General features: G+C 46.1%; 1 protein-coding gene and 1 long non-coding RNA gene across 4 annotated transcripts; both read left to right on the top strand.

Moving 5' to 3' along the window:
• Window positions 1-3296: 3296 nt before the first annotated feature.
• On the top strand, window positions 3297-7395 carry LOC137167531 (uncharacterized). Its single transcript, XR_010924132.1, has 3 exons — window positions 3297-4077; window positions 4181-4207; window positions 6843-7395. It is a non-coding gene; the product is annotated as an uncharacterized lncRNA (long non-coding RNA).
• Window positions 7396-27023: 19628 nt separating this feature from the next.
• On the top strand, window positions 27024-52230 carry LOC137167530 (butyrophilin subfamily 1 member A1-like). Of its 3 annotated transcripts, none has more exons than XM_067569747.1 (8): window positions 27024-27398; window positions 34647-34891; window positions 37056-37403; window positions 38903-39184; window positions 45126-45230; window positions 46412-46432; window positions 47933-47959; window positions 50474-52230. In XM_067569747.1, the coding sequence occupies exons 2-8, from the start codon at window positions 34783-34785 to the stop codon at window positions 50992-50994; spliced, it is 1413 nt and encodes a 470-aa protein (XP_067425848.1). In that variant the 5' UTR covers window positions 27024-27398; window positions 34647-34782; the 3' UTR covers window positions 50995-52230. The 3 variants fall into 3 exon arrangements, with proteins under 3 accessions (XP_067425848.1, XP_067425849.1, XP_067425850.1); XM_067569748.1 differs by having other exon boundaries at window positions 27218-27235; XM_067569749.1 differs by lacking the exon at window positions 27024-27398 and adding an exon at window positions 27671-27689.
• The last annotated feature ends 6152 nt before the right edge of the window (window positions 52231-58382 follow it).

Genomic DNA, 58382 nt, shown 5'->3' with positions numbered 1-58382 from the left:
TCAGAGCAATTTAATACATTAGTGGGACACAGGTTTCCTTTCCAGCTCTGCTACTCAGACATTATCCTATCATTGTCATGGAGCTGTTTTAGATTTCTATTGTAGTTGTTGTTTCAGCCAGTTCAGCACGTACTGACATAAGGCTCACTGGGCTGTAATTCTCAGGATCACTCCTACCAAACTGTAAAGCTGGCTGCAACATTCCCAAACCTCCGAGTCTCCAGAACAGCAGCTGATTTTAATGAGAGGCATATTATTGTTAGCAGCTCTGTCATATCGCTCTGACCTCATTTGACAGCTCCTGAGCTTTGTAATCTGGCAGGGATCTCATAGAATCATAGAAGCTGAGCGTTGGAAGGAACCTCAGGAGGTATCTACTCCAAACCCCTGCTCAAAGCAGGACTAACCCCGACTAAATCATCCCAGCCAGGGCTTTGTAAAGCTTGGCCTTAAATACCTCAAAGGTTGGAGATTCCACCACCTCCCTAGGTAACCCATTCCAGTGCTTCACCACCCTCCTAGTGAAAAACTTTTTCCTAATATCCAACCTAGACCTCCCACACTGCAACTTGAGACCATTGTTCCTAGTTCTGTCATCTACCACCACTGAGAACAGACTAGTTCCATCCTCGCTGGAACCCACCCTTCAGGTAGTTAAAGGCTGCTAACAAATCCCCCCCATTCTTCTCTTCTGAAGACTAAACAAGCCTAGTTTCCTCAGCCTCTCCTCATAAGTCATATGCTCTAGCTCCCTAATCAGTTTTCTTGCCCTCCGCTGGACTTTTTCCAATTTGTCCAGATCCTTTTTGTGGTGGGGGCCCAAAACTGGACACAGTACTCCAAATGAGGCCTCACCAGTGCTGAATAGAGGGGAATAATCACTTCCCGCGATCTGCTGGCAATGCTCCTACTAATGCAGCCCAATAGGCCACTAGCCTTCCTGGCAATAAGGACACACTGTTGACTCTGTTCCAGCTTCTTGTCCATTGTAACCCCCAGGTCCTTTTCTGCAGAATTGCTGCCCAGCCAGTCGGTCCCCCGTCTGTAGCAGTGCATGGGATTCTTCCTTCCTAAGTGGAGGACTCTGCACTTCTCTTTGCTGAACTGCATCAGATTTCTTTTGGCCCAGTGCTCCAATTTGTCTAGGTCACTCTGTATCCTATCCTCGTCCTCCAGCGTATCTATCACTTCCCCCAGCGTAGTGTCATCTGCAAACTTGCTCAGGGTGCAATCCACCCCATCCTCTAGCTCATCAATGAAGATTTTGAACAAAACCAGCCCCAGCACTGACCTGTGGGGTACTCCACTTGATACCGGCTGCCAACTAGACATTGAGCCATTGATCACTACCGGTTGAGTCCAATGATCTAGCCAGCTCTCTATACATCTTATTGTCCATTTATCCAACCCATACTTTTTTAACTTGCCAATAAGAATATAGTGGGAGATTGTATCAAAACTTTGCTAAAGTCAAGGAATATGACATCCACTGCTTTCCCCACATCACAGAGCCAGTCATCTCATCATAGAAGGCAATCAGGTTGGTCAGGCATGACTTGCCCATGGTGAATCCATGTTGACTGTTCCTGATCACCTTCCTGTCTTCCAAGTGCCTCAAAATGGATTCCTTGATGACCTGCTTGTCGAGGAAAAATAAAGTCACACAGCTACATTTTAGAGTTGGATCGGGTGCAGCTTTAATTGTGATACACACACAATCACATAACCATAGCTATGGGGAATACTATAGCCACAGGAAAAACCCAGGTGGCTATAGGGAAGTCAAGCAGCATATCTGGATGCTAGGCAAATGTATTTCACCTGGCTACCAGATACAAAAGACTTATATAGTGGTTGCTTAGGTTCATTTACATGTTGATCGTATAGTGGAATTTGATTAACAGTTCAGGAAAGACAATTATATGTACAATGGGATACACCAGTTATTTTCACAGGAAAGACAAAAGAGCCATTTGATTATACAATGTGTTTCAGGTACCCTGGCTATCACCCGAAGATGGGTGGCTACACAATACATGTTAAAATGCTAATCTGTATCAAGTAAATTCCTATGGGGCCAGGAAGACAGGGGGGCATGTACCCCTGATACTTATCAGAACAGGAGATGTCTGTTCACAGACTTCAAAAGGGCTAGAGTTCACAAAAGGAGTTTGCATTTAAATTGTAGTCCTGAGATGTCCTGTGGGATTTTAGCATCTTTATCTCAGTCTCAGTTTGGGGCATCCTCTCAATGATTTAACTTGAGGGCTTCCATCACAGTTCAGGCTACCCAGTTTCAGGCCAGGCCTTCTATAATCAATTTCAGGCCAGGCATTCTATAATCAGTTCTATGATTAATTCTTTGATTCCACATACTCCATGATTTTTCCAGGGATTGAGGTGAGGGTGACCGGTCTGTAGTTCCCTGAATCCTCTTTCTTCCCTTTCTTGAAGATGATAGCCAATGGCTCTACAATCACATCAGCCAACTCCCTCAGCACCCTCGAATGCATTGCATTTGGCCCCATGGACGTGTGTATGTCCAATCTTTCTAAATAGTCCTAAACCTGTTCCTTCAGCACAGCGGGATGTTCACCTCCTCCCCGTTCTGTGCTGCCCAGTGCAGTAGTCTGGGAGCTGACCTTGTCTGTGAAGGCAGAGGCAAAAAAAGCATTGACTACTTCAACTTTTTCCACATGATCTGTCACTAAGTTGCCTCCCCCATTCTGTAAGGGGCCGCACTTTCCCTGACTTTCTTCTTGTTATTAACATACCTGTAGAAACCCTTCTTGTTACCCTTCATGTCCCTTTCTACCTGCAACTCCTATTATGCTTTGGCCTTCTTGATTTCACTCCTGCATGTTCAAGCAGTATTTTTATACTGCTCCCTAGTCATCTGACCAAGCTTCCACTTCTTGGAAGCTTCTTTTTTGTGTTTAAGTTCACCAAAGACTTCTTTGTTAAGCCAAGCTGGACGCCTACCATATTTGCTATTCTTTCTGCACATCGGGATGGTTTATTCCTGCACCCTCAATAAGGTTTCTTTAAAATACAGCCAACTCTCCTGGACTCCTTTCCCCTTCATATTAGCCTCCCCGGGGATCCTGCCTATCGTAGGGAGTCAAAGTCTGCTTTTCTGAGGTCCAGGGTCTGTATTCTGCTGTTCTTCTTTCTTCCTTTTGTCAGGATCCTGAACTCGACCATCTCATGGTCACTGCTGCCCAGGTTACCACCCACTTCTGCTTCCCTTGCCAATTCTTCCCTGATTCTGAGCAGCAGGTCAAGAGGAGCACGGCCCCTAGTAGGTTCCTCCAGCACTTGCACCTGGGAGTTGTCCGCAACACGCTGCAAAACCTCCCTGGATTGTCTGTGCTCTGCTGCGTTGCTCTCCCAGCAGATGTTAGAGAGAGATCTCCTCTGCTCTTGGTGGCTGCTGGCTTTTTCATTGATCAGTTTGTTCCAATATCTCCTCTTCACATCTCAACCTCTGATCTTTATTTCCTGAAAAGAGCCGCTCCAGGGCTGGTCTTTCCCCTACACCCTCTGTGGTAAAAACTGATGTAATGAAAATCAGTTAGTCTTTCAGCACTGTCTTTATCCTCCCCAATTGCTCACTTTATCCCCTGCTGAACCAGGGACCCATCGATTGTCTACAGATAGATTTTGATGGACTGAAATGATTCCCTGGTATTTGGTTTATATTTCAGGCTGTTCACTCTGCTAATTCCATTCTAACCTCCTAATTCCCATCACACACGTTGCCTGCTGCATTGTACACTCCTTTCTCCTGGCTCACAGGGTTAATATTTGCCATGTGCTGAGGGATCCCTGTTTGGCTCTAACACTCTCTTGCACCTGGCCAGGTGGCCGGACGGGGTTACTGTATTTGTCCCCTCGCTGATGCCTTTGTTACCCAGGGGGTGCCAGGCTCTGGTTGCTGACGTAGCCTCCAGGCCGAGTCTAAGGATTTTAACTTCCCTGCTTTAAGGCCTTTTTGACTGGCTTCCCCTGGTGAGATAATGTGATATTGACGCGTTTCTCTTTGTTTTCTTTTAGAGAAACTCCAGGCTGAGCTCAGTAAGTTCCATTCCCCCCAGTATCACCCTTGTCTGACATTGTCTCCTGCTCAGCCTGTCTGTGTTCGGGGCGTTCTCACCCCTCTGTCTGTGCTTGGTTGCAGGGTGGAGAATCGCCCAAACCTACGCAGGTACTGTACATCCCGCTGATATTTTATCCAGGGTGAGACCCCTCCTCCCCCTGGAGGCTCTCTGCTCCTTTCCCTGCACAAAGCATTTTCCTATGACATTCAATGGGCTAGAAGCAGCAATGTCACTGGGGCAGATGGAAAGGGGCAGACAACACCTGGGTTTATTGCAGGGCAGGGACATGCCCCCTGTGGGAAAGGGCTGATTGGTGAGGAAATACTGACCCCGTTGTCAGCTGTCCAGGGCGGTAGCTGGCCTGTGCAGGATGGACATTCTCACCTGGCCATAACTGGCACTGAACTGCCCAGCTCTCTCTTCCCAGCCACTGGATTTACATGCTCAGAGCGGGCTTTAGTAATTTGCTGTTTAGTAATTTAGTAATTTAGTAATTTTCTGCCTCACAGCTGTGGCTGAGCTGTGTGTTTGTGTCTGTGTGTCTGCTCCCAGCAAGCTGCCTGGCTGTGTGTGCATTAGTGCATGCTGGGAGAGTCCAGGGCAGCTCCAGGAGGAGTCAGAGAGCCCAAGGCCCATGCACACACATTGCAGCACCACAGGCCCAGGGCTCCCTGCACTCCGGGGTATCTTACTGCACAGAGCTGGGGCGGGAGGGGGCAGGCAGGAGAGTCACACAAACACCGCTGGGGGGCCTGTTAGGGTCGCCTCCTCTGAGGTCCAAAAAACCAGGACATCTGTCTGCTCTACATACCCCGCCTGTCCCCTCACCCCAGCACAGTCTGCCCAGCCCACCCCAGGAGAGCACCCAGCCCCCGCAGGCTCCTGCCCTGGGGCTGCCCCAGGTACCAATCATGCCAAGCAGGACACGGCACCAGATCTACCCTCCCCCCTCCGGCAGTGACCCCCACAGCCAGTGCCTAAAGGGTGGTGAATGGGCCCTGCTAGCCCGGAGCTCCCCATCTCACTCCCATGCTCTCTCTGTGCCGGCACCGCCACCCCGCAGCTCTCACGTCCCACAGCCCTTGATCACTCAATGGCACAAGACCCTCCCCTTGTCCCCTGGTGCCTGCCCCTTCCCTTGCACCACCTTCCACATCCCCCACCAGCCCCTGACCCTTCACTCCCCACCCCCGTCCCCTGGTGCCAGCCTCTCCCTTCACTCCTCTGAGCCCCTGGGGCCCCTCTCTTTCCTCACCCTATCTGCCCCCTGGTGCCCGCCCCTTCTCTTGCCCCACATTGGGCCCCCTGCTGTCTGTGCCTCCCCTCACCCCCTTTACCCTCTGGGTCCTACCCCTCCCCTCATCCACCCTCTTCCTCCCTGGTGCCCCCCCCCATTACCCTCTGCCCCCATAAGGCTGCCCTTTGCCACACCACTCTCTGCCCCCCTTGTGCTCCCTTGCCCATCATCCCCCCCATTCTACCCCCAGTACCCGACCCTTCCCCCTCTGCCCTCCTTGTACCCACCCCACCATTCACCCCCCTCAGCCCTCCTGGTGCCAGCCCCTCCACTCACCCCACCCCCGTACCCTTGGCACCCACCCCTACTATCCTCACCTTCTCCCCATTAATGACTGCCTCTTTCCTTGCTCCCCTTGTGCCCCTGGGGTCTGCCTTTCCCCTCTCTCCCCTCTGGCCCCCTTGTGCCTGCCCCTCACCTCACCCCCCTTGTCACCTTGTCACCTGTGCATTCCCCGGCCCCATCCTTGGCTCCCCTGGTGTGCACCGCTCCCATTGAGATCCCTCTGCCCCACCTGCCTGCCCCTTCCCTCACCCCCTCTAGTGTCCTGGAGCCAGCCCCACCTTTCACTGCCCCTCTGCCCCCTGGAGCACACCCCTCTCCTCCTACCCCATGCCCTTTGGAGCCCCCTATTCCCTCACAACTCTCTGCCCCTGGTGCCCACCACCATCCCCCTCTGCCTCTTGACGTCTGCCCCTTCCCCCGCTCCCTCTAGTCCTCTGGGGCCAGCCCCTCCTTTCACTCCCCCTCTGCCTCCCTGGGACTGCTCTTCTGCCTTAGCCCCCTGACACCTGCCCCTCCCATCACGCCACTCTGCCCCCCGGCACCTGCCCCAGCCCTGGCTCTGCCCTGCGGTGATCACCCCTGCCCTAGACCCCCCCGCTGCCCCCGTCTCCTGCCTCACTCTGTGCCCCTGGTGCCTGCCCGTTCCCTCCCCCCTGCACCTGGCACCTGCCCCACTCCTCCTCCCCCACCCCTGGCACCTGACCCTCCTCGTCACACCCTTCTGCTCCCTAGAGCCCCCCTCTCCTCATTTCCCTGCCCCTTGGAGCCCCCCCCATTGCCTCACCCCTCTCTGTCCCCTGGTGCCCCCCCTACCCTTGCTTCCCTGTGCCCCTGGAACATGCCCCTCCCTCCACCCCCCTCTGTCCTCCTGGTGCCTGCTCCTCCCCTTCCCCCCCCGCCCGCCCTTGTGCCTGCTCCTCCCCTGTCCCTGGGTTGCCTTCCCCTGCCCTGCCCCCGCTGACACCTTCCCACCCCACCCCTCCCCCGCTCCTTCTCTCCTTCCCCTCAAGTTCGCTCCCATGGGCAGAGGGGCCCTGACTCCCCTTAACGGGCAACAACCCCCCCCCCCCCCCCCCCGATTAATGGGATGCAGGTTAATTTCCCTTTGATCCCAGTGACCAGCCCATTCCCTGGCCCTGACTCTATGACTGTCTCCCCAGTGGACGTGACTCTGGATCCAGACACGGCAAATCCCTACCTCGTCCTGTCTGAGGATCGGAAACGTGTGAAACCCGGAGACACACGCCAGGATCTGCCCAACAATCCTGAGAGATTTGATAAATATTCCATTGTCCTGGCCTCTGAGAAGTTCAGAGGCGGGAGGCGTTACTGGGAGGTGCAGGTGGGAGACAAGACTGACTGGGTTCTGGGAGTTTGTAGGGAATCTGTGAGCAGGAAGGAACCGGGCACACTCTCACCTGAGAATGGATACTGGGTCCTGTGGCTGAGGGATGGGGGATACAAGCCCTGCACCTCCTCCTGGACCATCCTTCCTGTGAGCGTCAGGCCCAGGCGGGTGGGGATTTTCCTGGACTATGAAGCGGGCGAGGTCTCATTTTACAATGTCACTGACAGGTCCCAGCTCTTCACTTTCACCGACATCTTCTCCGGGACGCTTCGCCCTTATTTCAATCCTGGTGTCAATGCTGGGGGTAAAAATGCGGCTCCCCTGATCATCTGCCCGGTCCCAGCCCAGGCCGGAGGGAATCTCTGTCCCTGACAGTGACACCCGCAGCAGAGACTGTCCCCTCCCAGCGCTGAGCAGCCCCCAGGCCTGTGCCCAGGGGAGGGTCTAAAGGGCATCAGCAGAGAAAGGGGTGGGGGGAGCTGGCTCCTGGGCTGGGGGGGGGCAGGGTGTGTGTGGGTTAGGGGCAATGTCAGGGGTGGAGGCTGAGGGTGGGGTAGGGAGGGGGCTGCAGCAGCAGGAAGGGAAGAGCCCAGCTGACATGAGGAAGACTCTGGGGGGATGTAATGAGGGGGGAGGGGAGAGGCCCCCAAGGAGGAAGAGCCCCTGGCAGAAATGATGGGGGAGGGGGAGGCCCAATGAGTGCAAGGGACCAGTGAGCGAGGGGAAGGTCCCGGCATTTCCTGCCCTGGGGGAGTCACTGCCCATGGCAGGGAGTGAAACGGCCACAGGGGGCAGTGCGGGTGCTATACGGGCTGCTCTGCACTGCAGCCTCAGCCTGTGGGGGAGCTCATTCCAGGGCCATGGGGCGAGGGTGGGGAATGGAGACAGCTGGGAAAGGGGATTCGGTAGCTGGGCCAGAGGAAGGTGAGAGCCCAGCCCCAGGGCTGTGAGTGAGGGGCCCAGGCTGGGCGAATAGGATCTGTTCACAGGAAAGAGCCCAGGCAGCTTTTCCCCCTGCTGCCCATGTGTTTGCCCCACCCCGATGCAGTGCGACAAAGAGCTCCCGGCACAGGTGATACTGGTAAGAAATATGGACAGACAGCTCATGTCTTCTGCTGCCCTATCACATGCTGCTGCACCTGTCATCTTTCTCCATCCCCTCGCCCAGGGGTAGCAGATGGTGACGGACGAGGATCAGTCACTCCTGTCAGAATTTTTACCCGTGTGAAATCTCAATGTAAAATCCGGAGAGGAAAAAAGAGAGATTGTTCTAATGTAGAAAGTGTCTTTCCTGTAACAAGGTGTCAATATGTTAATTTACATTTCAACAACATGCCTCTAAACAAATTTGTAGAAATGGAATTAACATTTATATTTTGTCTTCACTCACATGTACATTGACGTTTAACTTCTCTAAACAGCATCACTGGAATTTCAACAGTGTCATTTGAAGAAATGCAAAATATTTATCCTAACAAAATAATCATAGAGCTGTCAGAGCAAGTTGTTCAATTTCACGTGCATCATAATGACCATGTGTTATAAACATCCCAGATGTACGTGTTGTGCAGCTGGTCTCTCTCTGTCTGCTTATTGTCTTAACTGGTTCCCATGGGAAGGCATGACACATACACCTGCCTTCTGCAGGACTCACTCTGCACCACTGAAAAGTAATAAGGTGAAAAAATGATGCCAAAGAACTAACTGTGCAAAATATTATGTCAGTGAACTCAGACGAGATTATAAAATACTATTCCTTGAACTGCTGTTATAATTATTTCATGTCATTTTTATCCTTCTACCTACTGTGATGGGGCATCTGCTGTAGACTAGTCACTAAGGGGTTACAGAGCTCTAGAAAGGCTGTGCAGGAGGCAGCCAATTAGAGATGGGCTGAAAGGAGCAGCCATTCAGGGCCCAGCAGGCACATATAAGAAGAACTGCAGGGCAGAGTAGGGTTAGTAAGTCCCTGGAGCTTAAGATGGGAGAACTAGCTGTCCTGTAGGGTGAGATTAGTGAGTGGTTTGACAGAGCAGTGCTGCAGGCAGGGGCTGGTGGAGCAGCTAAGTACAATTTCTGGCTGGCTGTGGGGATTTGCAGGCTGAGGCCCTGAAGGAATGGTGCAGAGGGGGCTGGAGGCTGTGGGGAAGTAGCCATGGGAAATGAGCTGAGAAGTTGAAGGGGATACAGCAAGTAGCTGCCTTCTATAGGGTCCCTAGGCTGGGAGCTGGAGTAGTGGGTGGGCTTGGGTCTCTGCCTTTGCCACTGGGGAAGTAGCCAGACAGTAAACTGCACTTGCCACTGAGGGACATAGCTGGAGAAGGATTTCAGAGATATCTCCTGGCAATGGGCAGCACAGATCACAGCAGTTCTGGGAGAGGGGTGGGTCCAGGAACCAACCAGAGGATGGGTGTTAGCTAGCAGACCTAGACCCTAGTGTGGTGGGGCATCTGCCCTGCACTGGCCAGGGAGGGGTTAAGAGGGCCCTTGAAGAAGCAGCCACTGGGAAGGAGCTGTGGGATAACCAATCAAGGTCCAGGAGCCCAATATTAAAGGGAGCTGCCAAGCAGAACAGGAGCAGTCAATCCCAGGAGTTCCTGGAGGGAAGGCTCAGGCTGGCTGCCCTGCAGGTGGAAGGAGGTCAACCCCAGGACAGGACAGAGCAGGGGCTGACTGCTGGAGCTCAGCAGAGCAGATGCCCTGATACAAGGGTGGAGGAGGTGCTGGGGCTGTGGGGAAGTGACCCAGGGAAGTCTGTTGAGTGGTGGTAGGTGGTAGCAGCCACTGAAGTAAGTTGTGGAACCAGGGCTGCTGGAAATGCGGGGGGGGAGGAGCATGGATTGTGACTTTGCTGGAGGGCTGGGCCAGGAAGAGGGCAGTGGGGCCTGATGGTGGCGAAATGGGCTACGGGTGAGCCCGAGGAAGGGTGACAGAGCACAGGCTGCGGATGTGGGCATCTGCTTAAGCTATTCCTCAGCTCACCAGAAGGAAGCACCAGTCCGGTGGTGAGGGCTGCAAGTATGTCACACCTGGAATAGCCAGCAGGAGGCGCCAGTGTGGTGAGTTGACTCTGTTACAGCTACTATGATCAGTAATAAAGACACATCCTCCCTTCTTTGTTCTCAATTGATTAACAAGACACCATCCCCAACCACAAATGCTATTTCCCTATATGTAGAAATCTCTGCTACCACATCCTTTTTTTGTATGTTTTTGTTTGGCTGTGGACAATATTTCAAATGTACTGTCCATATCCCCTGTTAATTTCCAGGTACTACCGGGCTCTCTGTGTTCTTGGTTATCAGGACACAATAAATATTGTTGTTTGGCAAATAAGCGGAGCAGGGGTTGTATTCCTTCACTGAATAATCACAGATTAACTTAATTGCATTAAAGCTGTGGTCCCTTCTCATCAAATTTTGTGAAACTTCACTGGGAAACCTTCCTTCTTGGCCATACATCAGTCCAAAGGGTGATATTTTTGTTGTCGGGTGAGGTTTAGAGCACAGACTATAAAGCTGCTTCAAGAAATTCATCCCAATTTCTGAGTTTCATCCAGCATCTTCTGGAATGCTTCTGTAAGAAATGACTGACTGGTCTCATTTCTTGAAATTAGTGAGTGAATCTATGAGCAAAGTCTGAGGGGAGGCACAACACATGATATGTTTGATGACATCAAATGTCATAAAAACAATTAAGACATCGTTCATTTGTAAATACCTGATTGTGAATGGGCTACCCCTTCAGCTGCGGGAACCTCTCTGGGAATTAAGCAGTCTCTGAAGCTGCATAGCCCCCTGGCTTGTCTGAGCACCCTGAATTGGAGCCAGGGAACTGCCCTATAATGGGACACAGCCATGTTCCTGGAGACATTGGCACTGGGCTGGACCCAGCGGCTCTGAGTGTTGTCTCCTAAGCATTGCCAAGGGTCCATAAATTTACAGATGGTCAGTAAAAACAATGTACAATTTTAACTGTCCATAAACCTGTAAATAAATGAAACTGTCCATGAAATTGGGTAGAAATATTGTGTTTTGACACTGATTGTTGTTCAGAATAATTTCCTGTATCATAAAACTACAATGACCCTGCCTCTATCAATGTCCTGTTTTCTAGTATTGCACACGCCCAATGAACCAATTGATTAATTAAGTGCAGTTTAAACAATTGTGTAATTCCAAATTCCTGTGTACAGAACACTGGAAATAGGGACACTTCTGTGACATGAGTGTTTGATATTTTTAGTGATGTCAGTAAAAAGTTGACCATGTCAGTAAAAAAAAAAAAAAAAAAAAAAAAAAAAAAATCAGCTTCAGATCTTCGTCAGCAAAAACTAAAATGCAAGGTTGGCAACCCTCCCTTAGAGCTGGGGTCACTTTTTCAGTGGGTTGGAGAAGGGGGACGGGCTCCCCCAGCCTCACTCTGCTCAGTGTCGATATTATCACAGGGCACAAACCAAGGAACCCAAACCATCCCCCAGAGCCCTTGTCTGTGTTTGCAGGAGCAAAGCCTGAGCTGCCTGCAGTGTGTGAGGGAGGAGAGAGAAGAGCTCCAGGGACTGAAATCCGACTGGGACAAGGAGAGTGGGAGGCTCCTGGTAGGTGCCCTGTGCTGCCCAGAGAAGATTGGGGAGCAGGCGGGCAGAGCTCTCACTGTGGCTGCATCCGTTGGTTGGTGGTGGCAGCAGGTCTCTACAAGGCCGGGTGCCCTGAGCAGCAGCCTCTGGTGAGTCGCGCTGGAGAGGCCGGTGCAAAGGGCAAGAGTCTAAGGAGAGATTCTGGGGGAAGCAAGAGAAATTGTGGAGAGACCCTAAGATGGCTGAGCTCAGGGCGTTCTGGCTGCTCGGCCTGTAGCTGGTTTCATGGGGCAGAGACCAGGTGCCACGGCTGTGGCAAATCCTTGGCTCCATTCCCAGGAGGAGCTCACCTGGGCCGGCTATTTACAGGATCTGTCACTATGAACTGTGGGTCTGCTGCTGGGTCTTGGTTACTCCCTGCTTTGAGGAGTTGGGGAGTGTAGCCTGATTTTAAGTGTATTAGTAATTTAATAGGGTTATAGGTTTGCCAGTTGCTTGGATTAGAAGGTTCTTGTCCTAAATCAGGCTCCAGAAGAATTTTATAAGGACCCCTGGGTGTACAACAGGAAGTTTCTTAGTGATATAAAATTATACAAATTTGGTTGTTTTATTAAAATAACGTAAAATGATAGACAAATAACTGAGATAGAGAAAATAAACAATTAAATGGATAATACAATCTTAATTTTAGAGACTCATATAATCTATATATTTCTATGATATGCTTCCCTGGTTGAGAGAGATGTTTGATTCCTCAACTCTTGAGCAGAGGGGTGCAATAAGCACTGCTAGAGAGCTAAGAGCTATAAATTAAGACTACAAATAATACTAAGTATAGAATAAAGAAGAAATCTTAACACTAACTAAAAGAAGCTTCAAGCAAGAGTAGATGACGATCGCACCAAACAGCTTGAGCTTCCCCTTCTTATACCCTAAGAACATGGGTCCTCCTAAGTCCATATTTGGATTGTCCACCCCCAAATTATTGGGGTATGCATACTCTCTAGGCTGGTAGGTTCATGAATATTAAGGCTATCCATGACATTTTACTTCCCATTTCAAAGATTCCATTTCCTCACCTTTTATGCCTGACATCATTACTTTCAACACTTGTCTAGGCCAAAGGTCCCGAGTATGTCTAACTGCTAACTCGTTTAGGACAAACATGACCATATATGTCTTGTTTTTGTTATACCATCAACACTTTCAACACTAGTTCCTGAATATGTGTGTAATAATAATAACTTAGCTGTCATCCAGGATGTCCTGTAAGGTACCTTGCATTACAGCAAAATATATATATACACACATTTATAATTCTATTATAATCACACAATCATACTTGTATCTATAAGAAAAGATACATATCTATATAATGCAAGCAAGCAGGCTAGTTCTATAGGCTACAGGAGAGACTTCCCTTGTCCCTAGTGCAGGAAAAAGTCCTCTGGAGACAGAGACTTCCAGCCCAACAAGCAGCAGGGGGAATGTGTAAAAATAAAAAAACCCCTAAGGTTTGGGTCAGCCAGGGCCCAGGAGGGGATAGCAGGTGTGAGAAACACCAGAAGAGTTTGCAGCTTTTCCATAGAGAGGATCAAGCCCCATCTGCGTGGTCTGCAGGCAGTGCCAGGATCTCAGGCTCACACTGCAGTTCCCATTCAGGAGGCTGCCTGCATGATAAGGTGGGAATCTCTAGTCTCTCAGTATTTATCCAGGATCGTTGAATCCTGTGGGTCTCTTGCCTTCTGGAACTTCCCAAGCCGCATGTGATGGAGTCTGTGAAGATGAGTATGGCAAGAGGTCGACAATCCCAGGGTGGGAAGGCAAGTGTCTGGCTTTTATCTGGAAAAAAAACTGGGTTCTGCATAGTCAAGGGTGAACCAGATTCCCCGTGTCCCTGACTTTTTGCCTGTCTCTCTCATTGCCCCAACATCAAACTTCTCCACTAGTAATTTCACGTGCAGGATCTTGGGTAGAATGTTTCCAGAAAGTTTGGGGCAAATCAAACAAGATACGATGGAGAAATAACGGGGCAGACAGTGAGCAGGACAGCATGTCTGGGACACTTTCCTGACACTGTTTTTGGCTCATGTTGCACACTCAGGCTTGGCAACAGAAACACCAAAGGAATTTTAAAGAAAATTTTTGTTTTGTTTTTCCTACTCAATGGTTGGGGGCGTGTTCTTTCTGCTGGTCTTATAATGTAGGAATGGCAGGTCACATCTTCGCTGGCTTTGTTGGAGAATTCTTGGGAAGGCTCCAGGAAGATTTACTTTGAGCTAAACTCCTTCATTAAAGGGCTGGAGATGGTGAATCTTTTACAGATATTTTATTAACTCAAAATGTTCATTAGCTGTTGATGTTAAATAAGTGTTTGACAATTCTGACTCTAAACCCTTCTTCCTCTTTTCTGTCCAGTGTAATTCACTAGCTCTCTAGACACTGCACAGCCTTGTCCACACATACATTGTACTGCTTTAACTCTACTAGTGTCGTTACAACAGTAAAACTGCTGCTGTGGGTGCAGTTATATCGGGGCTTGTCCAGGTGGGAAAGTTAAACCAGTGTAAGATAAAGTGAGAATTTGGTATCAGTGGAACCATCATTGTTTATTCTGCTTGTTGATGCTCTTATTCCAGAGGGGCTCCTCTACTGACAAAACTGTATCTATGCAGGTTTGTACTGATTTAGCTTCTTCAGTAGAAATATCACCCCCTGAAATAGTTACACCAGGATAAAAGTTTGTACAGACAAGGCCTAACTAAAGGTGCATTTTTAACTGATGACTGGTTTAAGACAGGTCCACACTTCAGATTTCAGTGGCACAGCTGCACCGGTGCAGCTGCACTACTGTAGCACTCCTGGTGATGATGCTCTAAGCTGATGGAAAAGCGCTCTCCCATTGGCTTAATGGTTACTGTTTCTCGCCAAGGTAGAGCTGTGTGGGTGGGAGACGCTCCCCTGCAGCCATAGTGCTGTCTACACCTGCACTTCGGTCAGTGTAACTGTCACTCTGGGGTGTGTATTGTTACACTGAAATATTTTTGTGGCGTAGACCAGCACTGAGTCATCGCTTTGCAGATTCTGTTAAATTGGTTCAAGAGCCTTGTATTGAGCTTAATTCAATCCCACTATTGGATGGGGGAGGGGAAAGAGGAGGACCTTGATTGGTTTGTGTTCCTGGCATCTCCTCTCTCCACTCCCCACGTGGGCCTGCAAAGCCTCAGCCTGTTCCCTCGTCCGCGCACGCCCTGCGTTGGGAGTGGGGTGGCTCAGCCAGCAGCAGGAGACGAGGAACCAGCACGGGTCAGCCGATCCCTGTGTGCCTTTGTGAATCTAGGCCATAAATCCCACTGATAAATCTGGCCCTGCCTGACTTTCCCACAAGCACTGCCCAGGGTTCAGCATCACTGCGCATTGTCGGCTCTTTCACCGGGAAAGAGAAGCATGAGCAGCCCAGAACCTGGCTCCAGGCTCACAGTTCACAGGCACCTGTCCCTGTAGCTCAGGGGAGTCTCTGGCCCCCTGCTAAGGCCCAATGGTCTCTACAGGGTGATGAGATGGGCCCCAAGGCCCACAGACTCCAGAGTCCCTGTCAGTTACATAGTCAGTCCCTGCTCTCTAGCTGGGGCGGTGGACGGGAGCAGCATTCAGCCAAGTCTGTGTCTGCTACAGCACGAGGGGAGCAGGAATCTGTTAGGGCAGCAGAGTCTGCAGCTGGGGGCGCTAGGATGTAGGGCAAACTGCACGTGGTGTTGGGTTTCTACACATAAACTTGCACTGGTTCGTTTAACCCCTGAGTGGGAGCCCTTCATTCAACTTAGCTTAAACCTGTTCCTAATTTACTTGCACTAACCCCCAAAAAAGCTGCCTTAAACTGTAGTAAACATGTCCCCAGAGGAGTTTGCACTGGTTTAATTATCCCATAGGCCAGGGAGGAGGGGTGGGATCCTCATGAACTCCCAAATGAACCAGCAGTTTTTAAAAGCAGGTCACATTTTAGCCGTGACTCTGTATATGGAGGGTCTGGATCAGCACCTCATGCTGCAGACCAGATTCAATGGCTAATATCTTTGTAACAGTGCGTTGTGGGCTGGGCCCTGGTCTACACTTACCTGGCGATTCGGTGGCAGTCGATGGGAGTTACGCAAGCTAAACAGAGTAGCTTGCGTAACTCCCGTCGATTGCTGTGCTTCCCTTCTGCATGGCGTCTTCACTGCACTGTGTTCCCGTAGAGGCAGCGCTTCGCCACTTGAGGGGGTGGTTTACCAGCCTTGACTTCTGAATCAATTGAGCAGGTCTTCATTGACCTCTCAATTGATCCAGGTAGGTCGCTCTGAGGGCGGAGATGTTATAGACGTCATCTGAGACACTCAGAGCTAGAGTCTTAGGCTTGGCCTACAGTGGCAACAGAGGTCGATGTAACATCACTTACGTCGATCTCCGTAACCCTGTGTCTACACTGGCACCACAATTCCATCAACTCAAATCACGGCAAAAGTCGATATAATAAAACCACCTCCGCAAGTGGTGTAGCGCCTAATTCAAATTTATTGGCTCGATTTTGTCAGTGTAGAGAGGACGTAACTTAATGTGATGTTAACGGCATCCGGGAGGTATCCCCCAATGCCCCGTTGAGACTGCTCTGGACATTCGCACTCTGCTGTTACATGGGCACATGACCCGGAAATGCCCCCTTCCCGTATGGCCCGGGAAAATTTGAATGTTCATTTCCTGTGCAGCCAGCATGGAAAGAGCTTTGTCGCTGTACTCCGCATGGCTACGGCAAGGCCCAAACGCGCTCCAGCATGGAGTCGACCAGAGGTCTTAGATCTCATCGGGCTGTGGGGCGAGGAGTCCGTTCTGGCTCAGCTCAGAGCCAGCAGAAGGAATGTAGACATTTAGGGGAAGATATCGCAGGGGGAAAGCCGACAATTATACAGTGACAGGAGACATTGAGGTTCCAAAACTAAATGCCGTGTAAAGCACTGAACTGCATATTGGAACATCATATGTCCAAATATAGAAACCATATGTCCTTCTAGCCACAAACCATCCCTGGTTTTACCATCCGGTTCCTAGCCCGTCTGTAACCAGCCCAGCTCCCAAGTCTAATCCCTGGATTGTGGCTTTATTAAAGTCTCCTGCAGCACTTTTCCCACGGTACCGAGCTGTACAGTTTGATCATCAACAGCAATTTTCCCCCGTCGGTTCGCGTGCGGCGAAATCGCTGTTTGCCAACATGGGCCGAGACACACCGAGTCCTGCCCGGCCTGTTCATCACCTGCCCGGGCAGAGGGAGCCGGGAGGAGAAAGTGCAGCAGTTCCCCCAGTACGAATCCGCTGGGCACATGCAGGGAGCCCGGTTCTCCCTGCCCGGCCCCTTGGCCCGTCACTGCCCCTGCCCCGCGGGGTAGAAAACGCTGCCCGGTGACAATCCTGCCCTGCCTGGTCCACACGCGCCTCGCCACCGACCCAGCGCCCGCCGCACCCGGCCTGGGACGGGGCCAGCAAACCAGAGAGTCGCTTCCCTCCAACAGCGAGCAAGACAGGAGCAGAGGAAGAAAGCCGGCCTGTGCCGGGGTCTGGGACTCCGCCTGGGTCCCTGCGGCAGCTTCGCTTCGCCTCGCCCGCAGCCCCTGCTCGTCCGCCTCTCCCCGCCTGGCTTTTTAATTCCCTTCTCTTCTCCCCCATTTCCTCCCTTTCTTCCTCCTCTTTTGTCTCCACCCACCCACCCCCGGCAGTGATCACTTGGTGCTGCCTTCGTGGGCGATTTCTGTGTGGTTCAATCCCCCGCGCCACGCCGCCCCAGCTCTCCCTGCACCCCCTGGCTCGTAACTGGGCAAATGAGCTGGGAGCGGAGCTGGATGCACAGACACAGCAGGGGGGAGGCAGGACGGAGCCAGCCCGACTCCCCCACCTTGTCTGCAGCCCCCTGCTCACCTGGTCCGCAGCCCCCCGGCCAGCTCGGCGCAGGACAGATCAGCCACGGAAGGTTAGTTTCACCCGGGTTCACAGAGCAGCCCCAGGGCTGGAGGAGCAGCCCCAGCAATCCGGAGAAGCAGCAAGAAGACGATGGGTCCCAGTTACAGGAAAACTGTTCTGACTCCTCCCCCTGCTCTGATTGGCCGCTCATTGTTTTAGGGCTGACCCGCCAGGAGCCAAAGAAATCCCAGGCTCCGGAAGCATCAATGGAACGTGGAAATCAACAGCGGCCCTGGCCAATCCCAGCAGCGCTCGGAGCCCGGCGTCACGCCCACAGGTGGCTCCAGCCAGGCGCGCGACGGGCTGTGGGTTTCCCCGGAGCCCGGGGCAGGACCTGCAGAAATAAGGCGGCGCCCCGGGGGGAGAGCAGGGCCCGGCAGCCGGCCCAGACCCCCCCTGTGATCCGCTTGCGGCGCTGCCTCGCCCCTTCCTGCGAGGAACAGCGGAGGCGCCCGGCCCGACCCGGCTCTGCCGCAGCACCTATGAGCCCAGGGCGCGTCTGTGCGCAGCGCCAGGGCTGGTGACAACAGACGCCACCAGAGTAACCATCATTCACCTGCTCCTGGGCCTCGCTCACTGCGGGTCCGCACGGGTGGGCCTGGGCTTGGGTCAGCCACCTTCATTTCCTTCACAGCCTCTGGTGATGACCCCACCACCACACACACACACCAAAACACACACAGACACGCACATGGGGAATGGGTAAAATCAACTCACACAGCCCCAGCTCTCCCAGACTGCCTGCTCCTCCAGCACACTGTGCACGGCGGTAATATCCTGTGTTTGCCAAAACAGGCTCTTTATCAGGACGATTCACAATTCAACACACCCCATTGAAGCCTGCAGTAGCACTGCACTACCCCAGAGGTCCCATCTGCTAGGCTCCTCTATAGACCCCATTACAACAGCATCTAGGCACCCTGACCCATTCATGTGTTTAGCCCGACAAGGCAGGGCAGCGATCCCTCTGTTTACACACACACACACACACACACCGTTACAGATGGGGAACTGAGGCCCAGGTTCATTTCAGTGGGAGTTAGGCATGAGATTTGGGGGGGGGGCTGTTTAATGGTGGGGCTGGGCTATGGAATTAGCCTGAGCGCAGGACGACTGAGCTGCTGTGTGGGGAAGGGCAGACTCGTGGTTACAGCACCAGGCTGGGATTCTGTTCCCCACACCCTTGGGGCAAGTCCCTTCATTTCCCAGGGCTGCAGCTCCTCCTCTGTAAAATGGGGATAATGACCCCACCTCCAGCGAGGTAGCGTGTGAGCTGTTGGGTAGAGCCTGTCTCTTGCTGTGTGTCTGTGCCTCACCCAGCACAGCAGGGCCCTGAGCTCAGCTGGGGCTGGGATTGTGTCTCGCTCTGTCTGTGCCCTGTCCCGTCCCCCAGGGTTCTGATCTCCACTAGCACCTCTAACTGCAGCTGTCATACAAATCTTTTTCTCTCCCTGCTGCTTTAGTTTTAGTGAGGTGGTTAGGGTGTGTGTGTGTGCACCTGGTCACACGTGGTCTAATTAGGAATGGTTCCCAAGCATTGTGCACAGCCAGCCAGAGAACAACCCAGCTGTTTGAGCTCTCACCCATGCAGTAAGCTGGAGACTGACACGTTCTTTCCCAGGGAGGAGACATCAGTGCTGAGCCCTGCCAGTTATAGGCAGAGACCAGGGAAAAGCCCTTTCCCACATGAGTGGAGAGCGTTTCCTTCAGCGGACATCACCTTCCGCTGGTGTTTCCTCACCTTCGGAGACAGCCCCTCCCCAGCACGCAGAGGGAAACATGAGGAGGATGATAGGAAGACAAGAGACACACACACTATCCGCAGCACATTAGTCCTTGTGGGGAGGAGCGCTCACATCCCTCGTGGCAGGATACAGCTGCTGCCTCAGTTTCCCTGATGGGCTGGGAAGAGCATGAGGGCTTCAAGTTTACAAAATAAAGTTTCCATTCCCACCACTTGTTTATGATAACAAAAAAATATAAACCACTAAAAATAAATAAAGGTGTCTCTTCACACTCCCAGCTCCCTCGCGTAGGGTCTGGCAAACAGCCAGTCTCACCTTACAGCAGGAGTTTGTGAGTCCTTCCCCAAGGCTCCAGGGGTTCCCACCTTCAGTCCATGGCTGCAGGGACCTACGGCACTTCCAGGCATCCCTGGCAGATCACCAGTGTCCAGCCACTCAGCCCTTGTCCGGCTCCTCCTCGGGGCCTCTGACAGGAGGGACACAGTAGCATCAGCTGCTCCCCTTCCAGTATCCAAGTCAAAAGCTTTCTTTCTCTCAGCCAAATCGAGCTTTTATACCGTTTCCTCTCCCAGCAGGCCTTACTACGAGCCTGTCCCACCATGCTGCTCATGCACCTGCCTGTGCTATCGTATGCAGAGCGTACGGCCCTGTTACCTCACAGACTGGGATCTGCTGTTAGTGTGCTCAGGAATTGACACGACTCTCGTTCGATCATGACAGAAAGGCTTTAATTACTATACTTATAAACATATCAAATGAGCCCCCAAACCAAAAGTCCAGTATATTTTAGCTGCAAAAGCAATTATCCTCACCAATGCAGGCAAGAGGCGGTGATGGTTTCTTAGCAGCTTCCCCCGAGAGCCTGGATCCGTGGTCTCAGAAGGCAGCTGGGCAAGATGATAGTTTTTCTCAGTTTCTTGTCAAGAGTGATTCCTCTTCTCTTGAAGCTTGCCTGCTTGCTTATATCCAGTGCTTCTCTTTTATATTCTTAAATCCAATGTTTTTCAAAGCATTTTGGTAATTTACATGAGTAACCACAGGAATTCCAGAAAACAATACAAGAAGGAGAGACCCATGTGCTTTAATTAGTGAAAAGGTGCTAACCACCTAGATTTGTTCTTTAGTTTCAGTGTTCCACCCTTCAAACAAAGGGGTATTGGGGTTGTTGTGATTAAATTGAGCAACACCTGGGATGGTATCCAGCCATTAGCTTTGATCACAAGGTATTTTGAGAGGTCTGGAGCCATGGAGGTCTAGCACGCCCTGCATTTAACACGTCTGTTTACTGCATAGATGAGTTACTCCCAGAGGATAAATTCATTAGGGAAAATGGTCCAGACAGAGAGGCAATTAATAAACAGTTACCTTAATGAAATACCAACATACTTTTCGAATAGAAAGACAGCATGGGTGTGTTGCAATGAGAAACAATCACCCCTTTTCAAAAGGGACTCCAGTCACCATTTCACACACTCTGCAATATGCACTTATTAATTTGGTAGTTTAATTTTATAAGTAGGCCCATCTTAGCTGAAATTTCATGGTCTACACTGTCATCTCCTCAGGGGCTATAAACAGCATCATTGCCCATAGTTATATTACCACACAGCAGTCTCTAAGGAAGCACATTTATTCTTAAGGTGAAAGCATTACAAAGAAAAGATATTAAAAAACAATAAAAGAAGTTATAGGTGTGCTAATAAGCTTTGCCAGAGATCACTCCCAGCTCCAATAAGGGTTCTGGCAGGTGAACAGTCCTTCAAACCCCACCATGGGGTTTTTCTATGGTCACAAGTTCATAACAGTTTCAGCTCAGAACAAACAGACCCTTGAATCTGAGAGTTGTTTCTTTATACAGTTTGGACCTTTGATCTTGGGACCATGACCATGGTTCTGTTCTCAGGTCGTAGCTTCAGAAGATTGGGTCCAGAGGTGGGAGTTTGCATTCACTTCCCTCCTTCCCCACCTCCTCATATTTCCTAGGAAACCCACTTAACTTTATTTATCCCAAAAGTTCCTTCTTATCTGGTACATTGCTTAAAATAGTCATTTGAATCTCATAACACTTCCTAGAGTTTACACTGGCCAAGTCTTCCCCCTAGAAAAATTACATACAATCCACAATAAAAACGAAACTTTGCATTTATCATACAATAGTCTCCAAAGCTACTTAAATTGAATGCAGTAAGATCTCTGAAAGATATTGCAGGACTTTGCTATATCTGTCACACAGGGACCCTCTTTTTGTTCTGTATTTGTACAGCACCCAGCAAAATGTAGTCCTGCTCCATGACTCCTTAGGTGTTACTGCAATACAAATAAATAATTATAACAATAAATAAGAACCAGAAGTGAAACAAAACACCTGCTTCTTGGTTTTATTCCTCCTTATTTTTTCCCAGGTCCTCTCTTATGGAGTGGGCATGGCCAGTGGACTGCTGCCCTATTTTGGGCCCATGGCCATATAATTCTAGGGAACATGTCTGCTTGCCAGTATGATGAGAGTCTGGGCGTTGTCGTGGTGCATTGCTCAAGCTGTGCTCTCCAGGCAGCTGGCAGATCACATGGTCCTGGCTCCGCCTCCTTATTTGCAGCTGCTAAATCACACTGAAGAAGTTAAAACATATATCAAATGCTTTCTTAGTATTTCTTGTCCATGTGAAGGGCTGCTGTCTCTGCCACTGTGATGTTAATAGTGGAAGGAGGTAATCCAGGCAGTCATGAATGGATGGAAGGGGAGTGCGTCAATGAGTTATTAGATGTTGTCCATGTAAAATTCTGAGACCATTCATGTGTGTGAAGCATTTTTGTTTCTTCTGTGCAACTTACTGAAAGGTCTGGAGCCCTACTCCCTTTTGGAGAACAGATGCCATTTTGTGTTCAATCCAGGGCAAATTACTATGTAAGATACAGACTGCATTACTCTCAGAGATATTTTATTATGGTTCTTTCTTGGTTCATTCACTTGAATGATAAATACATTGGAAATAAAGCCTTGTTATTTGTGTCCAGAAAACTCAACAGTCTGGCAATGGGCTCAGGAATCAAACTACAAATTTAGCCCCTGAAGCTGCATTTGCCCTTCGCTTCTGCCCCATGAGGAGCCCAGCTGAAGTCAGTGGAGCCCCACATGTCCTAGATGGATAAAGTGGGTGCATAACTGGTTGGAAACCATTCCCAGAGAGTAGTTATCAGTGGTTCACAGTCAAGTTGAAAGGACATAATGAGTGGGCTCCTGTTGGGATCAGTTCTGGGTCTAGTTCTGTTCAACATCTTCATCAATGATTTAGATAATGGCAAAGTTATAAAGTTTGCAGATGATAACAGATGAGGGGTTGCAAGATCGGATTAAAATTGAAAATGATCAGGACAAACTGGAGAAATGATTTGAAGTAAATAGGATGAAAATCAATAAGGACAAATGCAAAGTACTCCACTTAGGAAGGAACAATTAGTTGCACATGTACAAAATGGGAAATGACTGCCTAGGAAGGAGTACTGCGAAAAGGGATCTGGCTGTCATAGTGGATCACAAGCTAAATATGAGTCAATAGTGTAACATTATTGCAAAAAAAGCAAACATCGTCCTGGGATGTATTAGCAGGAGTGTTGTAAGCAAGACATGAGTAGTAATTCTTCCACTATACTCTGTGCTGATTAGGCCTCAACTGGAGTATTGTATCCAGTTCTGGGCCCCACATTTCAGGAAAAATGCAGACAAACTGGAGAAAGTTCATAGAACAACAACAAAAAATGATTGAAGGTCTAAAAATCTTGACCTCTGAGGGAAGATTGAAAAAAAATATGTTTGTTTAGCCTGGAGAAGAGAAGACTGAGAGGGGACATGATAATAGTTTTCAAGTATATAAAGTTTGTTACAAGGAGGAGGGAGGAAAACTGTTCTAGTTAACCACTGAGGATAAGCCAAGAAGCAATGGACTTAAATTGCAGCAAGGGCAGCTTAAGGTGGACATTAGGAAAAACTTCCTAACTGTCAGGGTGCTTAAGCTCTTGAATAAGTTGCCTAGGGAGGCGTCATTGAAGATTTTTAAGGGTAGACTAGACAAACACCTGTCAGGGATGATCTTGAATTACTTAGTCCTGCCATGAGTGCCAGGGACTGAACTGGATGATCTCTCAAGGTCCCTGCCAGTCCTATGATTGGCCCACAGCCCACTGCAGGGTCCATCCTAAAATCTCAGTGGAAGTGAAGAAGCAGCCAAGGGGCTTCCAGGTGAAAGAAAAATAGAAAAGGTGAAATCGACATTTAAGGGAAGAGGTTTCCTATTCACTGAAGAAAGAGGAACAACTTCCAACATATATGCAGAGGACTGATCAGAATTTCACTCCCCTCCTGTATAGAATAGATTCCCCCATCTCTTTGTTCTGTGAGCACAAGCATCCCTGGTACGCAGGGCTTATCCTAGCTTAAGGGGTTGGGGGATTTGTGGGCATCCCTTGTGTGGCTGTTTAAACATTTGTCAAACTTTTTTTTAAAATGGAAAATTGGGGTTTAGACAAGAATGTAACCAGTTCAAGATGCACCAATGTTTCCATTCACTTTATGGTTAAAGGGCTGCCACATTGTATCCACTTGCAGAGCAGTCCCTCTAACTCGCTTTCTCTCCAACAGCATCTCTAGTCACTACTCCTTTCCTGATCCCAAGTAGCCACACTTCAGACTCTTCTAGGCCCCTCTGTCCCAGGCTCCCTCCTGCAGCCAGAATGGACAAGTGGCTCGAGAGCCTGGGAACCTGGAGTTCTCTGTTTATCCCACACCCTGTACAGTGCAAGGCCCCCAGTGCTAGCTCCCCTCACACATGCTGCCCTTGGCTATTGGTTCTTAGCCCTCACCCGGTGGGGCCTCTGTCCAAAGATGAGAGAGGAGCTCAGTCTCTGTGGCTCATTGCATCATTGGCTTCTTTGCTGAGACTGACAACAAGGTGGAGAACTAGTTGCTTAGATTATATGTTTCTTGGGCAGAGATTGTCTTTTGTTTTGTGCTTGTACAACATCTAGCAGAGTGGAGTCCTGGTCTACCTGTGGGGCTTCTAGGTGCTACTGAAATATAAATACTGATTTTGCAGACATTTAAGGGAGCTAAGCACCCAATTCCCATTATAATTCATTGGGATCTAGGCACCCAGCTTCCTTAGGCTCCTTGGAAAATACTTATCTAAACTACAAAACACACACTCCATGTTTGTGGTGTGAATATCCAGGTTATAAAACTGCATTTATCTTGGAAATGTAGACACTTCACCAGCACTATCCACTTCTGCTTGCACAAATGCTTCTATTCCAAATATGTGCAGCTCTTACTGGCCACTTCTTTAAAAGAAATAAATTGCACTGGCTTAAAGTGAAAACTGCAGTATTTATACAGTCCTTAAGCATTGGGAGGTTAAAATTACCACTTGTCATCCAACAGGGCTACAGAAATGATGATTGTACTACTGTAAACTTTTAAGGACTAAGCCAAAATTATCCAACATTAGGTAAGAGGTTAGTAGAGTTTCCCACTCATATGTCATAGACACAAAGACACAGAGATCCACAAAGTGACGTGGGTTCAGATCCTCAATGAAGTCAATAGATACATAAATAACACTGAAGATCTGCGCCTCAGGTGCCTAAATGCCACTTTAGATACCTAAATACAAAATTTATGCACCAGTGAAATCCTCCAAACCCGTGCTCAGCTGCCACCTAATCCTGTAGGTGACTAAATGTCCATGGGTAAAGTCCTCTAGGTGCCTAATTTTCTTTGCTGGTGGCCATGTGCAAAGCTACCCAAGTTCTGATGCAGCTGAGCTGCTCAACACCATAGTTCCTGGCTAAACCCTAGTGGCATTCACAAAGTAGGTCTTCCCCCACCTGTCATGTCTGCAGGGCCTGATCCAATCGGAGGGCTCACAAAAAAATAGCCAAGTGCAAGCTGATGAGGAATTTTGGGTGGCTCCCTGGTTAACTCTTCATTCCCCCCCCCCCCCACTCCTTACCATTGGTTAGAGCATTCACAGGAGATTTGGGAGCCTCAAGTTTTAATACTTGCTTTGCCTGATTTGGAGCTGAGACTTGAACCCAGAGCTTCTACCTCCTAGATTAATGTTCCTCGGGGCTGTAGGGTATGCAGGAGTGGATCTCTAGGATTCTGGAGCTGAGCATTGCACTGCCTAAATCCCTTTGTGGACTAGCTCCTAGCCCACATATATAATCCAACAGCCAAGTGCTCCAGATTCACTTGGCTCCACAAGAAGAAAGAGTGGTTTGAGTCACAGCAGCTGATTGTGTAGAGGAGCCCTCCATCCTCCCTCTATTTTTCCCATTAAATTATTATTCTTCTAAGTGCTCTAAAATTGTGTGCTTACATGGATTGTCTTGAAATTTATTGTGATTTGTGGGAGTGTTGAGTAGGGTTAATTATTCAAATTTAGAGTCATTTGATCAAGAGATTCCCAAGATATAGCCTGCTCCAAAAAACAAAACAACAACAAAACCAACCAAACCACAAAATTTCATAAAACTCACAGATTCTACCAACTATGAAGTTTGAAACCCACTCTTGGCACAAATCTGAGAATGACTGTAAATGTGGGTAACATCTGCCTCTGTCAAAGTTTCTATTATTATTTTGGAGAAATGTGAGTGGTGATATGGGATGGATGGCAGAGGAAGTTGGAGGGTTAGGGATGTGAGAGGGGACTGTCAACTCCAGATTCTCCCTAGTTGTTTTGTTGTTCCCTAGCCACTGTAGTGAATCAACTGCAAAATGTAGATGAGAAGTACAACTGCCTAAATGACCACTAACTGTTACAACAAGCCTTTCAATTTAAAATAGTTAGAAATTAAATAGCAAAACAAACAAAACCCAAACAAACAAACCTCACAGCATTGTTAACATAGAGTTAAGGTTCCTTGATGTTAAGGCTTCTGCCCTGCTGAGTTCATCAAAACTAAAATCTCTGAAAACCAGGAAATAGAGATAATGTACATGCCAGCAAAATCTTAACTCTACCCTCATTAAACAATGGCCCAGTACACCTAGAACACACACATTTACACTCTGCAAATGACAATGGTAAGACAAAATCAAACACCTTTGTGCTAAAGTGAAACTTGGTTTTTGGCTAGTTCTGAAAAGGATTACCAACACCTCTTCTGCAACCAAACACTGAGACTATTCCCCAGGAACAAGCCCACACGTATCAAATATTATAATCCTTTCACCCACTCCTTTTCTCACAAAATCCCATTCAACACTAAACTTTCACTTACTTATAATTAAATATGTTGTATGCAGTGTTGTAGTAGCAGTGTCAGTATAAGGATATCAAAGAGACAAGGCGGCTGAGAAGATATCTTTTATTGAACCGTCCAGAGCTCTTCTTCAACTCTATCTAGGTCAAAAGCTTGTGTCTTTCACCAACAGACTTTGGTCCAATAAAAGATATTACCTCACCCTCCTTGTCTTTCTAATATCCCAGAACCAACATAGCTATAACAACACTGAAAATAATTTTTGCTGCACTTGACAATCTGGAAGTGCATGAGCTTCATTGGGAAAACTTCATTCTTTGTTAACAAAGTGTTTTGTTTTTGGTTTTCCGTTCAATTTGTTACAGTATACACAAAAGCAGGAGTCTCTTCAAAATCATTACTGGATTCAGATAGCTTGTGAAGCCTGTTTTCTTTATTCTACTGGAGCAGACACTTTCAGCTCAGCAGGACTGTTGTGGCTGTTTCTTTAAGAGAAGACTCTAATCTTCCCACCTGACAGGATTTGAAGTAACTGCAACTTTCCAGGTACTGTGTTTCTTTCACTTTCAAACTCCCAGAGGCTGCAAGAGGAAAGCACATTTCTCATTTTGAATCACTATCTGATTTCTTTTAAAAAGGGTAAGGAAAAGCTATGAGAAAACTCTGCAGCTACTTTATAGACAGAGTAATGTGTGCAATTGATAAACTGAAATAGTCACTTAAAATGCAAACTCTCTCAATTAAATGAATGAAGTCTGATCACACCCTGAAGATTGGTCCTTTTGAAAAGTTTTACAATCAGGTAGGTTAATTTTGCCTCCAGGCTCTGTCTCTGTGGAGGAGTGTGTTCTAGCTGCAGGGAAGGTGATTGGGTTTAAAAATGTGAGGTATGCCTCCCCCATGGGCAAGGCTGTTGTGTTTCTTGCCATGCTTAGCCTTGTTGATCACATAGTTGTGGAGGGGATTGTTGTGTGGACATGGGGTGTTTTTGTTACTGTATTATGCCTCTCAAAACCTGCTATTAAAGCCACTATCTTTGTGGTTCCTCCTTTTCTAGGAAATGAACAGCTGGCTAGAGACCTGGTGAGTTATGGTAAGATCATTAGCCCTATTCATTGGATTCTTTTTGGCATGTCTTGTCTTTTCATTGGCAAGTTTTTATTATATTAAACAAAGTTTCCAAAGTTTTAGAAGTTTCCCTGAAGTATAGAATTAGGGAGTGTGACTACATTGTGTGTGTTGCTACTGAGGACATGGCCTGTTTCTGTTGTCGAGTCTGACACATTTAGGCAATCAGTGTCCTAAGAGGCAGGCTGCTCCTCTGAGTGGTGGCCCCATGTCTGGGAATGTGCATGTTGTTAGTGCTGCAGACAGTTGTTAAAGCCACTGCCATTATTACAGTTGCTCAGTGTTGCTGTTCTTGCAACTCTGAAGTCAGCTGCACAAGCAGAGGATGAAGCTTGCTGATTCAGCAGACCTCGGTGTACTCATAAAGAAAGACCGCAGGCTCGATTTGATGGAGAAGGCACTCAGCCAGGTTTATTGTTGATGAAGCATGGTACTAGCACCCAGGCTCAAAAATTACAGGTACACTAACACATATATGCTGGCGATAATGGTACCGGTTCAGTCAGGACATCAGGCTCCTGTCCCCTTGACTGGCAAAAAGATGCCCTTCGTAGGACATCTCCTTTTATACATTGATACAAACAAGTGACTTATTACACTTCTGACATGGTTAGTTACTACCCTTATCCTTGAACCTGCTAGTTAGAACAAAACATCCTCATCCATTATCCTGTCACCCCATCCTTATCTTACGAGAGGTTGATGTGTTCTTGTACCATCCCTTCAAAATGTGTTTACATAGTTACTTAAGAGAGCTGTGTGTTTTTGTAGAGTCCTCTCTAGTCAGGAATGTGTTTGGTTCACTGACACCTGCTGTATTGCTATTTTGTCAAAGCCAGGTCTTCTCTGGTTCACAGCCTTTGGTTCATACTATTACTAATGCCTAGGGCTCCAGTAAGGCCTACATTTCAGAGCTCTGAGGGTAAAGTGCAGGGAGGGGTGGCTGCGTCAGAGACTGGGTCCCAACAGGCTCCAGATGTCTCTGAGATGTTGGGTCATGGGGTAAGGGGGAGGTCACTGCTCCTTTTACAACCTGGGGGAGATGGCATTACTTGTACTGTGGCTCCTTGCTCAATGGCCTCTTGGCCTGAGCCTGACTGTGGAATTGAGTCTGAGCCTGTTGCTATGGAATCTACAGCCTTGGCTTGCCAGCAAAGCCCCAAAGTAAAAAATGTCCATTAAAGGCGAAGAGGTCCCAGTTGCTGAGGCTGCTGTGAAGCAGGCTAGTTTGGTCAGTGCAGTCAGGGAGAAAGCTGCTGAAGATGGCTCTTTAACTGGAGGCATGGAGAATACTTAAGTATTTGTTTTGTCCCGTTGGTCCCAGCAGACTCCTCCCTCTGGTGTCTCTGAGGTTCCCCTCCTCAAGGTTGGTGGCAATTCTGATGATGAACTCACAGATTCTTTGGGTCTTGAACTCCATGAAGTTCAAGGACACTGGACATCATTGGTAGATTTCTGAATGAGACTAAAGGGAAACATGGCGTAGAGGTGGTAGGTTACTTTGTTGACATTAATCTGTTTTTGTTGTCTGCTCAGTATACTATGAGATGTGTCTGAGTTTGATAAACAAGAGTGGTACAGATTAAAAAAAAACAAACCGATGACCAAAGTGTGTGTCTCTTTGACCAATGAAAATGTTGGGGATTAATGGATATAGAAAAATTTGATGGTTTTGTTCAGGGGGGGGAGTGTCTTTCTTTTTCTTTTTTTCTGATGAGTACTGATCTGATGGATAATTTTGTATGTGGCTCTGTGATGGAGTGTGTTGCCCACAATGGCCCTAACGGGGTTAACGTAAGCCAGATGGGCCAATTAATCTATTAGGCTGTAAACTCGGGAAGATTTATGCTGAGAGAAGAACTCTAATTAAGGGAAGCTACCTGTGCAAGAATAGGTTGGGCTTCTATCAAACCAGGGAGCTGGTAGTAGGAGGGGGCTGGAGGGTAGAAGGCTACAGTCACTCTCCCTGGGACAAGGGAGGAAACAGTGATTTGTCCCCAAGAGAAAAGATTTGTCTAGCAGACCCTGGAGAAAGGGATTTAGCTAGAAGAGCGGAGAATGGAAGTGTGGGATAGGCAAGGTAGGAAAAAGTCCAGGGGAGTGGCAGGAAGGTCATGGTTACCCAAAACTTCACTGCTGTTACCAGATTTGCCTGTCACCTTGGGGTATGCTCATTATTAGGGCTACTTTCCTTCAAGGGGGTATGTGATTCTATTAATGTACTGCTTGTGTTACTTATGTGTTCATATGGCTACAAGTCCCCTCCCAATGGAGCTATCCTGCAGGACCTAAGGTTTTTAGGATGGGTTCCTCGAGCCCCAGATTCAAATAAACCCCCCACAGATACACACACACATTCCAGATTAACCGAGTGCGTCTGAGCGGACCGGGCTATCAGCATTCTCAGCTGACCCCTTATATGTCCCTGAACTTAGCACTTTCAGGGGTCACCCTTATATGCCCCTTTTCACCACACCAGAATAGAGCACACTTCTGAGCAGGCTGGGTCAAACAGCACTTTCAGCTGCCACCCTTATATGCCCCTGGACTCCGTAGGCTAGGCAGAGCAGCACTTCTCAGCTGCCTCCCCCCTCACTCTACAATTGTTCTAGCAGTAACCCCCTTGATGAGCAAACCCCATAGGATTTTTGGGCACTCCAGAGATCTTTGGCTTAGGTGAGAGAAGAGTTGCTACAGAGCAAGATAGGGACCAACAACACAAAGGAGTAAAATAAAGTGTGGAGAGAAAGAGAGAGAGAAAGTGGCAACCAGCTTGATTATAACAGTTATTTTATTGCCAGGTATATAATGATACTAATAGTAATACCATACAAGGAGAGAAAAACAATCAAATGCTTACAATACTACACAATTACAGTTGGGGTATTGGAGAGAGCTAGCCTAGGTTTGATTACAAAAGTAGAAAGTTATACCTGGACTGAGAGAGAGAGAGTGTGCTGGGGGAAGATTGAGGGGGGAGAGGAGGGGAGTCTCACCACTCCATGCAGCTCAAAGCTTCCCAGGAGACAGGCTGTTCAGCTTCGGGTCCAGAGTGCTTGATTAAATGTTTTTGTCAACAACAGACACATCAGACAATCCTGGACCTTCTCCTAAATATGAAGGAGTTAGCGTTGGGGACTATAGAACTTGAAAAAACTTTTCATGACAGTAATGATGTTGCATGAGAGCTTGGACTATAAAAACAGGCTTTGCAGGACCTTTCGGATACTAGTCAGTCTCTCTGTCTCTGTGTGTCTCTCTCCAACTCAATGTCTATAAGTATGTATCCACAATTCTACAGACACTGGGCCAGAGGAAGAGAGGAAAAGTTTGTTTTTTGTTTCCAAGTCCTTTCTGGGAAACTCCAGATGTCACTTTAATCTCTTTTCTGATGTTTGACTCTTGTTTTAGGTCTTGTTTTAATTTATTTTTAGCAGTATTTAATACTGCTTGGGCAGCTTTCCTTTCTATAAGCAATTCTGTGATTTGTGCCATCTCAATTAAACAGGAATAGCAGCTCACCATTTTGCTCTTGCTTTTGGCACCAGTGTTGCCACTTTGGCCTTAGTAGTTAGCCATATATGGGGTCTTTCATGGTTGTTTTAATTAATATGCAAAATTGGTAATATAGACCCGGTACCATATTCTTTGTGTAATCTTCTTTATTTACCAAAAAAGGAAACAGTCTCCCAATGGCCACATCATTCACAACAATGGATCTATCAGTAGAGAATGATTGCTTAATAGGGGTTAAATATGCTCAAAGCCTATTTCCAGGATTCATCGTGTAGGTGATCTTTGTTCACTACTTTGATATTTCCTAGTATATATATTTTGGATGAACTATTAACATGAAAATAATTCAATAATCCAAGAAATAATGTCTTACTCTGACACAGCTCTCCTTTTCTTTTTAATTTAGCACCAGACTATTGTGCTTATTTGAATTAGCTATATATCTCTGTTTTTATTATTATGTTAATAAGGAAAACAGGACCTGATCCTGTTCTCAATGCGTTCATTTATAACAAATCTTCCTTTGATCTTACTCTATACTCATGTTTTGTAAAGATAGTCACAAGCACCATATCCACATTTTAATGAATAATGAAACTAAGATAAAGTTCCAGAGGGGTAGCTGTGTTAGTCTGTTTTAGCAAAACAGCCAGAGAGTCCTGTGTCACCTGAAAGACTAACAAATTTATTTGGGCATGAGCTTTCGTGGGCAGGAACCCACTTGCATCCGACAAAGCGGGTTCCTGCCCATGAAAGCTTATGCCCAAATAAATTTGCTAGTCTTGAAGGTGCCACAGGACTCTGGCTGTTAAGATAAGAAAAAATATAGTTGTCCATAGGAAGTTTTGCACTGTTACTCGTTATGAGCTTTTACCTGGAGCGATGTTGATGATGCTAGAAGTGTGGCTCATTCAATGATAGTGTTTCCAATTTGTGGTGGATTATGCTAGGAGAGCCCTTTGTCTGACTTGGCAGAATTCATGATTCCCTATTAATATATTCTATGGGTATGTCTACAATAGAAAGGTAAATAGACCTATATTAGGTCGACTTACAGCCACCACAGTAGTTACTGCAGTGGTGCATGGTCACACTACCCTACTTGGGTCGGCGGAGTGCATCTTCATCAGAAGCGCTCCCACCAACCTAAGAGGGGCAGTGCGGGGAGCTGCGAGCCCCGTCTCTCAGCTCCACAGGCAGCTCCTTGCCAGGAGCCCAGCTCCCCCACAGGCTCCTGGGCTCCTGGTGGGCTGCCCCCATCTCCACTCCCCATTCCCCACTGGGAGTGGGGGAAGCCACTCAAGGCTTCTCCCCTTCCATTTCCCTGGGAGCCAGGGAAAGCTGCCTGGGGCTTGTTACCCCTGGGAGTGGGATCCAGCTGCCCTGGCTTCTCAGCCCGCCTTTCCCCCCGTTCTGCACCAGAAGCCTGGCAGCCTGTCAATTTCACAGCTGCCCGGCTCCCAGCTGGGCTCAGGGTCCAGTTACTCAGCTCTCCAGAGGTTCAGGGCTCTAGCTGCCCAGCTTTCTTGACAATTTCACAGCTCCTGCGATGAAATTGACAAGACAGCCAACAGCCAATGTAAGGGACACAGTCTCTACACAGCTGCTGCATTGCCCTAACTAGACCAACATAAGCCTTATGCCCCTCGTGGAGATGGAGTTATGATGTCACTGTAGTAGGGTACTTAAATCGGCGGGAGGAAGACCTAACTGTGTAGTGCAGACCAGCCCTATAACTTGTGGTACAAGAGACAGACTGATTCTCCTCTGATAACAGGAATGTGCTGGGCTTCAAAATTCAGTCTGTAGTAATAAAGTCATGAGCCTCACCATAAACAACATTTTAAAGAGCAAACAGGTATTTATTATCTCACAACTTACCAGTGAATTTTCATTTTGAAGAGTAGATGAAATTGTAACATAGTCATTATTTTCAGTATTTAGCAGTTCTCAAAGATCAAGAAGAATATTTTCCTCCATACTGCTATCTTCAGCCAAATGGAGGAGAATTCTTATCTGCTTATATTAATTAACTGGAATTACTGTAATGTTCCAGTTTTACAGCACATAAAATTAACAAAGAAATAATTTACCATTTATGTTTTATTTGAGAATACAGTTCTCAGTTAACCCCAAAAGGGAAATTTGTAACCAATCTGCTTCCTGTAGTTTGGTTTACAGTAAGGGATTTATCCAAATTCATCAGCATAGGGGTTGATCTTTCCCTCTTGCCACTGTAACTGCTTAAGTCTGGCTATGAGGCTGAATCCTTCGGTTTTTAATGTTTTAAATAAATAAATGAATTGAAGTATTTCTCTTAATCAGTCACGACACAGAATTCAGTCCTTTTTTTTTGCATTCCTTATAATAGTTTCCTTTATAAGTGGGACTTCCCCTGCCAGAAATGAATGAGGTTGTCACAAGGGTCCTCAGAGCAAAGATGATTTCATGGGTTTAGAAAAGAGTTCATGAAATAATTACAAGAGAGCCCATGTTACAAATTGTGAGCCAGATTGTCCCCTCCAGTGTGAAAAGTCACTTGGGGACAGATTTTGAGGGAATCCTCTTTAAAGGAAGACTTGCTGAATTTCCCCACAGAATCAGGGCGGTAGAGGTTGCCTCCCTGTGTTAAAGGTTGTGGGACCTGCCCAGATCTGGTGAATACTCTGGGTCTGTAAGGGCCCAGTGCCTTCCACATAGAGAACCATTAAACCCACTTTGCCTCTGGGCCCTAGTAGCCTACGCTCCACTCCCTGGTACCATGGCCACAACTGTCCTCTCAATTAGGGTTCTGCTAACAAGTGCGTAGAACCTGTGGGTACATTCCCTTTGTATAGGTAAGTTCTATGGGGCTAGAAAGGAGGATTAGATGGTTCTGCCTCAACCGCAAATGCCTACTCTTCTCCCTCATTCTCCCTGACTCCAACCACTGCCTCTCTTGTGGGGCCTGAACTACTTAGAGAAGCCTATATAGAATATGGGGAGAAAGATTGAAATTCATGCATGACAGATCTTTGGGATATGACCTGGCCCTATGTACTTCAAAAACTTCTGTGCTTCCTGAATAGCTTACTCAGATTTACTTATAGCTTTAATCACCGTTGCACGATGGCAAAAAGGAAAAGGAAGAATCTTGGCGTTATCAAATAAGAATACCATACATTTAGTATTAAAAAGGAGGAATCTTGGCATATGCTTTATTTTATTTTGTCTCCAGATTGAACCCACCAATTTAAAGCTACTCTTATGGTGCATTGATGGAAGTATAAGTAACAAATTGGGTTTAGAGTTGAAAGTCAGTTTCAATTGAATATGGATATTGTCACTCCATAATATCAATGTACTTAACTGTGTATTTATCCCCTTCTTATATAACACATCCTATTTGTAATCTTCTATCCCTCAGATCCAGTTTGATTGGATTGTTATGGTCACTAGGGCTTTGATCCAAAGACCACAGAAGTCAGCTAGAGGTCTTCCCACTTTGATCAGGCCATAGGTGTTGTCCCCACCCTCCCCTCAACTCTTGTTGCACTCAAATTATGATGAAGATGAAGATTTCCTCAGTCTGTTGCAGCTTCAGAACCAGCTCCGCTCCAATAAGTTTGATCATTTTCTTCATTACTTTTCAGATCCATAAACTGGAATCAGGTAGGAATTACATCTGGTGTATACTTGGTTACTTTAATTTGTAAAATTGTGCCTATTCCACTCTTCAGGTGCAGATATACAAATAAACACAAACTAAAACAGATAGTAAACTGAATCAATAATAGTAAATACAGTTCTGATTTTCCAGGCCTTCAGGACTAATAACTCTGCATCTCCCTCACCACCTTTAACCCATTTATATCTACTTTAATCTGTTTCCATCTTAAAGTTCATGGAGATTAGACAGACCTGTCAACATTACCAGACGGTCAAGAGAGTTGTGCTTTTTGGGGCCAAGAGGGCTGAGTGTCTGAGTTGGAGGGCCTTTCACAGAAAGTACCCTGCCTAACTAAAATCTTGGCATTGTCAAATATGAATACCATAAATTTGGTGTTAAAAAGGAGGGATTTTGGCATATATTTTATTTATTAGTCCCTTTTAACTAAAAGTACTCAGGGCTTGTTAGCTCAAATATTCCAGCTGATCCCAGCCTCCATGATATCTCTCAAGGGTAGAGGTGGTCAGCAAAGAAGCATGGTCCCAAACCATGTAGCTCTTCAAAAAATCAACTTGAATTGCATTTGTAAATATATTGGGCACTAGAGCAGAACACAGAGCTCAAGAGTGAGGTGTTCCCTCTAAGGAGTAAGGCTAAGCAAACAGGATGCCCAATTCTGCCCCAGCTGGACTTTCCAGCAGGTCTGCACATGTACCACACGTAGAGTGTAATCTTGAAGAGACAAACACAATTGAGGGTCCAGAAACATCCAATGTGGGCAACTAAAGTGGATGAATTCCTTGGGGACCTGAATCAGGTTCTTAGTGAAGAGAGCTGATACAATCCCTGAAATTTTCTCCAGTCACTTCTCCCAGCTTACCTGGTCTGGTCCTACCCTATGCACAGATCATGCTGATTTTTGTGGCAGCAGGACTGAGAGGAAAGAGGACATATAAATAGTTCAGTAATCAGATAGGTAAAGAAGTAGTGTCCCTACCTTCTTTCTGTCTTCACTAGATCCTAGGATCCATCTATTATTTTATCTTCTTCTCTCTTGATGCCATCTGATCAGCATAGGCGTGTGCACGGGGTGTGCCGGGTGTGCATAGGCACACCCGAATGCAGGGCTCGACAGAAGCGAAATGCAACGTGAGCCACCGCCAAAAAGAAGGACCCCGGCATTTTATTTGGCGGCGGGAACCACGTGACGAGCTGCCACCGAAAATAAGAAGCCACCGGTAGCTTTTCGGCGGTGGGGAAGACGTTGGTAGTTGCTGCTGAAACACACGAGACAGCAAGATTTTTCGGCGGAGAGTAAGGCAGTGAAGGTTATTAAATTTCAGTCCAGTACGGCTTGAAAATTCCCTAGATGCACACCTAAATGTAAAGTGCTGTGCACACCTATGCTGAGCAGTCATGAAATGAGGCAGGGGTCATGTGGATAAAGTAGTAGGGGATCTTCTATTTAAAGACTGACATCATGAGAGCTCAAAGATTTTATTTTTTCTAAAACCACTTTTTGCCAGAAATGCTGTTTCAGGGTGGTGGAAACTCTTTGCAAATGTGGATCAATTTTGCTGAATGTTTTGTCTGAAAAAAATGGGATTTTTCTTTTCAAAAATCAAAAACATTTTGGTTAGACTTTTTTTTTTTAAATGATTTTTCATTTTGAAATGATGTTTTCATTTTGAAAATTGCCAAAATTTAATATATTTTTAAGAGGTATTAATGAAGGGTTTAAAATCTGGAAACACAATTAGATATTTTTATTCATGGTGAACAAAATTATTCATTTTAACAGAATTATGATTATTTATTTTGCTGAAAAAATTGAGAAACATTTGTTTTGGTTCAACCCAAAATGATCCTTTTTTAAAACTGTTTTGTTAATCCACCAAAAAAAAAAATATTTACTGTGCTCAGCTTTAATAATAGTGCATGTTCACAAGGAGGGAGAATTAAGGTTGAATGAACTGTCTTAATTTTGGCATTTCCTATCTTCTGACTGCTATACTGTGCAACCTTACTAACGTTATTTTCATGTGTGTTTGTAACATGGAATATAAAATGTGTAATATAAACTGCTTAGTGTCTTATTTTTGAAATGTATATTACATTATTATATTCTTTGAGTTTATTTCCTTTGTGTTTTAATACATTTCACAGCCCCATTCAAAGTCGTGGTACCTGATCATCCTGTCACTGCTATTGTGGGTGAGGAAATTGTGTTACCCTGTCACTTATCTCCCAAAATGAATGCTCAAAACATGGAAGTGAAATGGTTACGACCCCAACTCTCATCAACTGTGCACCTGTACCATGATGGAAAGGATCAGAATGAGTCTCAGGCATCAGAATATCAGGGAAGGACAGAGTTTTTGAAAGATGGTCTTTCCTTTGGGAGTGTTGACTTGAAAATATATAATATCAGGCCCTCTGATGAAGGATTATATAGGTGCTTCATTCTATCAAGTACCTTTTATGAAGGAGCCCTCCTGGAACTGAAGGTTGCAGGTCAGTGAGTTGTACTGGTATAGTCTTTCCAAACCTTTCAGTAGCTTATGTTGGTGTTTCCTTCTAAGATGGCAGTTTGTTTTGGATTTGTCTGTTGTTTGTATATCAGTATGAGTGCTGGTCAGTAATTTTTCACTGTGGAAAATGTCTATTTTGATGAAAAATTCTGTGGGAAATACCCATTTACAAAGAAAATTTTGAGATTGTGTCATATTGAAAAGGAAGGATGCACATCTCTGACTGAAGGTGCAAGCACAACTCTTGCCTATTACTCCAAGTGGCTCTTCTTGACCAACCAGCACCATTTCAGCCCTCATAGAATCATAGAAGATGAGGGTTGGAAGGGACTTCAGGAGGTCATCTAGTCCAACTCCTTGCTCAAAGCAGGACCACCCCCAACTAAATCATCTCCTGAAGCCTTCCATTCACTCAGCCAGTCAGTTCACTGTTAAAGTTTCAACCGTTGTCAAGAAGTGAGGAAAAAGAGACACTCACATTGTCATTCAATGGGGGGAGGAAAAGAGGGGGGAAGAATTATGTAGATGAATGTCAAAAGCAAGCTGATGGCACAGCAATCAGTGATGTCTTGCAATCTCCCTAGGTGCCTTTGTACATACAGGAAAACAGGAAGAGTGAATCCTACAGTCATTAGAACTTGCAACCCAATAAATACAACGTAAAAATACAAGTATTTTAGTGTCCATAGCTTTTTACACCAGTAGAGCTTCCTTCCTTATAACCATAACTATGTACGTCCATAGAGCTGCCTCTCCCTCTCCGCCTTCTTGGGAGGCTTAATTATACCTGTTGTGCCCGCTCTTGGTACCACCCCTCACAATTTATAATTATATTCCATTTTGTAGCGTCTTGAGTCTGGGGGCTACACTACCTCCTCTTTTGTACCCCGTGGGAGGGGTTGGGAGCAACGTTATATTTTGGCCATGATCACTTTATGGCTCTTTAGTGTTTCTTTCTCAAACCTCCTTTTACCCTCCTTGCTCTTCCCAGCTGGTTGCTTGACCTTGCTCTGGTGTCTGTCTTGAAAAGGAATCAAAACTGTTCTTCAATTGTACATTCATATATCAAACCCCCACTATACCTTGAAACATTTTAACTACATTCCTTATCTCTTCTCACAGCAATAAAAAAAACACATCTGGTTGTGGGTAGGCAAAAGTAATACACAGTGTCTTTGTTCTGTTCTTTGTTTACATATTCATCCCAAAGAACCTCAGCTCTCAAGTGGGCAAGCAGGCCTAAAATTCTATACACAGGCCTTAATACTCATACAAAACTAAACTTTATCCCAACAGTCCCAATCAAGTGTTTTGTTTTGTTTTTTGTTTTTCACAATGTTCACATAATTTACTGTGTCACTGGGAATGAATTCAGAATCAGAATCTATTTAATCTATTGATAGCTTAAAATGTTATCATTTATGCTGAATATGTATATGAATTAGTATATAGAAATAAGAGATGTACCTCATTCTCCTCCAGGTTTAGGCACTGATCCACACCTCTTTATTGAGCATTCTCAGGATGGAGGGATCCGAATGGTTTGTCGGTCAACTGGTTGGTACCCAGAGCCCGAAGTGCTGTGGCAAGATCTCAGTGGGCAACATTTACCTTCAGTCTCTCAAACAAAATACCAAAGAGATAATGGCCTGTTTGAAACACAAACTGCTTTCATCGTAACAGAAAATTCAAACCAGAATCTGTCCTGTTGTATCCGGAACCCATATCTCAACCAAGAGAAAAAATCAACAATTTATGTATCAGGTCAGTTACAATCAAAGCCACACCCTAATTATCAACACACATAGACAATTGACTAACTACCCTAAAAGGGATAGAATAAACGTTTAGCTAAGAAACTAAACTAGGACTTGATTCAAATCCCAGCTCTGCTAGAAATGACCTGTATAAATGTGGTTAAATCCCTTAATCCTTCTGTGTTTTAGTCCCTATCTGTAAAGTGGGGATAACAAGCCTTTCTTTCTTACAGTATGTGTGTTTTGTTCATTTGGACTATCAACTTTCTGTGCCAGTGACTGACTGCCTCTTATGTTTTTACATTGCCTAGCACTATGGAGTCTCTAGGCATCTGTGTAATATAAATAAGTGAATAGAGTCTCTTTATTATACAAATTAAAACTACATTCATTTTTTAAAAAATATTGAACACTTAAATATATTTCCTAAAAGTATAAATGGTAGTGAAGGGATAGAAGTTAAAGAGTAGCAAAATTCCTGGACATTTTATTGTACCCAGTGACAAACAAGGAGGACAAACAAAGAGCAGAATGAACATTTGAAATTTTCTGGAAAAAAAAATTGTGAAAATTTTTGAAACTATTAAAAATATTGCATTTTGAACACTGGGAAATGGAAATGACTTTGGAATTTTGAAAACGTCTATGGAATTTCTATTGCCATTTTTCAGCAGTACTATTGTAAGCTCTGGTACAGAACTCACTACATAGTCACCAGTCTTTTATAAATGGACCCAACTTTGGAATCCCATGTGCTTCTAAGCCAGCTGTGTCTGGGCAGTGTCCAGACACTGGTTCTAGCTCTGGGATTCAAGTCACACATCCGGGTATAGACTCTTTGTGACTGCACAGTCCAACTTCCTTAGTTTCCAGAACCAACACTGAGACTTCCCAAGACTCCCCAGTCACTTTTACACACTGTCCCAGAGTTCCACCTAGCTGTGGACACTCTGGTTTATAGTTTAATCCATTGTAAACCATGTGGCAAGGAAAGCCAGGAACACTGGCTTTGCTCAGGAGTTTACTAACCCTCAGTAACTTTTACTTGCAAAAGAGTTACAGATCTTTGGGAAAAGCAACAAAAGGCCTATCCACTGTCACTGCTGAGACTGTGCTCACCTCTTCCTTGATTTGTCTTCCTTGAGTCCTAAGCCAGTCAGATTCAGCGCTGCTTCCCTACCCTTCTCCCTCCCCCAAACAAACAGGAAAAGTATTTTCGCGCCGTTTTTTCACTCCCCGCGATCACCATTGCTGCAGAGACATGGAGCCAGCTCAACTGTGCACTATAATTGTGAGTGTGACAAATACATCGTGGCTTATCATGGATTATTGTAGAAGTAAAGCAAGAAGGCGAAGCAGAGACAATACTGATGCCAGTGAGGCTGCCCTGCTACAAGCCATCGAGCAGAACAATTCCCGATTGCTGCGGGCTGTAACGTGTCATCTGCAGTCTGCAGAATGCAGGTTCTGGTGCAGGGAAACAAGCATAGACTGGTGGGACCGCATCATCATCCCACAGCTGCATAATGATCAGTGGCTGCAAAACTTTCGTATGTGAAAGGCAACTTTCCTCGAACTGTGCTCGGAGCTGGCACCATCCCTGAAGCGCATGGATACTCGCTTGAGACAAGCTATAACAGTGGAGAAGAGAGTCACCATCGGTCTCTGGAAGCTGTCAACCCCTGACTGTTACCAGTCGGTTGGGAATCGATTTGGAGTCGGTAAATCTACAGTGGGCATAGTCATGAATCAAGTGTGCAGTGCCATAAATAGACTTCTGCTACAAAGGGTAGTGACTTTGGGAAATGTGCAGGACATACTGGAAGAGTTTGCCACGATGGGCTTCCTAAACTGCGGGGGGGGGGGGGAAGGGACATTGATGGGACGCATATCCCCATCTTAGCTCCTGCACACCTGGCGACCGAGTACATAAACCGCAAGGGGTACTTTTCCATGGTCCTGCAGGGGCTTGTGGATCACGGGTCATTTCACAGACATCTATGTGGGGTAGTCTGGGAAGGTGCATGATGCTCGTGTATTTCGTAACTTAAGGCTGTTCTTTAAGATGCAGGTGGGGCACTTTCTTCCCTGACCAGAAAATTGACATCAGTGGTGTGGAAATGCCCATAATGATCCTGGGGGATCCTGCTTACCCCTTGCTCCCTTGGCTAATGAAGCTGTACACCTGCCACCTTGACAGTGACCAGGAGTGTTTTAATAAGAGGTTTAGCGGGTGTAGAATGTGCTTTTGGGCATTTAAAGGGTAGATGGAGGAGTCTCCTCACTAGGCTGGACATGAGTGAAGTACCTCCCTTCTGTGATATCTGCTTGCTGTGTTCTTCATAATGTGTGTGAAGCCAAGGGGGAAAGGTTCCCCCAGGGTTGGGCTGTGGAGGCAGAAAGACTGGCTGCCAGTTATGAGCAGCCAGATGCCAGCAATATGCTGAGCTAACCGCAGAGCACTTTGCATTAGGGAAGCTTTGAAAACCAGATTCTGCAATGAGATGCAGGGCTGATTTCTGTTCCTGAATGTTGTTTGCCTTTCATGAGGCCCACCCACCACCCTTCAATATCTGTGCCCGACAAATCTCCTGAACAAGATCTGATTTAATAAAGAAATGTTTTGGAATGATGCAAAACTTTATTTCTTAACATTCAAGTCATGGGGGAAGGGAGGGTGAGGGTTCAGTCACTGTCTCAAAGGATAGGGTGGTAGCTTGCTGGCTAGCAGTCAGCGTGGCCATCGCAGTTTTCTGCTTGCCTCCACCGGGGTGGAGGAGAGCACGTACTGCAGCCTGGACAATCTCCTCTGAGACCTCTTTGGGCGGGGGAGAGCAGCAAAGCCCTCAGTTGAGGAGCATTATGGACGGGCTGCAGCATGACTCTGTCCTGTCTCCACTTCTCCTGAAGCTCCACAAGCCGTCAGAGCATGTCTTCCTGGTCCCGCATGATTCGCAGCATTTCCTGTGTGGTACTACGATCATGCCCCATCATTTCTCGGTGACTCTCCCTGTCCAGGTCCATATTCTGGGACAAGGTCAGCCACCTCGCTCTTTGTTCTGTCTCTGCGGCTGCTGCGGAGCTCATGAATGCCTCAAACATGTCATGTCGACTTTTTTTTTTTCCTCGTTCTAATCTGACACAGTCTGTCTGCAGCATTTCTTAAGGGTCTGTCCAGTGCAGAGGTGTCTACAGAATGAAAGAAAAATAACAAGGTAACCACAGTTAGCATAGTGAAGAAATGATACAAATGTAACACTTTAGAGAATGATCCCATGATACAATGTAGCAAAGGATTTCCTCTCTGTGTTTGTATTTTAAACCCTTACAGAGAGGAACTGCGGACGGCGTGGTGGAGGGAGGGAATCGCTGCTTGTATTTTAAACCAAAACAGAGAGGACCTGTGGATACCATGTGGGGGAGGTTATGCTTAAAACACAGATTTGCTGGATGCAACAGGGTACCAGCAGTGTTCCGCCGTGATTCTGGCTACCTTGATTGCAGCGAAGAATCCTACCATGGAGGGAGGAACAAGGCAGCCCTCCCCTGAAAAGTTTTTCGATGGATAACAGATTACATACATTAAATTTTACATGAGATATCAACTGATAATAAACGTAGCATTTCTCATCACATAAAAAAACTGATCCCTGGGTAACCCCCTAGATTCTTCACCGAAATGCCTGAGATCCCCTTCGTGCCCTTCCCCCCACCCCCTCTGCATGTACAAGGACAGAAATGCTAATAAGAAAGAAAACTCACCAGATGTGCCTTCCCTGGGATCATTTGTGCTGTCCTGTGTGCTGGTGGACTGCTCAGGGGTCAGGAATAAGTCCTGACTTTCAGGGAGAATGCACACCCTGCACCCTGCTCTCCTCAGCTTCCTCCTCCTTGTCGTCCATGGAGTCCTCGTCATTGATCATGGACTGTAACCAAGAAAAGGTATCGATGCTGCGGGGAGGCACCGTGGTGGGATCCCCACCTAGAATTGCATGCACCTCATCACAGAACCTGCATTTTTTGGGTGATGAGCCAGAACGGCTGTTAGCCTCCCTGGCTTTCTGATACGACTGGGGCAGCTCCTTTATCTTCATGCGGCATTGCTGAGTGTCCCTCTGGTATCCCTTCTCCAGCATGCTCTGGGATATCTTCCCATAAATGTCCAGATTCCTTTTGCTGGCTCTGAGGTGAACCAGAACGGACTCCTGGCCCCACAGCCTGATGAGGTCTAAGACCTCTGGTTGACTCCATGCTGGAGAGCGTTTGGGCTTTGCAGTAGCCATGCAAACAGTCAGTGGCAAAGCTCTCTCCACGCTGGCTGCACAGGAAATGAAAATTCAAATTTTCCCGGGACTTGAGCAGAGGGGACTTTTCCTGCTAGCGTGACCACTGAGCAGCACAGCGTGACTGTCCAGAGCGGTCAATACGGGGCATTGTGGGATACATTCCAGAGGTCAATTAATTCGAATTAAGTTCCTTTGCGTCTACACTGACACTAAGCTGACTTAACAAATTCAAATTAGGCACTACACCACTTGCAGAGGTGGTCTTATTGTCAATTTTACAGGCACCTTAATTCGAATTAAGAGTGGTGCCAGTGTAGATGTGGGTGTTAAGTTGACTTAAGTGACTTTAAGTTGACCTAAGTTGCCAGTGTAGACCAGGCCAGAAGAGGCTACAGCTGAAGCAGATCCTGGCCTAAAATAAGGTTTTTGCCCCACTCTCGCCCCATCATGTGAGCAGCTGCAGAACTCCAGTTCCAGCTCCCAAGAGCCCAAACTAGAAAAAACACTTCTCCTCAGGGCTCCTTTCTATATCAGATCCATTGTTCAAGGGGTGGGATCCCTTGATTAAAAAACAGTCAGAGTTCATGATGCTTGTTGGCACTCTCGTTGTTATCCCTCATCTAGTGTCCAGAATAATTGTACTTGTCAGGATCAGACTGGTTTCTTCCAACATATCCTGCATGTCTAATTCCATATTGAGATTACAATACAAAAGTGAAGGTTACATGAAAGTTATAATCAAAGTGTCATTCACAAAACAAAAAAGAGTTTAGTTTGCCCTCTGATAGATCCCCAGACTGTCTAGTGTCTAAATATTAAGTATTTTTTATAGGCATTATACTAGAATGCTACGTCTAACCATAAAGGTGTTAATACTAAATTCTGATGAGGCTGTTTTAAGGGGAAGAGTCATTGGCACAAGGATCCTCTTCAGCAGCATTAAGGCGGGGGGAGTGAGGAAGGGGGACTTTCTAAGGAAGAATCTATTGGAAGAGCAAAAAGGCCAATTACTATTGTTTTTCGACAGGTGTTGGATACCTAAATCAGTTAGGCCCCTTTGAAAATCCCGTCATAAGAAAACAAACATTTTTTTAAAGATAGAAACTCAGGAAATTAACCTTTTATAAACTGTTTATAAATGAAATGTTTATTAAATTATGACCAAGATTTCTATGTGGAAATTAATTTTGCTATGGGGTGACTGAAAATTATAAAACTTCTTCAGCTATTGATTATTTAAGTCATATGTCACGTCATTTTGGCTACATGACAACTAAAACTATTAATGAATAATGTACTTCATCTCCAAATGTGCAGATGACTTGTGATTCATTCAAACAATGGGGGTAATACTGACCTAGCAAATATTTTTCCTAAGGACTGATCTGTTTTTTTGTTTTTTTAAATGTTCCTAGACATTAAATAATATCAACCAGTTAATAGCAGTGAATCAAGCCAGGCCCATTTACTCAGATATTTACCACTCTTAAATCTCTGTTGGTTTGAATAATTTTTAAAATCAGTTTCTGTGCAATCAGACAGGGACATATATGCAACCTCCTCTTACAAAAAACATGCTGTGGATGTTCTTACTAGTAATTAAATCATGTGACTTTTGTCCTTGCTTCCCAAGTAAAGCAATTCTGGGGTTTTATTTTTCAGATTCTTTTTTCCCAAAAGTCTCCCTGTGGATGGTGGCTCTATGGGTTATCCTGGTGGTTTTGTTTGTTTTCATCGGCCTTAGCCTTTATCTCTTCAAACTAAAAGGTAAAGCATTATAAAATGAAATACAGTGTTCTAAGACAAGACAACAGAATGCCATTCAGTGATCATAGAGGAAGGATAGACAAGTGGTTAAGGCATTAGCCTGGTAGTTGGGTTCAATTTCTTGCTCCACCACAGGCTGCCTATGTGACCTTGGGGAAGTCATTTCGCCTCCCTGGGCCTCAGTTTCCCCATCTGTACAATGGACACATTAGTACGACACATGGGGTATGATCAGTCACCGTGATTCTGGGGACCAGAGGGGCTTGTAAGTAACAATGTAGAGCAGTCACTCCATAGTTAAGATGCCACTCAGGTTCCATTTAAAGTCGCTGAAGCCCCATGACACTCATCATGGTCTTTTCATCTCTGATGAGTCTGTTTGGAGTTGTTGGGTGGCCAAGGAACCTCTATTGTTTCCTTTGGGGTTCAGAAGCCTATTTAAGCTGGGGGAGAGATCCCTGAGAAGCCTATTAAATCCAGTGGGAGTGATCCACATGGGCATCTAAAGCCTCACGATGTGGGATGAATTTGATAATTTTCTCCCTGGGATCTCCTGCTTGGAGCTCAAGCAGGAGGCTAAGAGGAGAAAAGGTCCAGCAGACCATTAAGACTTAGGTTGTAGAAGGAGATGTCAGGAGAAATACTAACACTTCCCTTTCTTCTCCACTGGCCAATAGCCTGTGGTTCATGACTGGGACGTTTTCTTGTTGGAAATCAGAGGAGGTTCATTTGATGGAGAAAGTAGAGAAGTGCTAGTGCTTCCACTCTGCCTTCTCCTTCCATTCCCTTGAGCTGCTCTTGTGCACGTCCCTCCCAAAGCAAGACATAGCTTTCACCTGCTTCCAGCAGTTCACTAGAATCATGGGTTGCTGCTGAGAGGGCATAGCCTGTGAGTGTTACTTCTTGGCAGATATATGATGTTGTTAGGGGCAGAGGGGCTAGGAGGCATGTGGGATACCCTTCCTGCTGAGCTTGCTTTCCTCTTGAGTCCCAAGTGATGTTCACGTAAGCTTTTTAAGGGAATTCATTATTCTTGTGTATAGCTTTAACAGTGTGGAGAGTCATGGATGTATTTTGCCAATGAAGAACACCCTCCTTTAACTACTGACAAAGAAAAGTTAGTGATGATGACGATAATAAAAATAATAATTAATGTATATTTACTTTGTTCGTTTTTTCAGATAAACTTGTAGCAGAACTTAGTAAGTCTCATTTTCTCTCTCCTTCCCTACAATTAATATCTTTTGTGCAAAATTTGCATCCTCATGCGTGTGTTTGTCTGATAGTTTTGTCGGGGGAGGCAGTTGTTTTCTGGTTTTTTAATGTAAGATAATATTAAGCACCGTTAGGTCTTATACTTACTACACACACAAATTCACAACAAAAGTAATTTTAAAAAGTCCTAAATTCTTTGGCTAGAAATGACATGTTAGCCTCAACCTGAGTACTGACAATGTAATGTAATAAAGGCATCGGGTGCCTCCAGCTCAAGCTCGCTTTTGTTTAGACCCAAGCCCCATGAGCCCAAGTCAATTGACCCCGGCTCTGGGACTCAGCAATGTGGGGTTTTCTTTGCTTTGCAAAGCAGACTTACTCCACAATTGTTTCTGTGGCTCAAAGGTGGGATTTTCAAATGTGCATAAATATTTAAATCCAGACTGGATGTCCCTCTAAAAGATCATTCCTAGCTCAGATGGGCATTATGGGCTTGACATAGGAATAACTGGGTGACATTCTCTGGCCTGTGTTCATGGATGGGGTCAGACTAGATGATCATTTTAGTCCCTTCTGGCCTTCAAATCTATGAATAAGGAATGCAAGTGCCAAGACTTTCAGTGAGGTTTCTACTCCTGATTCACTAAGATGCATTTGAAAATCCCACACCAAAGAAACGGTAAATGCATGAGCAATTCATTCAAATATTAATATTAGTTATATTATTTTCTAGAATAGCTATACATCTTTTAAAATAATGATTGAGGATCTAATGGTACTCCTATGGAACTCAACCAGGATCAAGCCTATTCCTAATGTAATTTTGTGCATCAGCCAGCCAACTATGATGATAATTTACTATTTATTTATATAGTCAATTTGTTTCATTATAAGGAATTCTCTTTTGTTTAAATATGAAGCTTCTGAGAGAGAATTACTGATTATGTATTGGAAGCGATCAGGAATTTTTCATCAAAAAATATTTTGATGAAAATTATGGTTTCAAGAAAATTAACATTTCCCATGGGAATGTGTCAATCCTGCCAAAGCTTTTAGATTTTCCCATTGGAAAATCAAAATGAAACATTTTGTTTTGGGTCAGCCTACATTAAACTGTGTCCCCCCCCTAAGCTGTAGCAGTACTCAATGGGATTTAGATGCATTATGTCCCCATTCTCCCCTCTGACAAAATGTTTCATCTTAGTTTCAAATGTTTTTTGTTTTGGTTCAGGAATTTCAGAATGGTTTGTTCTTCAGAAAGTTTTGATATTTCAATTTATTGCCTCAATTCAGGACAAAAATTAAGTTAAAAAATTGGAACTTCCCACAGGATTGAAATTCCATTTTAAAATCAGCTCTATTATTTGTATTATGGTAAATGTGCAGGAGAACTAAGAATCAATGTATCATTTCCCACAATATTTAATCCTTTTGATATAATATCTGTTCAGTCAATCTCTCATCTCTAATTATGTGGTTGGTTTCAGAATGGAGGAGAGTCCTCACACACCCAGGTAAATAAAGTTCATATTTGCCATTGTTCAAATTCCATTATCGAGGACGAAATGTTGCCCCTTTTCCTCGAATGTGTGAATGTAGTAGAGCTTGATAATGAAGGGCAAACTTCATTAGCATTCTGCATTTCACAAGACACCATGAGGACCAACATGTAACATATCTGGGTCCAATCAGACAAAGTATATCTAGACATCATAACAACTGTTACTCCTTTTTGCCCACTGCTAGCCTGTGTACTACCAGCTGGAGTCCCATTTCACAGTACTCCCCAATCTATGTACCCTGGCATTTCTTTGTCTTTTTGGCTGCCATCTGTGCACTCGGGTCTGAGAGGTTTCTCCACACTGCAAGCCAGAAATACTCTTCATAGTAAAACAGCAAGAGTCCTGTGGCACCTTAAAGACTAACACATTTATTTGGGTGCATCCGACAAAGAGGGTTTCTGCCTACGAAAGCTTATGCTCAAATAAATGTGTTAGTCTTTAAGGTGCCACAGGACTCTTGCTGTTTTGCTAAAAATAGACTAAGACAACTCCCCCTCTGGAACTCTTCACAGTGAGAGATCTTTTTAATTTCCCAGGGTTTTCTTTTTAAAAATCTATCCTCTGCAATTCTGAGCATTGGTTTTTGGGGCAGTTTAGGGGGTTGATTGAGCAGTTTACTTTGCTGTCCTCTCAGAAAGCAGCTTTCAGGTAGCCAGATTAGTTTAGTCCACCTTTTTCTTTTTATTTGCTTTCAGTTTTCCTTCTTCCACTCTAACTTTTCAAAACTTCCTCAACCTTGAATACTTTATTGTAGCAGAAAGAAAAATTAAACTTCCATGAACAAATGGGGCAGGAAGGCAAAAAGAAAAAGGACAAAATGAGGACAATATCTTGATCATTATTATTTTATTGCACTCAGTGGCAAAAGGGAATACAAGAATAAATGAGGAGAAAGGAGAGAAAATAAAACTTCAGCATTTATTTTAAAAAAACTTTGCAAAATAAATACATTTGTCTTTCAATTTTTTTTATATATTTCCATTTTTAATGGGAAATCATTTGAAATATTAAAATGTCCTTGAAATTATTTTTCAGCTACAGCTAGTCTTGGTCTTACTTTGCGTAGGCTACACTTACATGCACACAGAGTGTGGGTAAAGAAGGATGATCACCTATTCTTTCTTCACAGCGATTATCCATCTCTTACATCAAAACTGGGGGAACTAGGGATGCGGCTCTGCTCCATGCAGCCCTATGAGGGATGCAGTAGTTCTTTTAATAATCCCTGTTCCAGCTAATTCCGCATTTTGATTTCTGCTCCAACATCAGACAAAGGCTGATGACAGACAAGAGAAATCCTGAATCCATTACATATAGCAGGGAAGCTCCTGTGAACCCTCTCTGATCATGTTTATTTTCTGCTATCTTTACCTACCATGATCTCACCTTCTCCCTATACATACATCACTTTAATCTCCCTATATCCACCGTGAGCCTTTCTTTTTCTTTCTGTCAGCCACGTATTTTGTTCTCCACAGCACACACATTCTTCTCCCTCATTCCCCCTTCCATGGAACCATTTAATGTTCCCCCTCTCTACAGTAAGGATGAGCCATAGGTACTGAGGATTATGGAATTTAAGCCTGCTGTTGAAATGTACAGTATAGGGCATATCAAATGCTGGTGATGTGCACCTTGTTGCTAAGAAGAACAGCAGAGGGTGTTGTGTTGTGGAAGGTATGTTTTAATGGTTAGCATTTAATGGCTGGACAATTGGTTTTTCCCCAAGATATTTTTGACTGAAAACTTCTGATTTTTTCCATGGAAAGTTTCTAAAAAAAATCTAAATAAAAAAGTTTCAGTTTAAAATGACATTTCATTTCAGATTTTGAAAATTGAATTGTCTCTGGCTTTCATTTTGGGGAATTTTTTCCCATTTAATTTTTTTTGTTTCAAATACAAAACACCAAAAGATGTTTTAAGATTAAATAAAACCTAACAAAAGTTTTGACATTTCCAGAGTAAAAAATTGATATTTTTCATTTCAATGAATCCATAAATTTTCATGGGGAAATTTTCTGCACAAAAATCTTCTTAGTTTCTCTAGCACAATGCAACCGAGATGCAATAAGGTGTAAGTTAGTGAGGAATTTCAACTTGAAGTTCATAGTCTTAATAAGCACTGAGCAGAGAGGGTTATTTTCTATACAATCTCTTCGAGTCTTCAGTGATGTCAGGGTTCCAATCCACTCCTTGGGGAGAGGTGTGGGTAGAAGGGGGAAGATTTGGGACTCCGGTACAATCCTGCTGATCCTTTCACTGTATTATTGATCCATCTCTGCCAGGGGAATGAATCTCTCCGGTACTTTGCTGAGATCTCAGAGCTGTTCCCCGTTCAGAGCTGGGTAAATCCTGGAGGAAGGATCTCTCCAGATGGGGCAAATTTTGTCACTGACATACTCAAACATTCATCCAAGCCAGGGCTGAGCTCTGGCCCTAATGTTTTGAATCTCTCTCTCCCTGCAGAAAACGTGACTCTGGATCCAGACACTGCAAATCCATGGCTCATCCTATCTGAAGATCGTAAAAGTGTAAAATGGGGAGATACACAGCAGGACTTGTCCACAAATCCCCAGAGATTTGATATTAGGCCCTGTGTGCTGGGCTGTGAGGGATTCACCTCAGGGAGACATTGCTGGGAGGTGGAGGTGAGGGATGGAGGAAATTGGTGGGCTGCAGGGGTTGCCAGAGAGTCTGTGAAGAGATCGGGATGGATCAACTTTGACCCTGAGGGGGGGATCTGGGCTCTGCAGCGGAGTGGGGGTCAGTTCCAGGCTCTCACCTCCCCTGTGACACCTCTGCCCCTGAGCCAGGTCCCCAGTAGGTTCTGGGTTTCTCTGGACTATGAACAGGGGCAGGTGGCATTTTTTGATGCTGGTAATGAAGATCCAATCTTCACTTTCCCACTGACCTCTTTCACAGGGGAGAGAATCTTCCCCTGGCTGTGGGTGCAGGGCACAGGATCCCAGCTCACACTGTGTCTCTGAGACACCAGAAAATATCCCACTGGGGATGCGGACGTCAGCCTCTCTTACATTAGATGCACCAGTCTTTTTTTGCTGTATACAGACTAACACAGCTGCCCCTCTGGAACCAGTCTTTATGACTCTCTGCAGACCCAGGCAAGCATCACTGTGTCAGTTACATTTGGTTCTTGTTTCTGAGATTTTCTTCCCAACAAAAAGTGCTTGAAACTAACTTTTTCAAATGGAAGTTGAGATTCAGATGTGATCACTTGACACCAGAAGCTGTGCTTTTGCCTTAAATCTGGCACCTCCACAAAGGTGACAAATGTACACTCAGATATACCAGTGGAATATAAGGTCAAAGTCTACCTACAGTTATACTCATCCGAACCCATGTATTTCAGCAGGGCTGCTCAGGTAGCAATACAGCCAGATTTTTGGACATGTGTTTTGCCATCGGGATTTAGGTCAACCTCTTCACTGTTACTTGTTCTCCTGGGGTTGTTTTGAATCTAACTGCACTGGAGTCAATGGGAATCTTTCTGTTGCCTTCAAGGGGCTTTGGATCAGCCCTTTGTTATTTGACTTAAATGATCTGTTTTGAGGCCAATCTGGCTCAGCTGTTCTGCTTTGTTTTCTTGCTGCTTGTCATGGGACGTGGCTCTTCTCCCTCCTTCTTCTCCACAGAAACAGCACAGATTCCACTGGTTGTACCTTCACCATTCCCTTTTATTTTAAGTTCCTTCTACCATCTCAACAACAAACTCCCTGCAACAGTTTGTTTATTTACAGCATCAACAGTGGGGCCTCAAGGAAGCCGCCACTTCCAGTCCCAGCTGCAGCACAGAGAAACTCAGTGCAGGACCCCAGCACACAGCAGGGTGCTGGGGGTGGGGCTGAGAATGGCAGGCTCTGTACATGACTGCGTGGTAGAGAAGCCCACGGAAATGAACAGTACAGGCCCCCTCTGCCAGCTGGGGGGAGGGGCAGGCAGAGGAAAGAGGGGACCCAGGGTGATGGGTGAGCAAGGGAGGTGCTAATACCCACAGTACCCCATTTATTCGCTCATAACCTGGAATGGCAATGACGGCAGCCAATCAGGTGAAGCAACATCCCTCAGTGATTATTTTTTATCAAGGTCCAAATTTCTTGGTATGGTCAAAGTACAGACTCCAGAGAAAATAATAATTAATAAGTAAACAAAAATATTTTGGGATCCGTTCAAAAGTGTCTGGTGGTCTGGATTTTGTCTGTGGTCCGCCTCTTGACAATCCCTGCTTCACGGTCTCCTCCAGCTATGTTGGACCGTCCTCCTCTCCCAGACAGCAGCTGGAGCCCTCCCAAAGGATGAACCGGGATGCAGGAGCAGGGGCCAAGGAGGTGGAATGGGGGGAAACCCGGGGGGAAGGGGACAGGGTGACACAAGCCCAGACAATGTAGATCAGCAAACAGACCCTGACAGCTGAGTCCCAGCCTCCTGGAGGGTGCAGCCCAGAGCCTGGCACATCTGTGCACCCCAGAGCAAGCTGCTCCCCAAACCAGCTCCGAGGGACAGCCAGCCACAGGCAGCCTTCAAAATGCCACCCAGCCTGTCCTCAGCTCTCCCTCCCACAGTACTTTAAGAGTCAATGTCCAGACTGGGGCACAGGGATGTGGGGGGAGCCAGTGACAAGTTCTAATGATCTCAAAGCTGGAAAATTCACTAATAAAAACCTTCATTAATGCTGAAATAGACTTGTCCAGGGCTGCCTCATACCTGTCCCTAGTACTGGATGTGCCTCCACTTAAGCCTCAGGAAATCAAGAGTTACCATAAAGCAAACTTAACCTTGTCTACACAGGGAAGTTACCACTTACCAGATCTCAGTACTGTACTGCTGTAGTGCTTCAGGGAAGATGCTACTATGCAGACGGGAGAGCTCCTGTCTGCATTAGCTGTGGGGCTGTCATTCTTGTCAATTTCACCACTCCAGTGGACAGTGAAATTGACAAGAAAGCCCAAGTCCAGGCTGCTGCAAGCTGGGATGGCTGGTTCCCACTCCCAACTGGGAGTGGGGTGAGAAGCCTGAGCTGCTGGTCTCCACTCTCAGCTGGGAGCCAGGAACAGAAGTTCAGCTAATTCTTCACCTGCTCCCTGCTGGGGCAGCCTAGTCAATTACAGGGCTGAGCCATGAACTTGACATGGCTGCCTATTCTGGAGGAGAGCAGGGAACAGAGGAGCTCTGCTTGGCTTCCCCAGCTCCTGGCAGGAACCAGGAAGTGGCGGGGAGGACAGCCCATAGGGAGCCCAGAAGTCTGTGCCATTTGCAGCCATTGGTGCCAATGTTATGATTCCCAGAATGCTATGGACAGCAGCAGTATTGGAGGGGGGAAGCTCTCTCAACCCCAGGCACAGAAACCAGTTCGGGGCAGTTACTGAGCTGGAAACTCCACCCAAGAAAAATAAAAGGGATAAAACAGAGGAGGATCACAGGGAAAAGAGTGAGAATTGCACCTCCTGACTGCAACTGCCCCTCCCCACCTGGCTTCAGGTTCCTTAAGACCCTGGCTCCCTCTGGTGCCTGTTCTTGACTCAGCTATTACTTCTGTTCCCCTGCCAGGCTCCCCACTTCTAGCAAAGTCATGGCACTCTGCAGGGAGCAGCTAGTACTGGGGCTCCAGACCCCATAGAAGGTCCAGGATAAACAGAGAACTCCATTCTGCAAGGCTCTCAGGCCACTTGTCCATCCCAGCTGCAGCATGGAGAACTGTGAATAGACTCAGGGGACCTGGGAGAGTCTGGGGTGCAGCCACCTGGGCCCAGGAAAGGGAAGTCAACCATGATGGGAAGGAAGCACTGACTGGAAATTCTCTGGGGGATGCAAGTAGTTAGACAAGCTGCTCTGTAACTGGGTTTATCTCCAGGAGTTATCAATTGGCTTGGATCCACTGAAGTCAATTGACTCTTTGCACACACTCATTGCACCAGCTGAGAAACTGGTTCCATGTTACTGCTATTGCATCACATTGGCTATGTTGTTGCAACTGGGTAATGTAAACTGGCCACTTAACTGTAATTTAGCTACCCCTGGCCCTGCTGCTCCCTGGCAGCTAGATGCAGGGTGCTCACTATTTAAACAAGGAACAGCTTGATAATAAATCCTCAGCACTGATAGCAAGAGTGTGAGGGGTCAAACTTATTCAATTTGGACCCCATCTGAGAGAAATTGTCACTGGAGCAGAAATTGTCCTCCCATTAACACCCCTGTGATCACCACAGCACTTGCTGATGAGTGGAAGAAATGTGAACAACATATTTCATATATTTTGCCTTTGTATATAAGTTACCAAGTGGAAACAAGAAGGAAGATCAGCACCACGTCGCCAGGAGAACGCCCAAGTTACTAGATTAGTGGAAAGTTCACTATTTGTGCTGATTTTGGCTGCTTTTTCTATCTTGCTTCAGCACCAAGCAGCCTTTCACAGACATGTGAGAGGTTCTGCAAGCAAATATCCAGCTACCAGTGACAAAGTGGGAGTTTATATTTCCATGCATATCACAACGCTTATCACTAATAAAACACCGGAACACCAACTTGAGAAACAGAGACATATCAAACACTTCCTTCCCCATTTTACAAGGCAATTGGAAGGCTGCACAAGGTCACTTCAGGTAGAACTGGGAAGACAACCCAGGTCTCCAATATGGAAAGCCCAGGTGCTAGCCACTCATTTTTACTGCCTTTTGGGATGAATATGTAAGCCAGATCTGAGTGTCTCAGTGGCACTCTCCCTGATCAGCAGCTGAAAGAGGGGCACTTTATTTGCATGAGCTTTGTATCTGCATAAGTACAATTAAGTATTTAGCATAACTTACCTAGGTGCTGAGCATAATGGGAAATGGTTAGCAGGGCTGGTTTGGGGCTACAAACCACTTTTGTGTTAACTGCTGGAGTAATGAAATGTTGTCCTTCAATTGTATGAACAAATGTCAGCAAAACTGTGCTTAGTCTGTTACGCTAGAATCTGGACCCTAAAATAAACAGAGCTCCACAAGGGTGGCAGACAGATGTTTCAGCCTGGAAAAGGGGGAGGTGGAGAAGTTTTTTAGTGGGATTCCATGGGTCCTGGCAAAGGGCTGTTCTAGGCATGGAGTGCCTTTTCTCCTATTGTTAAAAGGTAGAATTAATTATTCCTCTTGGAGTCTTTTGTTTCTTGAAAGCAGGGACATTACCTGTATGTCAGCAGAAGGTTTACCCACGAGCTGAAATCACTAAGAGCTGAACCAGTAGGGGATCTGGGAAATCTTGCCTGACAACTAACTGAGCTGAATGAGCAACAGGCAATTCTGGTGGGAGGGTGGCACAGTCGGTGCCAGCTTGGTTGGCAGAGAGGGTGGCATAGTTGGTGCCAGCCTGGTTGGCAGAGAGGGTGGCACAGTTGGTGCCAGCCCAGTGCAGTCAACAGAAGCCAGGCGGTCGGTGCCAGTGGTCGGTGGGAGACAGGTGTGGTCACTGCCAACTGTTGGGGACTCAGCGAGGCCCAAAGGCGGTAGGAGACAGCAGCAGAGAGGGCCTTGTCGAGCCTGTGTCGGGCAGGAGTGGCATAGGGGGTGGAGCCACACCCGAGAGGTGGACATTGCAACTACGACGGTCAGTACAGGGGGAAGAAGGAAGGGAGAGGTGAAGGACATGTCCCGTACTCTGGGAGGGGTTTGGCTCATTGAGTTTGTGAACTCTGTTTGCACGGTTTCTGAAACCAGTGCTGTGCTACCTCTCCTTTTGCTATTAAAAGGTTTCTTTCTACACTCAGACTCTGTGCTTGCGAGAGGGGAAGTATTGCCCGTTGGGGTTCCCAGGGGATAGTGTGTAATTTCCCAGGTGACTGGGTGGGGGCTCGAGCCAGTTTGGTGTTGTATCATTGACAGGGACCCCCAGATACAGAACCCGGCCCTTGCTGCTGCCAACTTGGTCTGGCAGAAGGGTTACAAATACATAAAATAGATACAATCTGGTTAATTATTACTACCCACCACTGCACAATGGAGCCAAGAAGAGAACCCTGGAGTTCTGATCTCTAATATTCTAATCTATCTAGAAAGTATTTGTGTACCTGCTGGCAAAGCACATGTGAAGTCTCCTTTTGGTGTTTGGCTTCAGAAATAATAACAATTCCTCCTGGAGTTCTAGTGGTGGGGATGTATCTGGGGATTGGAGAGGCCATGCTACAAACCCTGCTGCTGTGGGAGTGGAGATTGAGTGGTTCCATTTGATATATATATTAGTTTTCTTTTTTTAAAATAGTTTATCTAATTCACATGACAGTTAAAACTGTTATAATCTGTTGATTGGGAGGCGATGTGCCATAAAATCCAGGTATCCCAGATTGCAAGCATGTGTCACACAGTCTGACTGCTGGTGTCACACACTGGCAGGTTTGAAAGCTGATAATTACAGTGATCCAACCTGCTCCCTCCAGAGCACAGCTGAACAATTCATGTTTATATAAAGCACACGACCCAAAGTGCAGGCTGGAGAGCAACATATTACACTAAAGTCCAGATTATCACCATAGTGACATACATACATATCCTCATTGGTATTGGGTTGACTCAATTAATTTAGGAGGAAAAAAATCCTATGTCTGCTTTCAAAAATCAACACTGAAAAATTAAAGGGAAATAAACAAGAAGAATGTTTTATATGTTTCATTTACCTCATGTAAATGTCAGGCTTAAAAGGAGCTAAGAGGGAACTTTCATAACTAGAACACCTGGAGAAAGCATCCACAAATTTGAAGAAGTGTTCTTCTGAAAGGTACCAAAGTGAAAATACTGTCCATGAACTATGAGGTGGAATTAATGTTACAGTCTCACTTTCAGAAACATTTTATAGATCTTCATCTCTCACTCACATTCTCTTCCCTTCTCCCTTTTCTTTCATTTCAGTCTGAGCCGCGTGGGTGAGCTGTCCCACACCTGGAAGCAGGGGCAGATTCTCTCCCTAGGGAAAGCGAAGCTCGAAGCCTCGTTGTCAGCATAGAAAAATGTCACCTGCCCCGTCCAGACAAACCCAGATCCTGCTTGGGACCCAGTGCATGGGCAGGGGGGTCTCAGGGGAGGAGAGAGCTATGGGGTGGAATTAATGTACAGTCTCACTTTCAGGTGGATAGGGCCTGGTTATCAAAGGATTGGGCACATGTAGCTCTCATTGACTCCATCTGCAGCTATGGATGCTACATGGCTCTGGAGCATATGCCCTGCAGTTCTCTAGCTGGTAGAGAGAAATGCAGATGCCACAAATTAGCCAGTTCTGCTAAATTTGAACTTTAATTTTGTGACCTTTGCTATGACTTCATGTGAGACATCGGGTACATGTACACTGCGAAGTGATGTCGATTTAATTTCAGTTGACATTTACCTGTCGAACTAATGAAGTCAGTCCGGCATGATCACACCATGCTCATTGCATCGGGGGGGGGGAGTGCATCCCTACCAGCCACGCAGTATCGATAAGAAGAGCAGTGTACCATGAGTATCTATCCCACAGTGCAACTAGCCCAAGGGGTTTTTGGGAAGTTCTTCAGCCTCCCATGATGCAATTCCCTCCCTCCTGCCACCTCCCTCTCCTGATGTCAACAACAAACAGGCAAACACATTTTCATGACATTTTTTTGAAACCCTGGCTCTGCCACATGTATGCCATTACTGGAGAAACATGGAGCCCACTCATCTGTGAACGATCGTGAGCATCACAAACACCACGCAACCTATCCTGCAGTATTTCCAAGGCCAAGAGAAGAGCCACAGTGTGAAAAATTATGACGTTACTCAAGCTGCCCTGCTACAAGCCATAGAATGAAACAATCTGTGGTTGCTGCTGGCTCTTGCACAGCAACTGAACTCGGTGGAGTGTTGATTCTGGTCCCAGGAAACAAACACTGACTGGTGAGATATCATCATTATGAAGGTCTGGGATGATGAGCAGTGGCTGCAGAACTTTCAGACCCATAAGGCCACTTTCATGGAATTTTGCCCAGAGCTGTCCTCAGCCCTGAAGCACAGGAGTACTCACTTGAGACCTGCTCTGATAGTGGAGAAGCGAGTGGCCATCGCTCCGTGGAAGCTAGCAACTCCAGACTGCTACTGGTCAGCTGGGAACCAATTCGGAGTCGGTTAATCCACTGTGGGAGCAGCTGTGATTCAAGTGTGTAGGGCCATTACTAGATGTAGGAAAATAAGGAGTTAAAAGCTGGACAAGTAGTCAGGCCTGAATTACAGGGAACAGGGTCATGGCAAGGGCAAATCTTGTTTCTGTTAATTGGTATAAATTTTAGTTAGAGTCTGTTATCTCTCTTCTTTTCCTCCCTTTCCGGTGATTTGGGCTGAGAATGAGGCACTATCATCACTTTTAAGTAAGGCCTTGGTGGGAA

This window comes from Emydura macquarii, unplaced genomic scaffold, assembly GCF_026122565.2.
Source record: "Emydura macquarii macquarii isolate MOO-44397 ecotype Brisbane River unplaced genomic scaffold, CSIRO-AGI_Emac_v2 contig_2927, whole genome shotgun sequence".
Taxonomy (NCBI): domain Eukaryota; kingdom Metazoa; phylum Chordata; order Testudines; family Chelidae; genus Emydura; species Emydura macquarii.
This window is presented reverse-complemented; position numbering and strand designations above follow the sequence as displayed.

Coding starts and splice junctions, on each gene's coding strand:
- LOC137167530 (XM_067569747.1), top strand. CDS start 34,783: ATGATGAAGATGAAGATTTCCTCAGTCTGTTGCAGCTTCAGAACCAGC. Junction 34,892..37,055: donor GATCCATAAACTGGAATCAG/GTAGGAATTACA, acceptor TACATTTCACAG/CCCCATTCAAAGTCGTGGTA. Junction 45,231..46,411: donor TTATCTCTTCAAACTAAAAG/GTAAAGCATTAT, acceptor TCGTTTTTTCAG/ATAAACTTGTAGCAGAACTT.